General features: G+C 39.7%; 4 protein-coding genes across 5 annotated transcripts; 3 read left to right on the forward strand and 1 right to left on the reverse strand.

The window, feature by feature from the left end:
* The first annotated feature begins 11494 nt into the window (after positions 1-11494).
* htr1fa (5-hydroxytryptamine (serotonin) receptor 1Fa) lies at positions 11495-34577 on the forward strand. Its single transcript, XM_046405092.1, has 3 exons — positions 11495-11677; positions 31475-31589; positions 31791-34577. Exon 3 carries the CDS (start codon positions 31792-31794, stop codon positions 32986-32988), a length of 1197 nt encoding a protein of 398 aa, XP_046261048.1. The 5' UTR covers positions 11495-11677; positions 31475-31589; position 31791; the 3' UTR covers positions 32989-34577.
* Positions 34578-37163: 2586 nt separating this feature from the next.
* Positions 37164-48330, forward strand: LOC124066770 (zinc finger protein 654-like). Its single transcript, XM_046403532.1, has 12 exons — positions 37164-37336; positions 38252-38397; positions 39124-39205; positions 39400-39535; positions 39933-40135; positions 40550-40686; positions 40863-41004; positions 41313-41597; positions 41694-42941; positions 43266-44053; positions 44407-45566; positions 45672-48330. Exons 1-12 carry the CDS (start codon positions 37211-37213, stop codon positions 45674-45676), a joined length of 4458 nt encoding a protein of 1485 aa, XP_046259488.1. The 5' UTR covers positions 37164-37210; the 3' UTR covers positions 45677-48330.
* A 1380-nt stretch (positions 48331-49710) lies between these two features.
* Positions 49711-57753, reverse strand: zgc:152951 (uncharacterized protein LOC569013 homolog). The gene is made up of 11 exons (XM_046403534.1): positions 57569-57753; positions 56008-56247; positions 55797-55914; positions 54851-55003; positions 54502-54696; positions 53286-53359; positions 52923-53120; positions 52155-52292; positions 51964-52053; positions 51490-51633; positions 49711-51017 (listed from the first exon to the last, which is right to left on the reverse strand). Exons 2-11 carry the CDS (start codon positions 56245-56247, stop codon positions 50889-50891), a joined length of 1479 nt encoding a protein of 492 aa, XP_046259490.1. The 5' UTR covers positions 57569-57753; the 3' UTR covers positions 49711-50888.
* Positions 57754-58195: 442 nt separating this feature from the next.
* c11h3orf38 (chromosome 11 C3orf38 homolog) lies at positions 58196-60655 on the forward strand. 2 transcript variants are annotated; one of them, XM_046403536.1, is made up of 4 exons: positions 58196-58335; positions 58714-58889; positions 59391-59614; positions 59941-60655. In XM_046403536.1, exons 2-4 carry the CDS (start codon positions 58719-58721, stop codon positions 60302-60304), a joined length of 759 nt encoding a protein of 252 aa, XP_046259492.1. In that variant the 5' UTR covers positions 58196-58335; positions 58714-58718; the 3' UTR covers positions 60305-60655. The 2 variants fall into 2 exon arrangements, with proteins under 2 accessions (XP_046259492.1, XP_046259491.1); XM_046403535.1 differs by lacking the exon at positions 58196-58335 and adding an exon at positions 58343-58524 and having other exon boundaries at positions 59941-60653.
* Positions 60656-63732: the final 3077 nt, after the last annotated feature.

Consider the following 63732-nt stretch of genomic DNA (forward strand, 5'->3'; position numbering starts at 1 on the left):
GTGGGGAAATTCTCAAGGTAGATGGATTGACAAAACTCCTGGAAGACATTGCCAAGAAAATAATTGGGCATATAATTCCATGTGAAACTACAAACTGCTGCTTTTACACTGTACTGATTAAACAACAAGATATAATGGGTTAATTAAAGAGGTTTAGAAGCACTGGAAGGCACAGAGCTAAACCAGCTGCTTCCAGTCTTCCAGCTTAGTTTTCCTCTGGTCATTGCATATGACAGATATGGTCAACATGTTCTTTGAATGTGTAAACCTTTTCACATAAAGAAGAAAATAAGCATGTTTACCAAAATGTCCAACTATTCCTTTGAACCAGTTCTTCTTTTGGGGGAAGGCGCTACAGAAAGATGCTGCAGTAAGAAGTCTATAAAATCAGACTGAAATCCTGTCATCAGTAATTCTGAATGTGTGTTCTTTGCCCTGTTCAGTGCGGCTGACTTTATCTTTTGTCAGTAATGTGTGCGGTGATGATGATCACGATTGATCTCCGGTGATTTGACATGTGCAATTTTGATGTATCACGCCTCATTGGCTGCTTTCATCTTACATTGTTTTGTATAACAATGCTGTACATGATTTTGGTGCCTGGATTTGGTGTCAGGTCAATGATCATCAAAGTGTTGGAGCTCTGAGTATCCCTCATGTCTTTCAGTATGCAGTGGAGACTTTACTGCCTTTCTCATTCACACACATAAGGTTTATCCTTTATGTCAGCAACGAATAAATGATTTTGTATGTACTTGTATACTTGTATTCAAGTATGGATGTCGACATCAATGTCTCATAGCAATTTTTCACATAGTTATGATGAAGTTATGATGCTTTAAAGCTGTAAGCATTCTGTTATCTATTCACACATCCTTCATGTAACATTAGTATTAATTTGGAGTCATGCTGGGCTCCCCTAACTCCTGATTGACATATCCACTACATTCACCTGGTAACTTTCTCTTTCTGAGTCTGTCACTTTGTGCTGGGCAGGTAGTGTACTGTTGTTGTTGCTGTTGTTGTTTCAGAGCTTTTTCATTAAAATAACTGCCTGCTGCTGTTGAAAATAATCCTGTGGGCACAGTGAGAGAAGAGTAAAATTGTTGCAGTGAACCTCAAACGATGAGCCAAAAGAAGCTCAGAGCCAAATAATTTATTTATTTATTTTCTTCTAGATTATATGGTTCCATGAATGAACAGATGTCGGGGCAGAGAGAGAGAAAGAGAGAGTGTCGTTTCTGGAGAAAAAAGAAAAGAGAAACTGGAGTTTCTAGCAACTTTGAAAATCAGTCTGTTTGAGCTGTCACACCAAGCTGCTGTGTGTGGTCACAGCAAACACCAGACAGGGCATTTGACTGCTTTTGGGTACAAGACACATAATGGAAAAACACTCCAGCAAGCTGATTTTTTTCTCTCATTATTTTGGAGAACACAGAATATTTAAGTGTACAAATTAGTCACAGTCTTGTTAGAGCAGTGAGTCCCAACCAGGTGTACGCCAGGGGGTTGTCATATGGCTCATGGATTGTAGATTAGCTCAACTAATTAAAAAAAAAAAAATGTGGATAATGGATAAACTGTTGAAATAGATCATTAAAAGGGAACTGTGTTGACAGCATAAGTAAAAAAAAAAAAAGATTGACTTTTCCCAATTTAGTGACAAACTCCAGTGAACAATTTGATCTATTTGCTACAATAGCTGAGTTAATATACCATTATATGCATCTGTCGGCATATGTCTAACCAAATGAATATCTGTACTTGGAATAGGAGACATTTGAACTGAAGTGCATGCCTGCTTTTTGGTTATGCTTTGTTTTTTGATAGTCTATGTGCCATGTTCCATGTTTGTCTCATGTGTTTTTCATGTTTTAAGTTCAGGTTTATGTCACGTTTTGGTTCTCTGTCTTTTGGTTTTTGCGTCCTTGTGTCATGTTCCATGTTTGTCTTGTTTCCATGTATTATGTTCAAGGTTTTTGTCATGTCCTGTTTTATTTTGAAAAGCGTCACTTCCCCTGTGTGCCCTGTTTCCATGTAACTTTGCTTTTGGTTTTCTTGATTGCTTTCTCCTTCCTAATGTGTGTCACCTGTGTCTCGTTGTCTTGTCTATTTAGTCCTTGTCTTCCCAGCCACTGGTTGTCAGAGTGTTAGTGTCTTTTCATGAATGTCTGTGTTTATTCCATGCCAGAAACTTTTGTTTTGTTTTCCCTTCCCATGCCATGCCATGCCATGCCATGCCATGCCATGCCTTGCTTTGTTTTTGCCAGGAGTTTTGCTATGATTTTGCCACTGTAAGTGAGAGCCCTTTTTGAGTTTGTTTTACAAAATAAAGACTATTGCTCGGACCTCTGCCTCGCCTGCCTGTCCTTTTTCACTCTGCATCGGGGTTCAGCTCTTTTCTGCGTGAGCGACGTCAACAATTCCTGACATTTACAGTTTTTTATAAACTTGAGTGAATCAACTTAAATCTGCTACCCAATCAGGATTTTCCTCCATCTCATTTAATGAAGGTAATTCTGAAAATAATTTAGCAATATATCAATATTTTCTCTGTGAGAGAGGCTTGGCTACACACATGCACATAGAAGCTGTGCCCAAAATCCAATTGAAGTTTGGCTTAGACCTTAAAAGCATTGATCTGGTGGTGGGAAAAAAAAAAAAAAATTATTGAGCCAATGACCAAATTTAGAAACAAAGAATGCCAGGTGGTTTTAACAGGCTTGAAAAAAAAAAATTCTTTAGCAGAGAAGGAAAAATGAAAAAAAAACTCCCACCCCTCTTGGGGACTATCATCTCAAAGCCATGCTGTGTGTTCTCGTGCCCATTATAAAATATCAGTGTTGGAAAGTGGTGCCCTCATTTCCCCATTCAGTGAGCATGTGAGTTTGTTTTACAGCAGCATGCTTTGTCATTGCCGTTCATCAGATTGGGCTGGTGTTATCAGCATCTGTCTCTGTTTTATAGCACTGCCTCACTCACTGGCGAGATACGAGAGTGACTGCTATTCAACGAGTGACTCATCTCTTCTCAACTGAACTAGAAGCAAATTTGTGGTTACGTACAAGTGTGTGTGTGTGTTTGCATGTGTGTAGTCTTTTTAGCGTGCATGGCAACAACCTCTATTATCCTATTTCTCAACCCGAACTCACATGTGGCATTTTTCGTCAGTTCCTTCGCATTATTTGGCCGGACTGAGGAAGCTGCGAGCGGAAGCCAAGCCCACTGCAATCATCGGTAATGTGTCGACTGGCACAGACCTTTAAAGGATCAGACTGATAAGTGCTTTCAGACACCTGATACCCCGTGTCAATTTTTAGATTGAAGATGCCAGGATTTTTTATGCTGACACACAGCATACAATTTGAGTATTTATATTCCAAAAGCTCCCTAAAATCTGTGAAATACAAAGATGCATGGTCAGTGGGAAAAAAAAAGCCAGTGAAGCAGCTTTTGGATCAAAGGACACTTCAACATGCCAGTGAAAGCCAGAGTAAAGAAGGCATGGGCTTTGCTGCTCCATAAGGCACAGTGACACAGGTTTCATTAAAGCCACCCACACAGCTGGTAGTAGTTTGTAAGAATGGAATACGAACTGCCATTTAGAGGAAGAATTAATTGAAGTAGTTCGGCTGCACTTGAAGGACAGTATGTATGGCAGTGTACAGTATCTGTGCAATTCAGACAAAGGCTGGATGCAGTGCCAGCATGTGTGAGAAATGCAAAATGAATGTTGGCATTGTCGCTGGACAACATGCCCAGGGTAGCTTTTCTTACCTTCCACTGCCAGTGAAATGTTGGCTTAGCTTGAGGCATTTCAGCTATTTATAGCCACACAGAGTGTTTAGTTATACCGTAATGGTGTTTTAACTGTTTTATTTTTTTTAAAATTGAACGTTGATATGAATTGGAGCCCAAGGTTTTGTGCAACGTGACCAACCCGAGCCGATTGTGGCCGTTTTCACAACGTTGGTGAGTCCACCAGATGTGCTTCAGTGGATTTTGGAAATGTCTCAGAAGCGTCTCTCCAGCCTGCTGTGATTTAAAATAATTCACTTAATTTATTTTGAATGTAAACCTCATCGAGCTGCACAATCCTGGTGGTATGAATGTTAAGTCACATCAAAACAAACACAAAATAGAAACCAGTGAACTACGTAGTCAACAAAATCAAGGAAAACTCAACGAAATCTGAAGAAGTCAACAAATTTGAACAGGCACCATGCTCTGAATGAGGAAGGGTGTGGATAAAAGTCATTCTACTGGGACAGGTTATCTCAAAGTCTGCATATACTGTAGGAAAAATATTTGTATCACTGCTTCACATAATGCCATGTAACTGTTTTGCTCTTTCTATATGTTCTTCTGTCTTAAGTCACATTTTAATTGCACACATTGGAAGAAGGATCATTAATGATGTAAGAAGAAAAACATAAGCCTTTTTCTACTCCACTGAGCAGGCGGGTACAGTTGACTCTTCGTGGTTGGCGATGCAGTATAGTCGACCTCGGTCTCCAGCTATTTTTACATCAGTTCATACCATGAATTCCTCCATCATCACAAACATTTTTGCTTTGATCCTGATCGTAAACAACCCAAGCTGTCGTTTTCCTATGAGGAAAAAAAAACAACAACGATGAGTCTTACTGATGCACTGCTCCTTGTTCAATGGACATGTACATGTTTATTCATTGATGCTGGCACCAGTTTGAGCCAGTCCCACATACACTGCTGCTGTAAATACTCAGAATACCAAACATGTTTTAATATGTGGCTGAAAAGCCCCTCTTTAAAATGTACCATTTGTTTGAATAATGCTTGCTAAAAACTACAGTGCCCTGCTGTTTGAGACAATGACCCTGCTTTTTTTAAATTAAATGGAAGATGGAAAAGCACTGAGAGAATTTCATCTTTTTCTGTTGACAAAAAGGAAAATGTATAATAATAATAACCCCATCCTTTAAGTGCCTTACATTCAAGACACAATACCTTTATCTCAACCTCATTTTAAACCTAGTGAAGGCAGCACATTAACAGTTGTCAGACAACAACAATGTACCAGTGATGCCGGTTTTTCTGCTTAGAGAGCTTCAGCAGAAGAAAGACAACACTGAACACTGTGCCTTTTGTTGCTTATCTTTCAAAATGCGAGATTTCAACAAGGTCTGGAGGGCTGGAAATCATTATAGGCAATGATTATGTCCTGATGGCATTAAAGAAGCTGTGTCATCCATCTGTTTCTCTTGATGACTAATAGCTGATGTACTAGTATGTTATACAAGTGTGACCTGAAGTTGCTTAGCGCCGTCTACCTTCACTACTGTTCCCACACTCTGGGTGGAACATTTGGTTCAAATTATTTGAGTTGCTCTTGATATGCAATTGTGTAGGTGGTGAAAATAGCTGGTTTGTTATGGAAATAATGGACTGAAGTACAGCAAAAACAGAAAAATGATATATGAATGCGCTTTCACCAAGTGATCCTTCATCCTCAAACCTCTAATTTATTGCTCCTCTGGAGGAGCTGCAGTGAAGTTTGAGAGTGTGTTTACAAAAGAACGAATTGAAATGATTTTAAGTTCAGAGAATAAACATCCCTCTGGCTTTTTTGAAATAAAAGCAACAAGTATATGAGATGTGACATGAGGCGTACAATCGCACACACACTCTGATGATTCAAATAAGCCCTAATCACCTCCAAAGTTGTGCTGTGACACATGAGAGGCTGGCATCTCTGCAGGGGTGTCATCACGACTTATGCATGTTTTACTGATCTGATACTATGCACCCACTCTGACTCTAACACAACATCAAATATGGACTAAGCCAGAGGAATGAAAGTGGTATAAACACACAGATACAGAGTATCATCACTCAGCTTTTCACAGAGATTGCTTAAAATCTACGACTGTGAGAACACTGTGACTTACAACCAGTCCAGACCTGCTCTGATTGGAAAGTGTCATGAGATAGCTTTTGTTTGAATTGGAGCTATATAAATAAACTGAGTTGAACTGATTTGAATTTGCGGCGATAAGTTCAGATGCTCAGCCCGGTCCCTCCTGTTTGCATGTTTTCTTTGCAATTTTGTTCTGCTGTACAGAAGTCAGAAAGTCAGATATGCAAGAAAACTGTCATAGGTGTGAAACACAAACACTTGCCAGTCTAATATTAATTAGAGGGACCCTTAAATTTGCACCTCAGGATGAGGAATGGAGAATTTATGGACTATATGCAGTGGGAGAGTGACACTTTGACTTATGGAGCAGCCCATTTTTCAGGTGTACTGCACTCATGCACATACATGCATAAAAATGCCCACTTACATGCAAAAATATATTATCACGTTTAACAAATAACAAATAAACACACATGTGCTTTACATTTAGGCTGTTATTTATTTCAGGAATCCAAATATACAAAAAAAGTGAATAGAAAATGTATTTCAAGCCCTGACTATGTGAGACCATTTCATGCTTCTACTTTAAGTTTTTGGGGTTTCCAACCTCCACAGTATGATGAATGCAAAGTTATCTCTGAATTCTTGTCTGTCCGCTGGAAGAGTCGATAAAAACAGGTTTTACTTACGTATTGGAACTCACTGGGAGTTTTCGTTATCTCGTATGAAAGTTGGCATTGTGTGATTTCGTCTCAATTAGCTGAAATGTTCCCAGAAATCTCCATTTTACTAAATGATTGTATTCTTCTGTTTTTCTGTCTCCTCTTATTTCAAATCTTCGCCACGAGATAAACACATTGTGTGGCCACAAAAACAACACTGAATAAAACATAAGATTTTCAGTGAGGAAGCCATACTGATATAACCCCCAGTTATTCTGAGCTAAATGAATAGCAGACAACACAGCAGTTCCACAGCCTTGCAGAATACCTGCACGGCTTGTGAGGCAAATCTGCTGACCTCGTTACATAACTTCCATGACGGTGTAGAGGATTGAGTAAAACAAGATGTACAGTTGTGGGTGGAGACAAGCAAATCCTCTCTTTTCACTTTACTGCAAGCTTAAAATAATTGGAAGCCTTGTCTTTCAAAAGATGCATCCATTTAAGGAAACACATAAATACTGGATAAATTACAAATGTAGAGAATATTTGTTGAATATGACGATGATTACTGAATCAAATATTTGACTAGATTACCACTATACATTAATAGTTCGGAAATGGACTTGTGTTTTATATGAGTTATGTAATTATTAAGAAGAAATCAGTGGCATACATCGACTAATTTTGCAGTGTTTAAGACAGTGACAGACACACGCATGACTAAACTGTGATCATAATTCATTCACTTTGCTGTTTAATCTTCAAAGGCGACAAGACAAGAACAGTCACTGTTCATTAGCGATGGCAAGATTATTAATACTACAATAAGATCATCTGGATCCTAATTGTGTGCCTTTGTGTTACAGAAATAAAGACGAAGAGAATGATTAGACTTTCAATATTTGACAGTGAAGAATGGAAGTGTGGCCTCTGAGGTGACAAGGAGATCATTAAGACTTGTCATGAATATGATGATGGACACTCACTCTGCAAAGTGGGTTAAGCTTCTGCCCACTAGCAGGGGGACTCAAACTGGTTTTCAGCTTTGCTTGTACAAAACTCAATTTCATGAGTTCATGAAGCGTGATATTATTGTTTTATTTTGGAAAACTTCCCGAGCGAGACTCCAGAGAAGAGGGTGCAGAAACATGCTAGTTACACTGACATCACATGTTGTTAAATTTGATCATTTTATTAGTAATTAAGTTATTTCGAAAACAGCTCGAATAGAATCTGATTCAGTCTGACAGGAAGAGATACGCAGGTATGCCTCCTTGTGGTAAATTTAGATCCTGATATCCTGAAAGTACATGAATCTTTCATACTGTACTGGGAATATCTTTATTTGTCAAATACTGGAATACTGTTGAACATTGCATTCAGTTGAATTTTGTCCAGCGTCACAAAAAATGTCATTTTAGGGCCTCCTTTGATTTGTTCCCATTTCATTTTCATACTGAAAGTTTTAATAGATTCACCATATTCTTACAATATTGCAGCTAAGTAAAGGCTGAATTAATTAACTCTTTGCAATATTGTTGTTGGGTGGTGGTTGTTCCAGTGAAAGCGCCGTTGCTGTCGAAGTTTTAACATGATTATTTGTGATTGGGTTGGTTGCATTTTCACTGCATGCTAACAAACAGATGAAAGAACTTCACAAATGTGAGGCACTTTTTCATCTTTGTCCCAGGCTGAATGTGCGTAACGTTGCAGACGGCAGCTCATCACAATGGATAAAAGTGGACGACTAAAACCATTCGGTTCGAATTAGAAAAATATGTTGGTTTAAAAATAGCTATAAGCTCTTCCACCATCCATATTCAATTTTCTCTGTGCTTAATGAACATAGTAATACCCCCTGCATGCTTTCAGATGTAAATTGCCTATGCAGACTAATTGCTTGTGAGAAGACTGAGCTGCTGTTTCATGTTGATGTGTTTAACAATGATGTGTTCACTTGTTCTAATATGATATATGACAATGCAAAAATGAAGTCTATTGTAAAGAAGATTGTTACACCCGTTAACATTACAGCTGCATGTATTATTGCAAATGGCATTTTTAAGCATTCACCAACTTTTTTGTCCTTTCATGTCACGTTATGTACAAAATATAACATTCATGGTGTCAAACCTTTGCTTGAAATAATTGCATCTCCAGCAAACAAAAAATGTTCCTGATGAGAAGACACAGATGTGAGAAAAAAAGTCAGTAAGGCAAAACATTTCTGGGTGGAGATTAATTCCTGGCACAGACCATAAATCCTAAAGCTTTTAAATGCACTTTAGAAACTAGAGCAATAATGCCTTAGTTAAAGTTTGCTAATGTCCTAGCTGTGGCTGCAGTATTATACATATTTTATTAGTGAATGCAAGCACTGGCTACAAAAACAATATAACAGAGGGTTTAAACCACTTGCAGAACACAACAGTATTTTCTCACAGCCAATGCTGCAACGTATGCTAAAAAAGTCATACAGATCTCACATGTGCCTTTTCTCACAGGATAATTTTAGCTTTCTTTTTAGTGATCTAAAAAACAAGACAATGGTTTGACTAAGTTGCTTTTTGGGATGCTCTTAGCATTTCATAGAAAAAATAAAATTCCCTCATGATAGTGCAGCGACTTCGCAGAGTTACTCAAGAACAATTCTCCTAGGGAGCATAAGGGCTCTTACCGCCCACTGTACAGCTACTAGACGAGGAGCCCGAGAGCAACTCGAGAGTAGCAGATGTATTTCAGGAAGGAGGACGACCCCCCCATGTGTGTTTTAGAAGCTGACGTACTCCTGTAATGCTGCTGTGTGGCTGCAGGCATTTGTTTTGAGAGACAGTCCTTCAGTCCATTCTATAAAACCAGCTTTATCAGTCTTTAAACAGATTTTCTAATGGTTGATAACTTTGTTTTGAGTGTCGTGTAACCACAGTCCCCACAGATCCGCTCACACTTTTAGGGTTCATATTAAGACTTATTTCGAAGGATACTGAACATTTGTCCAAGTCACTCCGTGATCTTTTTCTCCGTGATCTTTTTCTTCATCAATACTTGTTTAAATGAAGGATTTTTTATCATTTGGCAGCGGACATTTTGTTCCCAGTGACTAATATGAGCTTGAGCCGGACTGAAGTGTTGTTGTAGGAAGCAGCCATCATACTGCTTCATCACTGCAGCCAAGACAAGTGACTGCAATGCAGAAAATGTCTTGAGTAACAATCCATTTATTTTCCTTTTTAAAATTAAAATGTCAAATTAAAACAAACAGAGCAAAAACCGCAACATTTCCCATCAAGGTTCACACGTTTCAAAGAACGTGAGCGCCAAAGCACCAGTTGAGACTCACCATCCATTTATCAAACATGTAGTAATAAGTTATTGTCTGTTGGATTAGTTTTGGTTTCTCTCTTGTCTGTCCCAAATGCACATCAGCCCACACATCACATCCGGCTGTCCACATTTTTCATCCCCACAGCATGCTAAAACCAATCCTAACAGTCAGTCAAGGGAATTTGAACATCAGTCAGTGATTTCTTGCAGGAAGCAAAGTGACTCCACATTTACATAACACCCAGCTAAATAAACAACAGAGAGCAGCAGTGCTCAGAGGGAGGTAAGTTGAGAGATTGATGGATAATGCAACACAACACCTCCAACTCGAGATCAGGAGCCAGCTGATTTTATAACCAGTGTTTTCCAAGTCCTTAATTATGACCATCATCCACACCCCTAATATAACCATAATAATCAAGTGGCTCATTTTACATCAAATGATTTTCTGGTAACTTCATATTTGTCTCAACCTTTTCATCGCCTCTTCATGAAACCTGCACAGATTTCACACTTTCTCTGTAAAATAAGTGAAAGTGTTACTGTGATACTGTGAGCTAACTTGTTAATGTGAGCGAGGTGCACATTTTAAATGCTGTGTACTATTGCTATAAATTTTCACAGCCTCTTCTATAGGGTTTTTAATGGGGCAGTTCACCACAAAATCAAATAATACACATTTTCCCTTTACCCGTATAGTCCCAAGTTTTTTAGGGTTATTATTATTATATTATTATTATTGAGTTCTTTGAGCACCACAACTCTCATTATATTTGAAAGTTGGAAGATCTCTGTAGCCAGTATCTCAAAAACTCACATCGAAACAGTCCAGATGGTAACATTACAGGTAAGAGGGAACATTTTTAAATGTCCCTTTAATGTATATCCTCTTATATTCGACACAAACATAGATTCAAATCTCGACTATAAAAACCAAGCTGCATCCCAGCTGACCTACAATACATACACATCAAGGACTTTCTGGGGTTTTTCAACAGATGTGCTGAGTGGAGCACTTTTACAGTATTTTATTCCATTGTGACACAGTAAGGTGGATTAATTCATCCTCCCACATATGTATATGCTTCAGGATGATCCTCAAAGATCAGCAAAATCATCATAACCCTAATAAAAGAGACTACATTGCTTAATTAACTTCATGCAATACATTTTATATTCATGTTCACCATTTTCATACCGAAGTAAGAATTAGCTTACATTACAGGCATCACAAAAATGTAAGAATTTGTGTGGGGAAAAAAGTTAAAGGAAGAAAATGACTTGTAGGGGACTTTTACACAAAAGTCTGAGCGGATTTAAGCGAAGTCGTTTTCAATAGTTTTCAAAGTTCGTTCAAAAATTATGGTTTTAATATTTGTTCCTGACAACACGGATATTAAACTGTACTGTACACCCCCCCAATTTTTTTGTCCATTTCAAACACTTAGGGTCCGTAATCAGGAATGGGCGACCTTTTTGATGCGTCTGATAAAGTATTCCCGAAAATGTTGACTTGTTTGAGAAAGCGCTTGTCTCCTTATTAGCCGGTTAATGGAGGGTCGTTGCTGCTCTTATCTTGTCTTCACACCTCCTCCTTACTGACGCACCTCTGAGCTCTGTCTGTGGCCAAGAAGCGCGCTCCCGTGTGCGCGCCTCGCCCTGCTTCGACACAGTAAACGGGTGTCGGCGTGAGCGTCGCTGAGCTGTGAATGGACACTAACAGGGAATGTAATATTCTTCTGCCGCTGCCTGGTTTCTCTTGTCATTTAATCTCTGCAACGGAAGCCGGGTGAGTTAATATTTTAGTATGTTGTGCATTTATTGAGAGGCAGGCTGTCATACAGTTTCTGAATTAATACAGCGAATTTGGGAAGTAGTTTCTAGACAAGCGCTCTGTGTGATATGTGCACGTTTGGTTTGATTGATAACACATAATTGTGCAGTTTGCCTCTTAATCGGCTGTTAAATATTGCATGCATTAACGATACCTCCCATACATTTAGAAACAGAACCCCCACTTTGCCTCCACCTTTGTGCTGAGCATAACTATTTTATTTTAATACGATAAAGTCAAGGCTGGACGATCCCATAGACTTTAACACAATACACCCATGCATCTGTATCTTTCCAAAACATTTTTAATGTGTCTGTGGAGTTGTATCCAGTCACTGCTTTTCTCCAGTCTTCCCCTCTCAGATCTAAGACAGTGATCACTGGAGACTACATGATAATGAGGGTCATTTTAATTATGTAAGAGAGAAGACAAAAAAAAAAAAAAAAAAAAAGGAAATATCGCTGCTCGCGTGTTTAGATGGATTTGTAATCACTGACTGTTGCCAGGATCTTTACAAGATATGGATCACCAAGGGAGAGTAATGATGAGGAGGAGATTCCTCCTCTTCTGGAGGGATTACCTGAACGCAAAGGTTCTCCAGTGTTTGCTGTGTGTTGTAAGTGTCCAGCATGTCCACATATTGCGTCTACTCAAAATGAACTTCACGTCTTGTGTAGATAAAAAGTAAGCAACATGTTCTCCAATAACCTGTTGGCATTCACCTCGGAATACATTTTGCTGCAATTAAATGGCTCATTGATTGACCAGCAGCAGGTCCACTTGGGCACCTTTTCTGGACCAACCCATGGAAGATCAGATCAAAGCCACAATGGCATGTGATCAGTGAGTGTGTGAGTCCGTGTCTGGTAGAAATAATATGAAAAAAGGGAGAACACTGAGTGTGAGGGGAGTGTCTTTGTGTTGCAGCATCTGTGCAGGATTCGTTTACTGCCGGACTGGGTTGCTGTGAAGGAGCAGCAAGGGAATCACAAGGTTGAGTGACTTGCAGCATTTTCATGCACATTCCCAGGACTGTGCATATGCACACATTTAACTGTGGGCAACCTTATTGCGTCAGTGTTGGACGATAGTTTAAGTTCAATGGCAGCGTTTTTTAAAAATTTTTGTTTTCTTCAGTACATGACTGTTGCAATTATAGCATGGTTAATGTGAAGGAAAACCCTTTGGTATGGTTATGCAACAGGAACAGACAAAAGGTCTTATTTATGTCAGGATGCAAACTCACACATAACACTCCTTTATACCTAACTTCATACACCGATCAGCCACAACATTAATACCACCGACAGGTGCAGTGCATAACATTACGTAATAACAATAAACATCTGTTTGTAATGCAATTTTCTGCAAGGAAACCTTGGGTTCTGGCAATCATGTGGATGTGAATATGTGGGATGCACTGCAATAATGTGAATCCACCCTCACATTGTAGAGGGACTCCCACATGGAGCCCCCACCCCAGTACACAGGATCCAACATTTTGATGCCAGTGACCACAAAATACCCCCAGAGGTCCTGTATCCCTTCACGTGACAGGTCAAAGCTGTTTTGGCAGCACAAGGGGGACCTACAAAATATCAAGAAGGTGGTTTTAATGTTGCGGCTGGTTAGTGTAAAGCACACATTACCTTCTGTATTGACACTGAATACTGATACTGGATTTAGATATGGGCATAACTCCCAGGATAGTGTCCATGCTGGGCCGGTCCGTGAGCTGGTCCACACTGCAAAGTCCTAGTTTTAAAGGGATGGTTTTTAATTTATGCACAATAAAGGCAACAAATGCCTTGCAGTGGAGGACAGCATTTAGGACCCTTTCATTTAATGTCTTGAAATAGTGAAGAAGGTCGCCACGCTGGGCTCCTTTTGGTCGAGGAGACACATTTACTTATGGTACTTAATTACAGTAGGGAGTTATCTTGGAAAGAAAAATAATGGACAAGAGTGATGAGTAGCAGAGTCAAACTAAGGACACGGTGTAGTTGCTGATTATATGAGGCTACGGAGGGGGTCACCATTCACTGAAGCTGGTCCTGCAGCAACCTCTCAAGAGGGCCTTTATATGCGGATGCACCAGTACTGTTTTTTCTGTGCTGATTTTGATGCTGATACTGGAATGCAGAGTACTGATTTGATACCAGTGTATTTTATTTATTCCTGTTGACTGGTACCGTTGAGAATAATTCTTTTATGTTTAATCTGAGACAGCAGCTACACATGACTTCTTAACTATAAATGGAGACAATTATCAATGCACCATTTATGTGCAAGACACGTTTGAAGACAGGATCAGAGAACATACATGTAACAGTAGCTGTTGCTTGTATTATAGTAAATGCATTGTTTGCTTAAGTCTTTTTTGTATTCAGAAGTCCTTGAATTCCTTCCTCGCATCTGCCAGCACCTTATTTCCCTTAGTGGATCATTAATATTGCTGAAGATGACACATTTGATGTGAGCCGGTTGCAAAGAAACATTATCAGTGGCCATTTTACAGAGGGAAATTTGCATTCTTATGTCTTAGGACTGCAGTACCTTGAATAGTCATAATAACTTTTTATTTACATATAACTTAAAGAGGTTAGAAAGTGCATTAAAATAAGGAAAAAGCAACAACACAGGCAGTAAAAATGGGGTCAAAAGGAAATAGACGCAATAACAACAATTTAAATGTGACACACAAGAAGAAAAGAGCAACACCAAATGGAAAACAATAAAAACAAACACATGCAGGTATTCACTAAAGCTCTCCAATATACTGACTTTCCCAGAGTGCAGGTGAGAGAAGATAAAAGCCTCCTGATAACTTAACGTAAATCTGCCTTTGACATCAGTGTTTGCACATCATTGATCCCAAAAGTAAGAGTAATTGTATAAAATCAGAGAAATCTGAGAGGTGATTTAAGAGACGTTCACACAGCATGTTATTACCAATTAATGCTCAAGGAACAAGAGAGAGAAAGACTAAAAAGCTTTACGTCTCCACTGAATCACTTGTTAACTGGGTGTTTTATCAGTGTGCAGTGATTATTTCACAACCTCAGCTGGTGAATTGTAACCTGCGGCAGCCAAGTGACAAACAAAATACTTTAGATGAAACAATTTGAATCAGTAGAAGACAGTGTCTCTGAGGTCCACAGTAATGTTGCAGTAGCATTTCCCCTCTGTTTACATTGGGCGGGAGCAGCACGGTCAGGTAAATGTGTTGCTTTATAGCCTGGTGAATCTCTGTGGTGAACTGAAAGTTTATTGATCTGCAATAACACTTTTCTTAAATATTAAAATGTTTATACTGTCTGCAATTTATATAGCTCAAATATGTATAGCCTACACAACTCAAGGTCTGTATCTAACCAGGCCCACTGTTTATGCCTGGTATGGCTCATACTCCTGTTAGGTATTTGCACTACTAATAATATCAAATAATACAACCACCCAAAGTCGAAGGCCTTATGTTCTTTCACTGGAAATTTCTTTTCCATTTTTTTTTCTTTTCCTTTGAAAGAGTTGTCTTTACTTCATAATGTAATTTCATGTCGACAAATGTAGCTTGTGATGATGGTACTGTCACTTTAATTCGAGTGATGAGATGGATACATTTTTCATTTTATAAAAACATGGCTTATGTAGCTTTTAACTGAGTTTGCTCTTGGCGTCTTTCTGTTTTCCCTTGGGTACAAGCAAAGGCCAGATAGACATCTGATGTACAGCTTTTCACAGAGGAAAAAGCCTCAGTCAAAATCTATCTCGACACAACTTATGCGTTCCTGTCAGACAATGAACATGGGCCTTTTTGAGCTCTCTGTTTCCCTAATGTGTCTTCCTGCCTATCATAAAGGTAACCGCAATAAATGCTTCTCAGCTACCCGAAAAGGCCAGGAATCAATGTTTAATTAATTGTCACCAATCCATGACAGATGAGAATTCAAATGAGAGGTTCTGATTCCAACATTAGCTGCCAAAAGTATGCAAATGCTTGACAGCTCTCATTGTTTTTTCATGGATCTTTGAAGACATTTGAGAGGTCTTCAAAACCAAGACAGCATGGAACAAACATGCCAGCACTTCCACGGGGATTCTTATTTGTTTGTGCGTCTGTGTGATGTGAGACAGCACACAGAAACAAAACAGGAGACAGAGGGAGCACCTATTTACTTGCTGATGTCTTGTTAGCAGAAATTAATTGTGGTAATACACAGACTTGGTAAATGTTGATTACTACCTTATTCTGAATAACCCGCAGCGGCTGAAGTAAACATGAACAGACCATCCATCAACTGGCCACATCTAATAGAGTGGCCCCCCACTGAAAGACTGTCTCTCCCCATGGCCCTCACAGTAAATTGACTCCTAATGGAACAGGAGTGAAAGCCTAAAGCCCCCCTAGCGGCGCCTAGAGGCTGCTGTGTCCATAACATTTCGCAAAACGGGATTGTTGGATGCAATGAGCAACACACTGCACTCAGATTTTTGCTCGTCTTACAGCCTTGCCAGTCATGAGGCTAAAGATCCGGAGTTATTCTTGAAGTCGGAATGGAGGTAAGACAGCGTGGTTTTTTATATCCATCCATCTGTCTATCGAGTCTATACCTGCTCATCCTGTTTAGTGTCATGGAAGATTGGAGCCTGCTCTACCATGTGCAATAGGTGCACAAAGATGTTTTCAGCTCAGGGTTGAGTTCTTAGGACACCTGTAGGTCAGGGGGAACCTTTGCATTCTTAAAGCCAAGGAAACATTGTAATTTGGGTTAAAATGACTACTTTGTTAACTTTGTTAACTTTGTTGGTGTAAGGCTGACTCAGATATCGGCCAGTGCATTGATAATCATGTCCAAATCATTTTGTTCTTTCTAAGAAGGACAAGATGCTCGGAAAAAGAGGCACTAAAACTGATAAAGAGCAAGAAATTAAGCTCCTGTGGCATTTAATTAGTCACAAAAAACAGACATGTGCATGCAATGCAGGAGTGCACAGAACAGTATGGAGTACAGTTTACCTTACTGATTCATTCAGTTTGAAAGCTGACACATACAAGTTCATGAGAGGAAGCTTTTTTTTCCTCTCTCCAGAATGGTGTACCATATTTGGCTGAACTGGTATTACGGTTTGAGGATACTGAAACTGGATCACAAAAACCATATCTCCAAGGTCTTCATTTTGCCCTTTGACTGACTTAGATCCTCTGATTGTGACACTTAATAAAGCAGTTCGAAAGGATATTGAAGAAAAGCTTTAAAAGGGATAAGGGCTTTAAGAAAGATGACTGTCCTGCTGAAAATCTGAAATTGACAATATATTTAAAGTTGAATGTGAATCAAACTGGATCACAAAAGAGGAGCGTGCCTACTTTACCAATCAGCACTCTGTCACCCCGTTAGCTATAGCCTTCCCAAAATACACAAACATCCCACAGAACCCCCAGTCATCAAGGAGAGCGGTTATACCTCCAACTTCACTGAGACAGTCGAACAACTTGCCAATGCCATCTCTCACCCTGATCTTCTATCAGATACGCAAAAAACAAAGAATTCAAGTCAGGCTTGTTCCTCTGCCGAATGTAGTCGTCGTGCTTCATCAATAAAAGAAATACTCAAAGAACAAACTGGCTTGTGTTTCAAGCAGAACCATCTTTTCCCATTTGGGAAGGCACCCATAATTAAAGGCACTGTCATGTACAAAAATGTGACTCAAAATAAGACCACGTGGCTGACAACAACTTGCATGCATAGATGGGGTAATTGTGCCTGCTACAACAGTACAACAAATATGAAATCTTTCAGTCATTCCCACGCTGGAGGGACTGAGCTACATATTATGATGTTGCTGTTGTCTAGCATATGTGGGACAAATGGTACAGGCAATATGGATTTTGCAGTTGCAAAACATTATGCCAAAGCAAATACCGGTTCATCCTCTTTATTAAATTTGGTGGGATTGAGAAAGTCTTGATTTCTACTAGAGGGGATGATGTCCTGAAGAAAGTGGCTGAAAGAGAAATTCTTTCAATATACACACTCAACCAAATGGGCTTAATGATGACTTCAACTTAAAATGTGTGTAATCTGTGATGCATTTTTTTTTCCATCTAGCGCATGTTGAATAGCGAATAAGTGATAGCATGAAACAGTGTTCTGTCTAACGAGAAATGAATTTGTGACTGGTCCCTGTCTCTAAAATAATTGGATCCAACTCCCATCTGTGTACTAACTCTGCCCTTGAGTATATGTTACCAAACTGAAGCTGCACATTTCAAACACTCTGACGAAGGCTTTGTGCTGAAACTTGTTACTGTTTATATTTGTTGACGTGAATCAAATGAATTAGTGTAACGGGAGTATTTTGTCCTCCTTGACTTGGACGCTTTATTGCTTGGGCAGCTGTGTTACCCTTTCATAATGTTTTAGAATAAACAATTTATCAAGTCATACAAAAGTCACTGCACTCAGTCATCACTTAAGACCCAACCCCTACAAGAGTGTGGCAGTATGTTCTTATTTTATTTTGTATAATGTTGTTGTGTCTGGGACGTTTCTGGGGATCTACCTTTGGACAGCGATGCATAGCCCCCAGCTTAATAGCGAATAGTGCGAGGTCAGGATTGCATTAAAATTTAGCAACCAGGTTACATTGCTGTCTCTGTTTCTCTCTTCTGCTCTCAGTCTGTCATGGATGTATTAAGAGCTGCAGGCATGTGTGTGTTTGACCGAGGTCAGGGCAGAGCCACACACACACACACTTATACACACACAGAAAGCAGAGAGGCAAACAGCAGACAGGATGAAATACTTCGACTGAATTCCCACAAATTCGGCAATGCAGCACCTTCCCACACGGTTGTGCGGAGGTGTGGCCGTGCTTATTTATGCTTTAGAATGTAAAAACAATAAGAACATTACTTTTATTTTCTCTCATTCATTTTGTTGCTCTATACTAACGTCACCTGACATCTTCATTTGCTCCCTTTGCTCCCATCTTCCTAAGGCTTTTTAATTTCTTTACTGATACAACTCAGTGCCATAGCAGTCCATTGATGTCCAGCATAAAGCCACATGATTAACAACATATCCAAGCTGCTAAGAAGAACCAACAGTGGAATTATTCTTGCTTCCATATTTACTTTCTGCAATTTGCTTTCCCATCTGTCAAGTTCTGATGTGTTTATCACCAGGCTGAAACAACAAGCATTAAGTAGCTCGGGGATACTGAGAACTGCTAAGGATACAGCAGTTGATTTTTACAAACGTAGGTACAGAAAGGATGCACTTTTCTGCTTCTTTTGAAGGACAGATTGACCAGTCAGCTTTACCGTCCTTAAAGCTGTGCTGCTATGGCAAAAGAAAAGAGAAAAAAAAATGGAATTAACAGGATGGCAATGTAAATCCCTCACTCTGCCTACATACAGCATACTGTATGTATTTATGTAAAAGTAGGACCCACGCAAAGGACTCATCTCAGAGATTCTGCCATTATTGCAAACTTGACTCCTATAAAAGCTGATTGTTGAAATTCATCAAAAATCCATTGCTATGATTATTCGACACAAAACTGTCTGTACTCAATTTTTTTCTCACAAATCTTGGTGTTTCAAAGAAAGATTAAAAAATAGGTTGCTCCTTTTTGTGTGTACAATCGCTGTCATCTCCACAAACACAAAACACAACCTTTTTTTTTTCAGGTATCAAACACAATATGGTAGGTTATTGCTCAGTGTGTTTGGGATCCGACTCAGGGGTGCACCGCAGCGAGTGCAGCCTTGAGCGTTAGGTACTGTAAGTGATGCACTCTAAAAAGGAGTTCAGAGCTCTCCCATTAAAGGCCAGCAGTTTTGAATACAAATTTCACAGAGGATTTTCCCAGTGGCTCTCTGCAGTTTGGGTTAGGAATGACTTCCAATTATTAACTCGCTCTGCTTGTAGCTCCATTTTAGCGAAGTTTCAGCTATGGGCTGGCACACAAGTTTACATGTCAGTTCAGGACTTCTTCATGGCCTTTGAGGGTACGACTGTTGAATCAGCTCTGAATGCCTGATAAATGAGTTGTACTTGATCTGATTTTGTGAAAGTGTTGTGCCCAGTTTTAATACCTAAACTGATTCAGACATGTGAAAGTGTTTAAAAAAAAAAAAAAAAGGTATTTGATTGTGCGCCACTTGTCCATTACTCATCCTGTGAGAAATTGCACTGACCTCATTTCAGTTGCTTTCTAAGCTCTTAACTTTGTATGTGTGGGAGGGTTTAGATGCAGGCCAGATCATGTTTGTATGAGTATTTGTATGGAACTTGATGCTTGTGTGCTGTTTTTTTCTAAATTTTGTGAAAGTCTTATGATGTGCATCAGTCTCTTTCTACATTCTACCTTGATATACTATAATTATGAATGAAAAGCACAAGTTTGCATGTTTTGACGGATTCCTGAGTGTACGGGTTTCGAAGACATGCAAAGACCGAAACATAGATGAAAACTCAATACCTTCATCTCGTGTCACCTAAAAAGTTGTCTGCGTTGTTTTCTGCCAAAGTTTGTCCCCTGAAGTTTGTAGGCACAGTTTCAGCGCTCTCTTAATCTGAAAAGATCCACACTCATACAGCATATCCTCATTTTGATGTCAGTGTAACCAAGAAGTGGTCCTGAAACCCACTGGTGCGACAGTAAATCTTCTGGATGTTGTCCTTGTAGGTTGGTAATGACAAGACACTTTTCATTATACACAACCCATTTGCACAACCCAACACTGGCTGATTAAGTGCAACAAATCTATTTTATAAGGTTTATTATAAGTACTATTTTAGTACTATTACTATTATAATAAGTACTATTAGTACTTTGCCAGTTGATGTCACTCTGTTTCACATGATGACACTCTACAATAGAATTTCTTACATATAAACAATTGAACAAGGAAAAATAAATGACAGGGATATAAAATAAAACAAGCTTCATGCGTTTTCTTTGTTTCCAAATTTTGCCCATAAAACATGGACTGATAAGATACAGTAAATTCATTACTTATCAGCGTTGTTGTAACAGCAGGCAGATTTTCCACTTGACAAAAAAGCTGTATGTCTTTGCAGTGTAAGTCATGAGTCATAAATATACGTTTTTACTGTATATTATACAGGTCAGTGTGAATTTAGTGACCAAATCAAGTATGACCTGATCATTTGACAGCATTGCAGTACTTTATGCTAAAGGACATATTTAACATTTAGTATAATCTATGCTTTAGTGCATAATGTTGACTTGAACAGTGGTCTTTTACCCAAACGGGTAGATCAGAAGCCACCACTCCACAAAGATGAGGGGCCAGAATGAAAAATTGCTATCATCTGAATAAGGATAATTTGTTCCTACCAGCAAAAGCTCTGAAAGTCACCAGCATGATTTGCACTTGTTTGATTTATCTCACAGAATTAAACATGGGCCTGTTTTCAGCTCTTCTTACCAATGTGGTCTTTTCTTAGCCACAAGTCTTACATTTTTATTGTTTTCTATTTTTTTTTTTTTGTAAAACTTAATAAATACTTCATTCTTAAATTACTTAATAGAAATAATTTAAATCACTTGTAACTAACCCTAACTTTACATATGAACAAGAAAACAAAGCCTGACACGCTTAGCGTAATGACCGTGCCCCTCGGTGTGATCACGGCTTTTCATCTGTGTGAAGAACGTTTTTGGTTATCAGCTGCCAGTGGTGAGCTGAGCAAAGGCTATTAGACGGAGGTTTGTTCCTGCACTCAATACCTGCTGAAAAAATTAGATTTGAAAGCCTCTAATCTCAACACCTGATAATATAATTCATTTGGTAATTATGTGATGTGTACAACCCCTACAGCTATGTTAAAGTCCTTCCCAAGCATATTTCACTTCTAAAGATGAGGGGCTGCTGCTCTCCAAGTCTTTTCTCTCACCTTGCAGGTTTTAATCACCCATCTGTTTCCAGCACTGGAGAGTTTACAGTGTGAGTTAGCAGCATATCAAAAGAAAATTAAGTAATTTGATTTACCTTTTCTGAAGGTTTTGTCATATTTCTTTCTATGAATATGTTATTAATACATGCTACAAAGCTATGAAATCTTCACATCACATTTTCCATACCACTCCTCTCACACATATACAGTCTACTCTCCTAGAACAATGATATACAGAAAGTGTGCCAAGAAACCATTTATTTTCTCTTTTAGTGCCCAGCTACTAACCTGCAGTTGTATATTTTCATCCCTTTAATTAAAACATTTTTTTACCAGAATGAGGATGTGACCTCAGTATAACCTTGATCTACACTGAGAAACTGTAAGGACGTTTACTGAAAAGAAGGGTCCATTTCTAAGTAAACCCTTTACACTTCCTGCTGAAGCTTTCAAGGTCGGCTGCAGATTGTGATATTGGACAGCAACCCTTTTCATACAAGAAACATCTAAATTCACAACATCTTTCTCATATTGCGGGTGTTTGTTTGATGTTGGTGTGTCATTAAAGACACTAAAAGTTGCATTTCCACATGAACACTTGCGTCATTGCCTCCACCCAGTCCATTAGCACAAAGGAGCTAATAACCAGCAGGGTATTAGCTCCTGCTGGTTAGAGGAACTACGCGTGAGGTGTACTTAAATGAAATTCATGCAGCTGATTGTGTCAGTATTAGGCTAACTGTGTGTGTGTTTGTGTGTGAGGGGATGTTTTATTTTCACATAAAGTATAAGCATTTTTAAATTAGACTAAATGTTCATTAATGGCACTCAGAACTGATGTTTCCATACACCCACACCAGTATGTGCATATAAATATGTGTCACTTGTTTTATACGGGTGTTGTTGTTACCTCATGATCCAATATTGAAACCTGACACTGTACGAGACTTGACAGTAGACAGGAACTGATTGGTTGGGGACAAAAAACTGTACTTAAGATGATGGTGGTGATGGTTTAAAGTAGAGCATCTAGGTGGTGTGAACATTCAAACACAAGGATCTGGTATGCTGTTCCAGTAGTTTATTTGATTAACAGCAGAGGGTCAGATGGATGCAATATATGGTATATATGATATATAAATATATTCTAGACCAAATAAAAATTTAGCATTTACAGCTTGAGAGCTAAAGGTAAAGCTGACATCACTAATGCATCCATGATGTCCTTTTCAAGATTTCATACCAATCTTCACATTTACACACGGGAATAAGTGCTCACAGGCTCTTTGCTCTCATCACATGCAGGAAAAATGGCTTTGCAGGCCAAAGGGGGGTGTGGTTTTCTAACCTCCTGGGTGTGACCAGAGGGCAGGGAAGGTGGTGCTGTGAGGAAGGCAGACTACTTGTGATTTAACAGGACTTTTTCTGAAGCTCATGCTAATGGCTAAGCAGTGTGCCTTCACGGTCCTGTTATTATTATCACTTACAGTTTGTTACTGCTCACTTTGCTCATGAAGGTGATGCTAAAAATGTGCAATTACAAATCTATCTGCTAGTTCAGCACCACGGACAGCGGCATGGATTTACTGGTACACAGCACAGTTAGGCTACTGACGCTGAAGGTCAGAGTCATAGATGCAAACTTGTAACTCTAATGTCAGTCAGATAAAGGATCAATAAATTGGACGGACTAAGATATTCAACTAAATAGCCCCTTTGCCCCCATGGCCCCAACATCTGCCCTGGAATCACCTGCAGCACAGAAGCTTTTCAGATTTCTCCTCTTCATGTAATCTCGATACAGATATGAATTCAGGCAGGCCTTTTTTGTGAAATAAACAGATGCTGTAGGACTGTAAGCTACAGAAAAAGTTAGGTGTTGAACACATTCGCAGTCTTAACTAAAGACCCTGATAATTTTTTTCTTTGGTTGGACCAAAGCAGAGCTAAAAGAAACTAGTTTCCAGCCAATTTATCAGATATGATTACCAAATCCCAGTTGCCAGTTGGCCATAGCAAATCTCCAAATTAACGTTAATATGCACATAGGCATATTTTGCCAACATATTAACCGAAACAGGTTTATTAGCTGGTGATATGTGCCTGCTGTTTATTTGGCAGTGTTGATTATGTTGATATTTCTCAGTGTTGAGGGACCATGCAGTTCACACAGGCAAACACTTTGCTTGTTTGATATTTAGCTGTTGATATTTTCTTCAGGAGTTTTCTAATCTGGCCTCTTCTCCAGGGAAACTAGAATTTTAAATAATCACGACCGTACCTTTCTGCTCTAACAGCACGATCAGTGACCCTAAAAGCTGTAACATTTGGGTATCAGGCTGTTAATTACATCAGCCTATACACCCACTATGAGAAATATTTCAATAAATACTCTCACTAACTCCAAACATCATCTGTAATCCTAATTTGATGAGAGATAAAAACTTCTGCTCCTTCCTGTTAGTTGGCAAACAGATTTCTTTGAAGTAAATTGCACAGATCACATGTCAGACTCATGTTTCAACCCTCTGGCAGCCCTGGCAAATTACATTCAGTTTAGAGGCTGTTAGTAATATGACACATTCCACTATTCCCCCATCATGATAGTTTGATTAACCATAATTGATTTGTTTCCTTCTTTTATGAAAAAAAAGTGCTGTAAATACTGTGTTGGAGTGAAGAGTCACATGCTCTGCTAGATAAGAGTTGGATGTAACTCTTAATTGAAATCATCTGAATCTAAAGCTAAATGAAATAAAATATACCCTTAAGCTGCATTACGTGATAAAGGCAAAAGTATGGCACAATCACCTCTTCTGGGTTCAGCCCAAATGACACATTTTTTAATTATGGATTTGCAAATAGATTTACGCTCCAACCCAGGGAGCTTACAGTAATTAATGACAACAGTGTTTGTACCTTTCTGTGAGGAAGAGGGCACGCTGGGTTGTGTCGGACAACTGCGGAGAAAATGATTCCTGCCAGAGAAATAATTATTTCCAGTGCAGGTAGATTACAGCAGTGAATGTGTGTGGTTCTGAAAATTAACAAAGGAAAATACTTCCAATAATGAACTAGCTGTTGTCAAAATTCATTTTAAGGAGTATAAATCTTAGCAATGAGGTACAATCATAACTACTACCAACTGCATCAGCTTTTTGGTTGATATGCTATCCACAGAAGTGTTGAGTGACGTGATAGCACTGTGGGTGAAGTAAATCACCCCTGTGGCAGACAAGTGTGTACACACAGAAAATAATTAACCACACTGAATAGACAGACAGAAACAAAACAGAACCAAACGTTTTAACAGGCTACCAAAGGTCAGTTATAAGGAGAAGAGAAGCAAAGCAATATTTTTGACAGACTTAAACTCTGCCAGACCTAAAAGTGTGATTTTTGATATTAAAATTTCCTTGACTAAACTAAGCCAGCAGTGCTCTCAAATGAATTATGTGTTAAATTCTGAGCATTTTTACACACCCGTCTACAAACAACCAGGATGTCCTTCTAATGGCAGCTCAATCAGGAGAGACTAATAGATAAAAGAAAATCTGTAAACTCAAGTAAGACAATTTATTGAGAACAGATAATTAGTCTTTGGCGCTTAGATCCCAGCAGGAAGAAGAAGGCCACAGGGAACTCTGATGAGAGCGGTGCTTCCTTATGAAGGAGACCTCCCCCTGGAGCCAGGACACTGAAGGTGGTTGTTATGAGGAGAGAAACGTGAACTGGACAGTTTGATTGGAAATGCCAGACATCACAGAAGTGGTGGTGAAGAGGTGGAGGTGGGCTGCAAAACATCATAGGTTGAATGACAGCTGAAAGACTATAGAGAGAGAGAGAGGATGTTTAAACTTGACAGCTGCAAATGATTGGCTAAAGGAGAAATGTGACAGTTTGAGATTGGAAGAAAAGGAGATAAGATTGTGGAGCTTAAGGATTCCAAGAAAGCCTGAGAGTAGAAGAGCATGCACAAAGAAATAGACTTCCTGATTAAACTTCCACTAAGCTTCATAATGAGCAGGACTTGTCAACCTTCAAAGTTGCCTCCAGCCTTGAGCCTCTCATGCTCACAATCTGGCACCTGGCTCCCATGTTCCTAATCCTGCCCTCACAACCTAAATAATGTTATGGGCTGGAGGCTACACCCCTTTTGTGCAAAGGCCCCACACACTTCTAGTGGGTCACAGATGATGATGATTGAGAGGGATTATGTTTGTGTGAGTCTGTACATTTTTTCGTACACTGCTGTTCCTCAAGAACAAGAGAGAGATCAGAAGCAACAGTTAAGCAACGTTAAGCCAAAATAAAGCAGTGAATCTGAGAAATTTGAGTATTTCACAGAAGTCACGTTATGTTAAGTGCAAACACACCTGAACTTCTGCACAACCCAACAGAGTTTGTGCCCTGCATGTATGTGTGTAGCTGGGTGAGATTCGCAAGGTCTTTGCAAAGTGTTTGTTGTGTGATGAGCCGGGATGAGAACGTGATGCAACCGAGAGCAGAAGAGTCACTGTGATATAACCTGTTTTACGTTTTTGTAGTCCCAGAGTTGACCCACACTGCTGCCCACAGGTTGACATCCAAAAACGTCCTGAACACAGCAAAATGCAAAAAAAATTACAACATACAGGCAGCGTGCAGGAAGCGTGTAGATGCAGACACCAAAACAGACTTCCAGTGGTTTATTAGTGATATAATGTGTATAGACACACTTTCAACTGCAGCACTTTGGGTGAGGACACAGAGATGATTGGTCGGACTGGGCGGTCGACAGTGTTGTCAGGATGTTCAGTGATGTAGAGAGAAAAGTAATTTTTCATGCAGTGCCTCCCTAAAATTTCAGCATTTCCAAATAATGGCTTATAATGTAGAAATTTGGGGAAAACAGTGCATGCAGTATTTACTGACAAGCTTCATACATGTGATTGTGCTGTTTTATCATCTTCCACAAAGTGAAAGTTGTGTATATTTTAACATGTTAAAATCCTGCAGAGGTTTAATCAAGGTACACAGTGAATCAGGGTGTTTAATGTCAGTCTGCTTTGGTGCAGCATTTCAAATTAAAGATCGCAGATCAAACAGTACCAGTTGTGCTGCCTTCAAAAGGGCTCAATCGGTTGAAAGGAAATGCCTTCATAAGTCTGAAAGAGTCTGTTGGAGACAGACTATAACAATATATCCATTAGTTTTAAAAGCAGTACAGACTGATTTTATTGCTAGTCAAATTAAACTTTTATTGTTGATGTGAATCCAAATATATGCAGCAGTTACAGACTCCCTTCAGTTCTGTGGGAATTTTTGCCCATTCATGCAGTTGAGCATTTGTGTGGTCAGACACTGATTTTGGACCAAAAGGCCTGGCTCGCAGTCTCCATTCCAGTTCATCCCAAAGGTGTTCGATGGGGTTGAAGTCAGGGATCAGTCCAACCCCCGAAAACAGCCCCATCCCATACTTTTCTCTATATAGTCTATTTGCTGCTCCACAGTGTTTGTGGTTGCTGGTGAAAATACCAAAATATGAGACTACTGTAATAATTGAAAGTATTGCTGTGGAGTTGTAATGAAAATACTGTGCTCATTAATCAAATAGGAAATCAATCCCATTACTTTGTTGTGGCAATGCCAGGTCAGTCTGCCATATATATCAAACTGGTAAATACGAAAACATCCAAATGAGTGGAATGTACATATCATCTATAGCAATTAAAACCAATTAACACAACTCCAACACAACACTGACAGCAGAAACAAATTTTATCTTGTCCATTTATGTGGACAATCTCAGTGTTTATTTTGATGACTGGACTATCACCTACACCTGTATGTACTGCACACACTGACACCTGTAGTTAAGCGTACAGAATACATAACATTCCTCGGTTCTGCCCCATCTGAGCATGGCGAGTACTTGAACCACTTCCATCAAATTCAGCCTTCAGGGGGGGATGTCTCACCAGCTAATACTTCTATCTGCATGAAGCAGGTAGTGGGAGCTGACAGTGACATGGTTTGCATCCACTTGTGCAGTGAAACCCCAGCTGTGACACGCATGAAGTGATCCAGTCAAGCTTGAAACGAGGACACAGGTCAATGAGCGAGAACAGAAACTGCTGCAAAGTGGACATGACAGAGGTTTAGCCAATTCAGTGTAATGGGAATCATATCGTCCTATTGTGAAATGCACTTCAGCGAGTGTGAGTCAATAAAAATTAGACACACTTCAGCAATTAGACCAACTATATTAGCCACAATTCATTGTTTTTTTTTTTTATATTATTATTATTCCCTGATACATTTTCTTGCTGGTGCTGACATTTTTAAAACTGTATTAAAAATTTTTAAAAATGACAGAAAAAGACAGAACTCAAATATTAGTAGTCAGTGCTGTACTGAGCCCTTGTCATATCATCTAATGCCATTATCATTCCCTACAGATACAGCATGTATTACTGCATGTACTGGTTCATCACAATCACGTTTTAGTGCTGGTTGCTGCTTTTCTGTCCCAGAACAACAGAACTGATTTCCACTTTCATTTGACTTATATATGATATATGACTTTTGTTTCTTCTTTAATTTCAAAGAGAAAACAAACAGCATTTCTTCTCCTCCCAGAGAGCCCTTTGCTGTATTTCTTCTGGCCTGCTTTGTCATTCATCGCTATCACCAAATTAGATAGATACAGCAGATGAAAATGGATAAACAGACAGATAGATGGGCGAGTAAATGAGGGATGCTCTGCCCTCTTATGGTGCTACAGTTAGTCATCTATCTTGCATCTTTTCAGAGCTGTCAGTCAGCTTTTTCACAACTCTCCTCCTTCACAACAACACTTGGCAGCTTGGTGTCCATGCCAGCTTGAGCCAAACTGTTTGTGTTTCAGAGATTGTACTCCACGTGACAGATGCAGCTTCCCTGCTCCGCAAGAGGATGGAGACAGAAAGAGAGAGCGAAGTGTGAGCGAAGTGTGAGCAAAGTTGTTGTGTTTATACAGTATAGATGAGCAAGGGTGTGCTTTCACATTTGCATATGTGTTTGAGCTGTGAGTGAGCGACACTGTCTGAAGATGGATTAAACTAATCTCTACACCTCTGAACATCGGAGAAGTATTTTTAACACGCTTCTGCAATGTCAGCCACCTTGTTATTTACACAACCAGAATCGGTTACTTGTATGTAGACTGTAACGACATCATCGCACAGTATTTCTCTGCTGAATAAATATTAGAAGTACCAATACTGCAGATCATGAAGGTATTAAAAATTGCTAAATGGTATCGTGTGCTGGTTCTTATCTCTTATCACCTTATCTGTAATGAACAGATAATTAATGAAGAAAGTAATGTAGCAAAACCATAGAAAAAAAAACAAACAAGCTTGAAAACTACTGTATAATTTTAAAGGAGTATGGTTATCAGCCAGTGAATGAAGCCGTTTTCCCTGCTCACTGAATTCATGCAAGGGCAGTGGGTTTTGTTCTGAATAAGCAGAGAGCAGACTGACACTGGCTCACTGAAGCTTATCCTGAGATGGCCTTGAACAGAAAGCCTGTGTTTTAGAACATTTGAAGACAAAAGAAGATGATTTCTTTGTTGCACATAATGACAGGCTGGCACTGAACGCATACTGTCAATCACTGCATATACATGCGTGCATGCAGAAAAACACACCCCAGTGTGCCTCCTACTGTATGTCTAAATATAAATTTGTGCAAAAACATAAAAAAATAACTATTTTCACATGCATAACGGAGAATACATCTGCGCAGTGGCATAGAGCAGGACTGAAGCGCAACAGTAATTATCATCGATCTATCTGCGAAAAGTAATCTGCATATTAAATGCTGCTGGGTTTTCTTCCATATTCTGTCAAGGGTAAATGGGACGGAGTGTATAATTGCATCGTAACACAGAGGAAGGCAATTTTATTGTCCTTAAAGTCTCCAATCACAGGTATATAGAAACTATCTATTGGCCCACTTCACAGTAGCAAAGCAATTTGTTCTGGAATAGCTGTGAAAACCATTTGTAGTTTTGAATTTATTTTTGCAGCCATAGCATAATGAACTGTACTCAACTCTTCTCAGCAAAGAGGTTTATGAAAGTGTTTTGTGAAACTTCACTTTAGGAAGTCTTTTTTTTTTTTTCACCAAGCCTGAAAATCAATTTTTAAAACCTTCGCTAACAGGCCAGAAATGCTGTTTTCAACTCTAACTCTGGCACTGTTAACAACGAGTTGGGAAAGACAACATGAGTTTTATCTCCTACACATTGTGTGTACAGGAAAAAATACGAAGTAAACATCATTCGTAGTGAAAGAAATAGAACTTTGAAACACATTGCAATGGTCCCTCAGTAATACAAAGAGTTCTTTGTGTCAGTATGCTTTTTAAACAGCAGAAATGCTTTTGTTTGCTATTTAAACCATCACAATATAAGCACCTTTATGACTCTGGCTAAATAGTGATAAATATGTCTCTGCACCTGTAAATTGTGGGTTTGGTTAATTTCACCCACACTACAAAGACAAAAGTATTGGGATGCCTGACAATTACACCAACAGGGACTTTAATGACATTGCATTCTAAATGCACAGACAGCTTTGCAGCTATAACAGCTTCCACTCATCTGGGAAGGCTATCTGCAAGATTTTGAATGTTTCTTTGGGAACATTCATCTATTCATACAGTAGAGCACTTGTGAGGTCAGATACTGATGTTGGACCAAAAGCCCTGGCTTGAAATCTCCGTTCCAGTTCATCTCAATGGGGTTCAAAGGGGTTGAGATCAGGGCTCTGTGCGGGAGCTACTCCTTTTTATAAACGGGTCTGATACTGTGCCAGTGGTAGCCAGGTAGTAGTGCTCCAACAGTAAAAGTACTTTTATGACTCCATACTCTGCAAAACACTTTTTTTTGAAGAAGGGCCTTTGGATGTTTCTGTGGTAAATTATACTAACAAGCACTTGGTCATGTGTTAGGGTTAAGTGAACTTAAATCTCTTATCTCATTTAATTGTAATGTAGCCTTGCCACCCTGCTCACCCACCCACCTACTCCCAAACCTACCACCTGGGAACTGAGCGGACTCAGAAGAGACCCGACAGTCAGCGTTTGGCTGCCTCTGCTCCATCACCACATTAAGTAAAAGTACTGTACTTCTTGTGTTTCTATGGCAACAGTTCCCACTCGTGTCTTCAGGATACTGAACAATGCGGAGAGTGAACGAGAACTGCAACGATAGTCATACCTGGGAGTTTTAGTTTACTGATCTTGTGGCTGTTGGTAAATTAAGACTTGACAAATATATTATTAATATACATGGAGCAACATTTTTGGGCAAAAGCAACCAACAGAGAATATTCCTGTCTGATGTTGTATCACCTTCAATGTAACTATGTTACGGGCTAGTAATTAAAACAAGTTATCCACTGAATTTTAATCTAACTTGAAAATCCTCTGAAACAGCATTAATCCGTCATGTTATAATGAAAAGATCACAGGATGATCACCTTAATAACCAAACCAATGAATTGTCTTGCTGACCCTGATCAGAAGACACAGAAGTCACACTGGTGAACATGATCATATTTTCAAAAGAGGCGTGCTAACATTAGTGTCTGAAAAACCATTCACTGCATTTGAACTTACTTTTACTGTTGTGTAGGTGTGCTTGTCCTTGGCTGTGCTTTGTTGCTTTTCAGTCTTCAATCTTACATCCCACCCTCTCTCTCTCTCTCTCTCTCTCTGTCTATCGCGCTCTCTCTCTTTCTCACAATTTCTGTCTTTTGCTCCTTCTCCCTCTCGTTCTCTTTCCCAGGTGTTGATGAGTGACAGGGGTGATGTGATGGCTGAGCTAGCAGGCAGGACAGATCAGAGCAGACTGTCTGCTGCACGCTGAGCCAACTGGATGCAACACGTTAGAGCCTAGACAGGTAGGATTACTGCATTTTACTTTTAGAGTTTTGGCAGACTTCTGTGGGCAAGTAATTGAAAGCGGTCGTTTTCAAGTCCATTATTCTTAAAAGCACAATTTGAATGAAAACTTTCTTTTCATTCACTTCCATCCATCCAATAATGACTGAATTATTTGTCTTCTTCTGAGAAGCTTCCCTTTATACACAACTCTCTTTCAGAATGGATTTCCCCAATTGCACTGAGGTGGTGTTTGCCACGAGCAGCAGTGGTAATGACTCACTGGAGACCACTAAACTCCCTCCCAGTAAGATCCTGCTCACAGTGACCCTCTCTGTATTGGCTATCCTGACTACATTTTTCAACTGCCTGGTGATCACAGCTATTGCAGTCACGCGGAAGTTGCACCACCCAGCCAACTACCTCATCTGCTCATTAGCAGTGACCGACCTGCTAGTGGCTGTGCTGGTCATGCCCTTCAGTATCATGTACATCCAAAAAGAGACCTGGGTCATGGGCCAGGTGGTGTGTACCATCTGGTTAAGTGTGGACATCACCTGTTGCACATGCTCCATCCTGCACCTCGCTGCTATTGCCATCGACCGTTACAGGGCCATTACTGATGCCGTGGAGTACTCTCAAAAACGCACGGGGGCCAGGGCTGGGGCGATGGTGGCAGTGGTGTGGCTTTTGTCAATCCTCATATCACTTCCTCCTCTACTGTGGCGGCATTACAGCGAGGATCCAGAACAGGAAGACCAGTGCATCATCATCCACCATCACATGGCCTTCACCTTGTACTCCACCCTTGGAGCGTTTTACATCCCACTGCTGCTTATCCTCATCCTCTACTATAAGATCTATCGGGCAGCTCAGACCCTCTATATGCGCAGGGAGGCCAGCAGAGCCAGCCGTCACTCCTGTATGACCAATGGGAGCATGATCCCATCATCTTATCCTGCTGGAGATGGTGATGTTGATGAGGGACCTCGAAGTCCAGAACCCGTAAGCCCACCAGAAAAGTCATTCTCAGAACCCTCAACTGAGGAACCTCCGCGTGAACGGGTGCGTGTATCAGTAAAGGCTTTCCAGTGCAAGTCGCGCCGGCATGAATCACGCAGCGAGTCACGTCGGAGCCAGTTTTACCAAGGACCTCGGATCTCAGGCTCAAGGGAACGCAAAGCAGCATACACGTTGGGATTGATAATAGGGGCCTTTGTTATCTGTTGGTTGCCATTTTTTGTCAAGGAAGTGATCGTTAATACCTGCAGTTCTTGCAGTACTTCGGTAGAGATGGCCGACTTTCTGACATGGTTGGGCTACCTTAACTCGCTGATCAACCCCCTCATTTACACCATCTTTAATGAAGACTTCAAAAAAGCTTTCCAAAGACTTGTTAGGTGCAGTCATTACCTCTGATGGATACAATTATGCATGATCGCTCCCATATACTACCACACATACACACATAACCATGAGGGGACAAACTAAAGACCAGTCATAGATGACTGACTGAAAACTGATTCAGTGTGCCTGAGAGAGGATAATCTCAAGGGGAAAAGGACTGACACCCATTTCCAGACTCTTCACCAGGCACTTCAACAGCCTAAATGGCATCAGCTCAGCAATGAGCTTTGCAGCAAATTTCCACACTGAAATCCAAGTCCTGCTATTAATGGCACAGCCTGAAATTTCCTTGATGTTAATTGGTGTGTTTCAAGGGACACTGACATGTTGGTTTTTAGAAAATGGGCCATCGCTGACCTTTTTGAGGTCTGGGTTCTGTGCATTAGTGATCAGCCCCATATAAAGGTCTTGAAATAGCTGACCATTATGTGTGTTCCATCTAATGACCTCCTTCTATGTAGTCCATGCTGCTGGCTGAAATACAGAACATGTGTAAAATACCCCAGTATACCTAGCTGTGACTTTCTGTGGCCATGATATGACATGAAATCTGATTGACTGTTGTAGTGATCGTTGACAGAAATAGTTGACTATGGTATGTATTCAGCCATACAAAACATTGCAATAAATATGAAATAATGCGAGCTTCTTGTCAGATAATTCATTTGACAACCCAAAAATGTGGAGTTATTGCCTGCTTTTCATAAATTTCACTCTGAGCTCATCATACCATGATTCAGATGTTTAGACTAACAGCAAAGACTTCCTTCTTTCATCAATGTGAGGAAAAGACTTTTATAATTATAATTTGGAATTACAAAATAAAGAAAATAAATAAATACTTGGGGACCATATAAAAATTGAGCTTGTTTCAACTTTCAACTACAAAAGGTCAACTTCTGGAGAAGGCTTAAGTTGTTGGGATTACAGGTTCTGAGGCACTGCCACTTTAATTGATGCTTTTGCATAACCTTTTACATTCCATGTCATTTCTTACGGTAGTTATTTATTTATGTATCCTAAAGCCATTAAACAGCCCATCCCATCCCACTCCCACACCACAGCCAGCATTAGGTCGTAATGAATGTGAGAGCCACCGGTGGAGAAACCCTCATTACATCAATCCCACTCAAGCGCTAGGAATAGAACTACTATTTCTTTACTGCCTCCGAGAGGGCACATGTTGATGGAAACACTGTGGATGAGTCAAGTGTGAGGGTGTACTGTACGCCAGAGAAATAATACAAGGTGTGTCACGTACTTGCAGACATCTCTGACAGTATGACCAGTATTTGTATAATGTTTCTTTCTATGTCTCTCACTGTCTTAATAATCAATAATAAACCATCCATGATGAATGATGTTCCCCTTGTTCTTCTCTGGATTAATACTAATTCTCTGTGAAGTGATTTGAGTGTAATATATCCCCTACGTGTTTGGAGACAATAGTAGCAGGATTAACAGAAATGACAACTCACTAGTAACATGTATGTGTAGATGGATGTCATGACACATTGCAATCCCTGTTTCAGTCTACTGAATGCGAACAGGATATTCTGGTGTGATTACGCCCCCTTGTGGCTATCAGAAGGACTGCTGACTTCTCAGTTTGCTGGGTTAAACTGCATCCTTCTTTCATAACTATGACAAAGAGTTTCATGAAATGTGATATTGTTCATCTGACCTCACAAATCAAACAAATAAAAGATTTAAACAAAAAAACTGCATTACTGTGCAAGTTGTCTCTGTCTCATAGACTATTTTAATGGAGAAGATATATCTACTTAAAAAACACACAAGGTGTCTTCCAAAAGTGGACTTTATAGCTTTATAAAGGAGTTTATAGCTGAAATTCACTTTAGTCTATAAGTAAATAGGTTTCCAGCGTGTCCACATCTTGCTCAATCCTCCCATCAACGGCAGCAGTAAGATTTCATGGCACAAACATAACAAGTTATTTTTCCTCTGTCTTGTCAAACTTATTGTTATGTTCAAATTTTGTTGTCTATTTAAAAAAAAATGTAAAAAGCCTATTTTGTCACCGATTTAGAATTCACAGTTCCAATCCTTGTTTTGGAGCAGGTACAAACAACAAAGTGCATAGATATTTGTGAGCTGCCACGACAAGTGAATTTCCCCACTGTGGGATCAATAAAGTTCATCTTACTTAGACATACATGTTGTTGTCATCTACTTCTGCTTCACCTGTTGGTTCTGAACTTCACTTGGAAGGTGGTATGACTGGTAGTTCAAGCTCCTTCATCTCATGCAGGAAAGACATACAACCCGTGGGCAGCTCTAGCAGCGAGACAGACAACTGGGACTTCCTAGTTAGAATTCCTGCCAGCCATTTTCACTGGAATGATTAGAGATATCAATGCCAGGAGTAGATTCTGGATCTCAGCAGTATAGTTTACACCTGTTTTGACTCTGCATCACCCATTATGGCTGAAACTTAAGTGACTGCTTAACTTAAGCAATTTGTTTCTAAAATGTTCACAGAATATTAAGTATGAAAGGTATAGGTTAGAGTTTATCCCCATAAACACAGGCTTGTGATATGCATTCACAAACCCTCTGAGCCGACATCTGTTCAGAAATCTGTCTCCGTACAGTAGCACACAAACAATTGCAGCAGTATGTGTGTATGCACACTCACCAGGGAATACCAGTGCAGGCATTTCACAAGCAAGGCAAAGTCTTTCCTCTTTCTCCAACATGGTAAGGAGAACAGCATGCTTCTGGCTGACTGGCTCTAAAAGAACTGTTTATGTTCTCAGGGGTACAGAAATGCTTCCTTGCCTAGAAGAAGCGACAAGGTACACAGGAAATTCACATCCTTTTCCAATGAGTCAGTCATGTACAGCAATTTAATAGGCATTTTCAATTTAGAATAAAAGCCACTCTTTGGAGTAGGCCTTGAAAATAAAAGCCAAGAGGTAATTCTGACATTTTATAATAGCACAGGTTTGCATAATAAAATTAACAATGGCTGCTTTAATTTCAGAGTCCTGGTACTGAGATAAAGTCGCTGTCACAATGTTATGGTTTACTTGGACACTTGCAGAGAACTGAGCCACTGTTGGTGTTATTAGAAATAACTCTGTTTTATGTACACATATTGTTATTCTTTCCCAATGGATATATGTTAACCTTATTTTCCTATTTAGGTAGTAGAGCTTAAAGGCTTTTTTGGTTTTGTATTATTTTTTCTCCCCCTCTTTTTTTTTTTTTTTTTTAAAAAAGAAAACTTTCCTCTTCTTTCTGCCCTTTTCCCTTCTAAAACCATGTGTTCCTTATCTCACTCAACACTCTGGCCCCAAGTGATGTGCATATCCAAATATGGGGATAGACAATCCAAAGGTCAGATTTTTTGTATCTTATCCTACGCAACCAATTAAATTTTTTTCATACCTTGCAACCTGTAGGAATATATTGATCATTTCAGGCTATGAAACAACATGATCTTCATCTTCTGTGTATACTTTGTTCAAATTTCACCTCAGTTGCTGTACATTTTCAAATTGACCATATAATTATGTTCTTTATAGTTATTACACACTGAGCCTCAAAAGACTCAAAATGCCTTTTTGTAAATTTTATGTCCTTTGTATCAATGGCAATGCTCATCTGTTCAAAGTGAAATTACTTTGACAGGAAGATAATTTGTTAGGTGACTAGGTCAACTCTGAAGTTTGAACTGCCATCCCTATAAACAAAGGTGAACAAAAATGGGCAGAAAGGTCTAGTCTACTCATTCTTGTAGCCCTTTGTGTAGTAATTATAAATACATTACATACACATAAATACAACACATAAATACATTTTTAAATAAATACACATACACTTTTTTCTTGAGAACTCTGATCAGACATGAGATAAAGATTATATTTCCACCTCAAGTCATTAACATCATCATTTCATGTCCACCTCCTCCACGGGGGCCAGCAGGGTAAGTTATATTTTCTTGATGTGATTCACTCATTAGGTCCGTTTGTCAGATCCTTTTATTTTAATCAAACAATTTTAAGATTTAAGATGAAGTGATGAACTGTTGATGAACTGGTGAACTGTTTATTGTACAATGTGAATGATTAAAAAAACTTTATTAGTACGTTTGTAATTACGTGGTTGCCAGGTTGGTACTGTTTTGTTGCGGGGCACATTCGTGTGGTTAGTAGGATGCTGCTATACAAACCCGGCAACCGACTATGCGCTGGATACAGCAGGCAGTATGGCGGACAGCGAAAGTGATTTGGAAACAGACGGGCTTGATTTAGCTCTGGACACATTGTTTCAAAGACACTGCAGCGATGAGTCGTCATTGAGGAGCAAAAGCTATTGCTCTGAATTTTGTGAGGTATGCTAGACTCAATTTGTAGACAGTCTATCTAGTCGGTGTTTGTTTATTGCTAAAGCTACTAGGATCGCTTGCTAATGGTAGCCCTCAGATTAGCTCTGTTTATGCAGTTGTTTAGCTAAGACTATAGCATAGCATTTCAGAAACACAACACAAGTGGTTAGCAAAATGTAGACGGATAAATACTGTGACTTTGCGTAGCTAGCGTCGTGGCGTAACTGTGTTTTCGTAATATCTGCCATTTGATGATGCTTGGTTAGCTTTATGGCTAGTCAGTTCAGCTAAGCTAACTATATGAGGTTTACAGAGGTCTTGGAGCGAGCTGTGTTTCGCCAAACTGTTATTAATAACGCTATGAACACGCCTCGTGGCCTCTTCTCAAATGTCAGTATTTAATATGAAACACCAGCTTAGATAAACACATAAAGGTGTTAGTATGGTTGCCAATGGAAAACTTGCCTGCAGTCATATGTCTGCAGTACCGCGTATTAAGTACTAAAGACTTGACTTTAAGCCATAAGAGCATGAATCTAGTGAATCTACCCCTTTTTAAATTATGCATTTGTCTAATTTCAGACTTGTTTATAATGCACTTATTACATCTTACTTACTGCACTATCAGGAGTCATCCTTTTGGAGATGTCTCCAAACCTCTGTATTATAGTAACTTGACTTAATGCAGTTAAAGTTCCCTGTGAGATTGAAGACAGTTAATATCTACAGATTTCTCTCATGTACCAGTACCCCACTATACTTAGAAGTAACATCTATGACATGCTTAAACACAGTGAAACAGTGTCTGAATCTAGTAATCTGAAGTAATGAGTGAAAGCATATATGTTTTGTTTGGTTGTAAGGATCTGAAAAAGGATCTGAAATTCCCAAGTGCGTAATGTTTTTGTGGTGTTCCTGCAGTTGGTTGAGGAGTACACAGGACACTGGCAAGTTCCTCTCCCTCAACTGAAGGTGCTGTGGACTGCACTGAGCAGTTTCACCAAAGCCACTGCTGCCTTCCCTGATGACTGTCAGCATGTCCACTATGTTCTCAGCAGTCTGGCCTTGTAAGTAGTTTGTTATTTGAAAATTAAATATTTCTTGTTGTTCAGCAGCCATGCTGTATGCTTATTTCAGTAACTGTTACCAGAAAGCATCATGCATGAACTAACTGTTACCATTAGGAGCCATATGTGACCCTCTGTCTAAAAACTGTATCTTGTAATGCTGGTGTTTTTAATTATTATCATTTTGACTGGAATAGAAAATGCATTTAAGTATCTTGTTGGCTGAAATCCCAGCTAAAATTGTATTGCAGTCACACAGTATATATTTTACTACAGTACTTGAGAGAAAATGAAAAATCTAATGTTGTAGATGAATTCACATCTGTTAGCATCATTGTATTTACTTTGTATGTAATCTCAATGCACAAATATTTAATTCAATTTCTATTTTAGCATGTACCTTGTGAGGTAGTTTGTTGATGTTCCAGTAGACAAATAAACCAGAGGATAGTTTCCTGAGTTTTCCTGAGGAATTCTTAGCCTCCACCCTGAATATGCTCAGTATAATACTAAATCACATACCATAGTGAACATGGCTTGTTTGCTTGATCAAAGAAATGAAGGAGTTTAAAAGCTGATATGGGATTTACTTGAATCAGCTATGTAGTGGCACAGCAATATGGTCACTATCTGTTCCTGTAAATGACAGCAATAAACAGTAACATGTATGAATGTCTTATTTCCTGCCAGATTTGGTAAATTAATGTTCCTTAAATTGTTTTGCAGGAGCTTCTTTGAACTGATGCTGTTTTTCAGTAAAGAAGAATTTGTGGAAAAGCCTTTAAAAGACATCCTTGATTCCTTTCAGGTGACAACAGCTAACCCACTGTCGTAATTCTAAGTTTTCACACAACACACTTTCATAAGACCCAGCAGCTGTACCTGCCTTTACTTAGTTGTGAGTGTTGAGTAAAAGTTACCAGCATGTAGCGGAAACAGCTACAGCACAGGTGGTCTTAACTCAGTGTTTTGAGAATGAACAATTTTTATCACTCTTTGCAGGAGTGCCACTCTCAGCTCCTGCGGCACAGGAACATCTACCTTCAGCATGTGAAGCAGATCATCAAAGCAGGTGGCCCGTGGGAGAATCCAGTGCTGCAAGGAATCCTGAAAGAGGCAGACTTGCCACAGAAAGAGGGTAGGCTGATGACCATATTTATCAGCCGATATGGCACACACACAGAGTACACTGCACTGGGGGAGTGTGAGAGGTTGTGTTGTAGCCTCTCCTTGAGTCTCGTTCCCAGGCTGTCAAATACACATACATTGATGGCTCAGTTCAAGACAGTGCTGGACAATTTAGGACAAGATTACATCTATCTTCTTTTATATAAATTCTGACTTTTGGACTTTGGAATTTGATATATCTGGACCACATGAGTTGGAAATCAAGTCAGTGTCAAATTTTTATTCCACTAACATCAGTGTTACTCTGTGTGATGTTACTCAACACTACATTTGTCATTTCTAATAAAGAGCTAGCTTATGTAAATACCTCCATGTCATACTAACACATCTGATTCCCTCCCATCCAGTTGAGGAGTACTTAAGCTCGGAATTGCCAGTATTCTTTGAGCTCCGGGTCCGATACCTGCAGGCCTGTGAACGAATGCAAGAGGCCAAGGCCCTGGCTAAAAGCTGCCTGGAGAACTGCGAGGCTGGAAAGCATCTGTATTTCCACCAGGCCTACTTGACCTGCCTCTACAAGGCCTCACTGCATGAACACCTTCACAAGGAGGTAAGAGACAATGAGTGGCAAAGTGGAAAGTCTGAAGGGTGCAAGGCGTTGTGGGACTGTATAGATGAATTTTGGGCCCCATATGACAGAGATGGGTTATTGGTGGAAAGGATAATACTTTATAACAAGAAACAGAAATATTTACAACAGTGAAAGTATAGAAATCAAACAGTAATAATTTAGTAAGTGATGAAAATCAATTCATTGTTATGCTGCTATATTAAATGATCATGAATGGACTGTAATGATGAGCAGCTATTGGAGTCATTCTTTTATTTCTGGTATCATTTGTTGATTGTAATGCAAATTTTTGTATTTAGTGTGTGTGTGTTTGTGTTTTTTTTTTTGTTTTTTTTTTTGTTTTTTTTTTTAAATCTTCTTTTAATCTGTGCTTCTGCATATCTTCTTGATCAGATGGCAGAAATAGATGGCCGTGATGCAGTGGAGATCATATGCAACACGGAGAGTGTTGAAAAAGATGAGCTTCTGCTGTCGCTGTGTAAAGCTTTCCTCACCCAGCAGCTACACAATGGAGACATGTACTACATCTGGTAAGAATGACTTTCAGACATGTATCCCACCAATTTATTCTCCTCAGTTGTCGCAATTGATGTTACTCTCAGATTCAGTAAATTAACCTAGTGTTTGCTCAGTATGTGTATGATTACTTAACATGCTGTTTAACTAATCTAGATGTTTTTGACTTATCATATGCTGCCTCCTGCAGGGACCTGGTGTTCATCTGGAGCAGGTTGCATCTCAGGGCCCACCCCTCCAGCCAAGGCTTCTTGGCTGAGTGCTTGCAGTTGGCCTCCTCTGCTACTAACGTCAGAGCCATCTTCCCCTTCATCAAACTGGTCACTACAGAGGTACGACTTGACATCATAGCATCATCTCATTCCAAATTGTGTTTCTCAGAACAAACAGTAGTTAGCAAAATGTTCTGCACACAGTTAGAAGCTTACATCTGGAAACTACATCATTTCTATCTGACAAGGGTCTTATAATGTTTGCTCCTCATTTGGTTCTAAACTGCGAGTGACTTGTTAAGGACAAAGATGAAACAAAAATTTGCTAAATATATCGTTACCTTATGTTACACGAATGAAACAGTGCAGTGAAACAGTGCAGAAAATTTTGTCTTGATTTAATCACTAGTGTGTTTGTTTTTGGACAGCTGGGGAGTGAAGGAGTCCATGTCTGCGTGGAGCTTTGTGCCAGGGCCTTGCAGCTGTGTGACATGCAAGCTGACATTGTGACCCGGTCCCTGGTCTGCAAGACCATCGCCTTCCTCCTGCCTCATGACCTGGAGATCTGTCGTGCATGTTCCCTGCTGGTGTTCTGTCAGGAACGCAGCCTTGAAGCTTACCGAACTGTCTGCTTGCTTTACATGCATCCTGACCAGGAGCCGCATCCCCACAACAGCCCTGTCCGAACCAGCGTTCGCTTCCATATTCTGCAGGTTGGAGGGATGGAAGATGGGAATATACTATATGCTATAATGATATATTAGCATTGTGATTTGTGCTGAACATTTTTGTAAATTTTTGTTTTCCAGATGCTCAAGGAGCGCCTGTGTTTTGACCCTGAGTTTTGGAACCTTTTGACCCTCAGAACCCATTGTTTGGAGTTGATGAGTGACAAGGTTGTGAAGGCTGCTGTTCTCAATGAAATGAAGGAGGAAGAGGAGAAGGAGTACAGTGAAGAGCTGTTAATAAATAACTGTGTAAATAACTCATGCACTCAAGGTTTCAATTCCTGCCAGTGCACTGAAGCTGAAATTGTGCACAAAGATCTTCCAGAAGAGCCTAATATGGATGGAAAGACAGAAAAGTGTGTTGTCCCATCAGATGACGCTCTTCTGAAGACGAGAAAATGGAGGAGAGTGTTGCGAAGGAGAAAGAAATCTAAGTCTGATGATGAGACGGAACTTGATGATGATCCAGAGATCAAATACAATCTCAAATCCACCTCTTTAGGCAATAAGCCTGTGTATTCACTAAGACGCAATCACAGTAACATGGAAAATTCTTCTGTAAAACTCCCTAGAAACCGCAAGAGAGAATACTTGTCTAGATGTGTGAAGAGCCAAATTTTTAAAAGGAAAGGTAAAAAGAAAAGATGGCTGCAGGGTCTGCCGAGGCTGGAGCAGGTGCAGATAGTTAAAGAGAAGAAGAAGATCAAAGTTAAAGGAATGAAACGGGGAAGGAAGCCTTTAGTGAAATTGGAACTCTCGTACCCTGATAATGAAATATCTCTTACAGAGGAGAAGTCTGGTTTTGTGGAGATAGCTGACATGGAGGTTGAAAAGTCAGATACGCCTCATCTGGAGAATGAAGATAAACAAGAGAGTGAACAGGTAGAGAATCAGGTTGATCAGATGGTAACTGACATAAAGGACAAAAAGCCACATATGCCTCACCTAGAGAATGATCTTAAACAAGACAGTGAACAGATGGAGCACCGTCTTGAGAAGGAAAATGAACTTGAGGAACTTAGCGACATGGTCTGTGGAAGCAGTGCTGTTGCACAAACAAAAGAGGAACCTCAAACACAGTTTGGTTCCAAGCTTTGTGAAGGTCCTCCGAGTGAACCTCAAGCTGCTGTTCCAGCTGTTGACGGTGATCCTGAGCTTGATGGTCCACCTTTAGACTTATTCAGTTGTCCAGTAGAACAGTTACACAGCTACTGTCTTAGATTCAAAAAGCCTGACAGTGAGAAACCGGAACTTCCTGCATGCCCAGCATCAGATGAGCTTAATGGTGATACCCAACCCACAGAGGAAACTGAAATGTCAAACACAGAGGTCAGTTCTTTTTCTGTAATTACCATGCCAGACATTTCATAACACAGGTTTATACGTACAGGGCACACGTATTCCAATCAAATTTACGTTAATCTTGTTTTGTTTACTGTGTAATGCACTTGCAGCATTTTGATTTGGCCAAATTATACTGAGTACTGTGTTTACATAAACAGTGTTTGAGAGGAATATTTACTTAATTCAGTCATGCACTGACACCACATTTCAGTCAGGAAAACAGAAAGATATGCAGAGATTTACGTGCTTTTATTGGGAAATATTATGTGATATTCTGCTCACTTTTTTCTGGTGAACCCTTTTCTCCAGGTAATAGCCAAAAGAACATGGCGGGACAGAGCTCTCCGTACTCAACAATATGCTCATTTGATGCACCACTGTAGCATCTGCCGCAAGGACTATAAAGGCTTGAACGTTATGAGGCATGCTCTGTCACACCTGAAGTGTGGGAAACTAAGATGTATACTCTGTGGAAAACGCTTTAAGCAGCTTTCTTTTGCCAAAAAGCATATTCTAGACCACATTGATAAAATGGGCAAGCTGAACCCCCCTGATAAGGAGCCATGCACTGTGGATATGCCAGCTGCTAATGGAAAAGTAGATAATGTGGAAAATCAGAGCCAGCCTCAGGATGAAAACAGTACTTCCATTTCCAATGAGAAAACTCCTAATCAGAAATCTGGAAGCAAAAGGAAACAGTCAAACCTCAAGAGAGAAAATCGAATCATCAGGAACCTCCGCACCCTCATCAAAAAGACATCTGTGCTTCACAACAAGTGCAAGAACCCTGATGCAAATATATTCCAGCATCTAGACTTCAAGGATGAGCAAGTAGTCATTCAAGATGGCATGGTGATAGTGAGAGACCCCTCTGTGAAGGAGCAACAGGGAGAAGGAGAGGAGGAGACGCCAGCAAGAGAGAATGGTCATGGTGTGGACATCACATATCACTTGTGCCCTTCAGAGTCCTGTGATAGAGTATTCTTGAGGATCAGCAGCACACTAACAAAGCATGCCATTAAATGCCATGTTAAAGAAGATAAGGTGTTGGAAAAAACTTTTGTTTGGGCTAAACACAAGTGCACTCTGTGCCTCAGGTAAGAGGCATCACAGCCTGATATAGTGTATACAGATATAATGTACTTATGCTATATAGTACATTTTGTACTATATAGTGTGTTAAAGTGACCATCTTCACATGATTATCTGCTGTTACTTTGAAAGTCTTTGATTGTGCACATGTAGACTTAAAGGTGGAAAATTGGATGACTTTTACATCTCAGCATCCATTCTGTTAATTCCAGTAGAGCTGGTCATATTGAATGGCCAAATGTGAAACCATTGTTTCAGATTTCACCATTTTTTGTGTGTGTGTGTTCGGTCTTGCAAAAGATTGTCAATTATGTTGTAAGGAGAACTTATTGTGCTGACTGTGCTTTTCCTCCAACAGGCAGATACAGTTTCTCCAGCACTATAAGGACCACATGAAGCTCCACGATACTCCTCTCCAGCACTTCTGTTACCATTTGGAGTGTAACAAACGGTTCATGACACTGCAGGAACTAAAGGACCATGTCAATACCCACCAGCCCTTCAGACCTCAGTGTCCTTTCACAGACTGTGAGAAGCTTTTCTCTAACCTTCAGGGTCTCTATGACCATGAATGGAGACACTACGTCCCAGCGCCTCAAAGAGACGAACTAGAGTTGAGGCAGAGCAGGCAGAAAAAGCAAAATGCTGAAGCTCCATGGAAGCAGAAAATGAAGATTGAGGAGATATGGCTACAGAGTAAAAAGGGGCAGAAGGAGACTCCTCCCCTTGATCACGTAGGGGCCTGTAATCTTGAGGATTTCAACAAAACCAAAACTGAAGCTCAACCTTGTGAAACAAATGATCACTATAAGGCCTCTAATGTCGAGGATTTCAATGATCTCAAAATGAAAACTGAAGACCAGTCTTGTAAACTAAATGTACCAGAGTGTGGTCAAGACCTGTCTCAGTCTCCTAATTGTTCAGAGGAAACGGTCAAGCATGAGTCCACTGATGAAAGCAAAGCCACCGTCAATGGATATGTGGATGACACAAGAAACCAAGTGCCGGAGGGAAAGTTTTCCACTCCCCATACTGACGCTGCTGCAGCAGCTTCAAGTAAGAGCCGTCGAAAACGGGCCCCCGTTGTGTATGACCCCTTGAATGTCCGAGACCTTGAGGATTTGTCCACTTTGTCTGAAGGAGTTCAGAAGACACTGGGGGAGCCACATATCACTGAACACAAAACTTTCCAACCAGAAGACCCCTCTTATGCGACATTTGTCAAGGCTCCATTCATCCGGCCGCCACCCTCCACCTACCTGGATGAGTCTGTGCTCTCAATGCGCAAGAGAAGGTCCGTGGATGAGGCTGCACCAAAGAAAAATTTTTACTGGAGCATTAAGAAAAAGGATCCTGTGCCGGAAAAGGATCAGCAGGCAAAAAATGAGGCCCCTGAGCAGAAGACCAGGTCTCGCTGTGACAAGTGTCTGTCCTCCTTCAGCAGCTTGGAAGAATTACGGAAACACCAAGCCCTTAACACCTGCTCTGCGCTCTTTGGCTTTGATTCTGACGATGAAAGTAAGTCAGCTTGATTCACTGTTTATAAAGTGTTAATTTTATCAAGCCATTTTGTATAAATATTTCTTAATCAAATTGAACCACTTGTTTTTCTTTCTTTTTTAGGTTAGTTATAAGTGGATGAGAGCTGTAACTGGAGTGACCATTGTACTCTGCCATGTGGCTCAGGGCAAGGATTCAACGTAAAGAAAACACTGGAACTTTTTGTTAACACTCAGATACAGCACTTTTTAGTTTGTGGATACCAGTATGTGAAAATGGTAAAATGGTTAATTGGAGGAGTTTTGTCTCTTAATTCATAGAACCTTTTTGAAGCAATAATTTTGACAACTAAACCTTGATAGCAACACATTATATTCCTCCAAACATCATCAGTGTGACCTATTGTCAAGTAGGCAAAACACAAACAAATTTGTAAGTGACACTAAAAAATGCCTGGTATCTCAGAAGCCAAATGTGGCCCAGGACAACACAAGTGAAAATGCTATGAGAAAGATACTGCTCATACATGTATTTGCATTTTTAAAATGTTATTATTGAAGCAACTACACTAAAACTACATTTTAACCAGTGCTGAATACAAAGCATTGGGGAAAACCAGACTTGTTCCTTTTGGCAAGTGCATCCCCATTAGAACTTGGTAGAGCTACAAAAATGAATATCTTGTCTAGAAGTAAGTCTTTACATGGTGAAATATTTTATTATTGGTTGTCTTTCCGATTGACCTGTCTTTCAGGTTGATGTCCATTTGTATGGACTTGAGCCCTTCTGGATCACTCAATATACTGATCCCAGGCACTTGAGTCGGTATCACCAGAACCGACTGGTGAAACACAACTCCAAAGTGGTCTTGGGTCATGTAAGTCCGAGTCTTCACAATTAAGGGTGCAGGCAATATCCCTATTATTATAAAACACTAAACAACAAACAAGAACGTTTGCTTCCAACGTAACACCTAAAGATATTAGCTACATGTTAGATTATTGTGTGGTGTCATGTCTTTGGGATAAATTCAGTTAATAGGGGTATTAAACAAACGGGATGTAATGTAACATTACTGCTGACAACCCATGTAAATTCAAACTTTAAATTGTGCCATTCATTGTCCTTAAAACCTATTCCATTCATTTTAAGTAGTTGTTAGCCAGAAACTGTTACACCAAATATCATAAATTATGTGGACTAGCAGTGGTTGCTACCTTATTCGTCATCAGGGGACTCAGGGATCTGACAGAGTCGGGTTAGAAAAAATTCCTGCGTGACCAATCCGGATCAGTTGGACGAGGCTGTAACCGACTGACCCGAGTGAATGCGTGGGACTTGCAGCTCCAAACAGACTCGGATCCACAGGACTCATTACTTTAACCAAGAGCGAACGTAAAATCTCGGTAACAGTCACAGGTCCTGTGGTTCAGTTCCTGATAATGAATAAAGTAGCAGCTACAGCTAGTCTGTGTAATTTATGCTATTTGTTACTAATAACCACGTAGAATGAATGGAGTAGATTATAAAGAGGTTATGAATGGCCCAATTTATAATTTTGTATTTATATGGATTGTTAGCAGCACATGCAGCTAAGGACTCAACAGATCTGGGTTAATGAAGAGGGGGATTTGTGAAACTCAGCTTATTTTTAGAATCCGAGTGACTCAGGACTCGACCACGTCTATTTGCGTTATATACTGACTCCTTTAACGGTCTGGCATTCACATTATTATTGGACTAGTTGAATTTAAATTATTTTAAGCATTATTTCTTTAAAGCAAACATTAAGGACAAATAAAAAGTCCCACAACTCATTTTTTTATGGACAGTGCTCTAATTTGGATCTAATTTGCTCACCTGGCAGCACTTGATGGCAGAGGTTGTCTCATACTCTAAGGGCCTTCTTGCACATCTGGCTCCCTCACCTGTGGTGATCAAAATGATGCCAGAAACATTGCATCATGAATGGTTTCAGCTCATGTGAAACTCCTTCTCTATTTTGTCCTGCCTCTATGGATTTTACATGCAGTATACCTTGAGCAGTGTTTGCAGTTGTATGAATTACTGTGGAAAAATCATGCTAATTAATGTGAAGATGAGCTCAGCATGTGTTGCCCTCTCATTTTATCATTGTAGTCTTCCAAATGAACGTTAAACCACTCTAAGCTTTTGGTCTTTGTAGCGAGAATGTATAAAAAGTCTAACTAGATAGATATGTGGTGGTTGTGTCCTCTCCACATGTCCGTGCTGTTAATTTATGTTTTTTTTCTGCAGAATTTGTGTGGGTAAGCAGGATTGGGTTTTCTGGTCATGGTATGACAACTGGAATCAACTCATTCATGCTGTTTCCAAAATGTCTGAAACTTTGTGAATCTGCCTTTATACTGTCACACTATTATTCTGTACAGTATATGAATTATTCACAATTTCATTAGTGCCAAGACTTAATCACAGTGTTAGACTTTATGTAAAGATAAACATTAAAATCAGTAATACAAGACCAGTTTGGTCTGAATCTAAAATTTTCAAAAGGTTTCAAGTTTAACACCTTGACCACAATATATTTGATTAAGTAGAATATTCTGCGTTGGCTGTTCGTTATGTATATACTTTTGAAATGGTTGATCCGTTTAATATCTTTTTAATGTAATGTTTTTATGGGACTGTGCACTTAAACCTGCTTATTTATATGTAAAAATGTTGATAGACTGGATTTGTAAAGCAATGACTCCCCATCTATTTTTCATAAAGAAAGTGATTAAATTTGTTTGAAAACAGACCAAACAAACTCTTGCGTTGTTGTTTTGCAATAGTCAATCACATGCATGAATAACCAGTTTGGTTTTTTTCCCCTTTAGGGTCATCTGATTTAACGCAGATTATGTTAACATGCAATGAGTTAATACAGTTAAGAGACAAAAGATAGACTCATTTTATATTTTATTTTGTAGTTCTGCATTGCATAATTTACTATTCATAAACATATTGCTTTGCTGTTAAGCCCAGTAAAGAGGAAAATAGACTGATTATATTACAATTTTGTATTTTAAAAAAATTTTTGCATCACATTTTCCTGATACAGAAGGTTAGAAGGACAGGGATCATCAATATAATAAATAAAACCCTTTTGTTTGTTTTAGCTCACAAAGAGTTGTTGCTTGACTCTCAGCTTCTCAATACTCGACTTAAAAGTAGTAAAGCCAAGGGTGCATTTGTCACTGAAACCCTGTATTAGCTTAAAATGCGCAGCCTATTGTTAAGACTGCGTGATGTGCATTTTAGTTGACGGTTTAATGATGGCTGGCTGTTCTGATATTAGGGTCTAAATTACACTTAATTTGTCTAATTGGGGATTAAGTACTGAGGTCCAACTAATTATTATGGCTAAGCTTACAGATTCACAAAACAGTGACGGAGAGGTGATCCTGCTATAGGCTAGCATTCACGATTGGAGAGTTTCCATTGTCTCATGCCGCAAACGCATTCCAGTTTTAGTACATGCTAACTTAACCATATGCTTTGGTGCTGCTTATCACTTAAAGAAAAAGAAACTTACAGCTATAGTAATGTGCATGTCACAATGTCTTTGCAAAGTAATATGGAATGTGCAGAAAGAGTTGGAATTGTTATGACTCCCCAAATGCAACACAATGCACTGAACAACTTAATATGGTTTTCACTCACATTTTCCTTTCACCTGAGATTAGAAAATCCTTGAATTGACCGCCACCTAAAGACAGCCACCTAATCAGACTTTCTTCGACATCACACACACACACCTTGTAGTCATATATAGTAAAGTTAAATCTTTTAAGGCTAGATAAAAAAGGAAAAACAATGAAGTTGAATTTCTAAGTTGGAAAAAAAACAAAACAAAGGGATGCTGTACAGTTTTGTAGGCCTGCATAGACACTCAACACACCAAAATCTGCAAACTAATAAAGACTTAAACTGCTACATTTAACTGTATTCAAGACTACTGATTGGGGTTAGGGAAACATTTTAAAGACTGAGATTTCTTTTCACTTACACCAGATACCCTGAAGCCATATAAACACAGCCTATTATACTCATATGGGTCGACAATGAACATTACTCTTTGTGATAAAAGAAGCACAAGTATGTCTCAACAGCATTCAAATAATAAACATGCAAAGTGTCAGAATGCATCCCGAATGGGTGTACTTTTAATCAAGTAAGTCTCAATATTACAATATCTTTTACTAAATAACTGTGCCAGAAACACAGCAGTAGCACTTTTCTGATTTAAAATGGAAGACCTGGATCAAAAAGAGAGAGGAGTGATCAGCAATGTCGATTCAAATGAAGATAAAAGAAGGAAAATATCACAAGGGGTTAGAACTTTATGCTTAAACCAGACATGCAAAAGTCTGAGCTCTGCATCTGCAACTGCAAGGATGTTATCCACAAAGAAGGACATCAGCAGAAACAGTCTCCCTCATAGCCCCTGTGCCACCCTACAGTTCTGCTATTTTAGTATTTGATATACAGAGTGTACAATGATGCACTAATATTCCATTACCAGTAAATGTTAAAACTGTACTGTAACTCTGTAGATTAAAAATGGTGCTGAAATGATGGAGCAGCTTTGTGAAGGGTTAGGGTAACCTTAACCCATCTGCAGAATTCGCTGAACATGAAAGAGTATGACTGTAAGTTCCAAGGGTTTTGATATGGCTTGTCAAGGCAGTGTTTTTGAAACAGCCATCTGCTCTGATTAAATGCTCCACATAAATAGCCCAACGAGTGCTGTACTGAACAGAGAAGACAGTGATAATCTATGACTCCTGAGTTGCTGACACGGTGTTTGAAAAATCAAGAATGGTGGAGGCCATGTTGGTGATTCTGTGTCTTACCGTACAGAATGCTTTTGGTTGGCTTTCTCTGTGATTAATATAATTCTTAAGTAATTTAGGAAATGTATGTTAAATTTTCAGGCTTTGACATTTTACATAAGACATTAATAACAGAAAGCAACAATCATAACAAGCTTCCTATTACTCATGCTGCTGCAGTTTCTGTGTGCAAATAGATTTTTAAAATAGGTTCTCTGTTATTACTTAAAAACAATAAAACTCAAATGTACAACTCAACATGCAGTACATAACTTCCAAACAGGGTGTGTGTGATTACAATAAAGCTAACTTAAGCCCACAAGTATGACTCTAAGGTAGAGTGCAACCCCCACCACCGCTTGGGTTTACAGTTTGTTTTGCATAAAGACATTTGCATGGCTGAGGACCAGTGGACTGCATTTGGCAAGCACATCATTGCCAACCATCTGGTTTTTAAGCAGAAAGTGGACTGAGTGCATGCTCAGTGCGCACTGTTGGTGCTCCAGTCGTATGGGAGGAAGCTGACTTTGGTCTTCCCAGCAGAAAGGACACCCTGCAGGCTGGTCTTCTTCGGGGAGTCGCCCATGTGCTCCAACACCCACTTCAGCAGCTACAAGAGAGACAAGGTGGGAGAGAAAACACAAAGTGAGGTCCATGGTTGGTTTAAAACTTTGATTGGGAGGATATCAATATTTTTTATAGCACCATTTCTTTTCACCAGTGTACATCTATTTTAACTATGGACTGTGGCATTGAGACTTGATGGCAACTTCTGCTGTATTACTTGTACTTTAACAAACCTGACTGTCTCTTATGTCTGTGAACAGGACGCAAGCTGAGTAAAACAAGATAAACTGAACAATTAAAGTTCGTAATATTTGCTCTTATGATGTGATGAGAAAAAATGAGTCATTCCATAAATGAATTTATGACCAATTCTACTTTGTCCTCAAACAGGAGAGCAGTAATCAACGACCACATTTCAGGCCACAGGCATCATTAGCAACACAGTAAGCATCACTGACAGAACGTAAACTCATTGTTTCTATAATACACATAATGCAGTTGGGAGTCAAAACTACCTTCTCATCAGTTCCTCCGAAGTCGACTTTGTACCACTTGAATATCTGACTGAGTCGCACTTCTCTTTTCCCAGAATCCACCACACAGCCGTCGTCGTTCTCCAGGAAGGCCTCAGCCGCCGTGCGGAGCTGGCTGTCAATGTCCTGATAGATCAGAATTGATTTCAGATCATTCAAGCTCCTAGTATTTACCAGATACGTTTTACAATGAATGCAGAAACCCAACCATAAAATCCCATTACTAATTAATTACATTTACATTTCCTCTTCATAACTGACCAGTTCATCATCATATTTGTTATTGTGGTCAACATTCAATAGCTTGATCAATGAAAGACCATTACATAGCTGAGACACAATGAAAGCAAGACAGCAGTACTGTCACATACAACACAAGTAGATACAAAACATGCATATGGACTACTGATCAGAAATCCAGCCAAATTTATGGAAGTACTTTTGAAATCTGCTCACCTGTGGGGTATATGTTTTAATTGGTGGGCAGCCCTTTGCACCACAATTCAAGGCAAAGTGAATGAGGGGCTCAGCATCTGGGAGGGCCACCTAGTGGACAACATGGAAAATGACATTCAACATTACAACAGTTATTGCATATAAAACATTGAATCAATGAAACGTTCAGCTGCGACAGGATGTTGGAATACCTGAAGTCGTGGGTCCGTTTTGGAGAAAGGCTTCAGAAGCTGTGAGATACCTTTTCTGTTTCCTCTCAGAACACCATTCTCAATGTCCTGTAATGTAAACACTTCTCCTCCAATCAGATAGCTCACATAGTTGAAGAACTGCAAAATGGGACAGAAACAAATATTTTTAATTTCACTTAAGCTCATCCTCTATACAGACGATATATTTAATACTCAAGTGCAATTCACACACAGACAGATGGATAAACAGCATTACAGATAAATGAACAATATGTATTGTGTTTTTAGTGAGTGAACTGTCCCTATAAGCATGTGAATCGATTTAAAAATTAAGACTATCTTGAAGTGGAGACCCTTTTGCTCACTGGATAACATTACCATTCATGCCATTCATACATTCATACATTGTGCATAACTAATAGAATTTAATCTTTGTATTTCAGGCTGGATGTAAAATATTGTTTGCTATAAGTTGTGTAAATCAACACAAAAAGTGCCCTTCCTCAACTGGAATACAAAAATATCAGCTAAGCCTTACTGTTTTCTTTACATATTGTTTATTTCCAAACAAGCTTAATGATTTCTTTGAAAGACACATTTTCTAATACTGCACAGCAGTTACACATAAAGGAAACAGGAAATGCTGTTGATAGGCTTTTGTGTTGCAGAAACGCCTGTAATGAAACTCTGTATACTGTGGTAATGAGCAGGGTTATAGTGGTTCTGGGAAACACTGAAGCGCCTTTAAGTGCAGCTGTGTGAACCTACTCTGTATCTCTGCCACATGTTGGTGGGGGCCCCGAGGCGCAGGTACCCATGGATGACCAAGGCATTGTAGATGTTAATGAAGAAGGCCAGTTTCTCCTCCCGGCTCAGCGAAAGCAGCTCCACTCTCTGCAGCTGAATGGCTAGCTCAGTGTAACGTTCAAAGGCAGGGCTCACTGACATGCCTTTGTAGTCCACGGACTGTGGGAGTGCAGACAACACATACAGTTCATGCACTACATCTGTGTGACCTGTTTTGCCATTTGGTGTAGCCATACTTGCATATAGTAAGGTCATGTTAAAAACAACCAAACATACAGATGAATACACTCAACATCAGAAGCTACAAGTCCACAAGAAGTTTACCTTGCCATCGGCGGAGAGATGCTCAGAGAACAATTTCAGAATCATCTCTCGTAAAAGCAAAGAGAGCTCAGCAGCTGGAAGGGAGAGAAAGAGGGAGAGACAGAGATGGTTCATGTTTGACAAATCCAATAGAATTTTCTGATGAGATGAATCAAACCAGTATCTGAATGGAACACAACAACTGCAGTCCCAGAATCCTGGCCAAACTATTGGACAGCTTAGAAACATAATCCACATTTAGTTGTGTGTAAAATCAATACAGCTCATAGCTGGACTTGACAATCAGGGAGCTCTTACTGGCCATTTTAAAATAATCAGTAAGTGTACATTTAACGTAGCTGTGAACTGACCCATGGAAAACATAAAATAAAACTGCATGAAAATCATGTTGACCTTGAACTTGCACAAACAAGATTATGATCAAGAAAAATCACTTGTGAGAAAGAGCATTGCAGATGAATTCAAGAGAGAAACTGCCAAGCACGACAACACTTAGAAAAGCAGTGATTATAATCACCTCCGTGCTGTACAGCACAGATCACCTTGTTAGTTAGCTTTTAGAGGTGTGCAACATTCAGTTGTATACATACAATACAGAGCCAGGCAAGTATGTCTTACTGCTACCACGACCATCACAGAACAAAAGACTTTTGGGAAATAAATCTGCCAAGAAAAGACACAGCAGAAAAGCAGAACATGGTTTTGAAAAGGGGCTTCAATTATAGATTTTAAGATTTTTCTTCAGTTCCTATCAGAATTTACTATAATATTCCTTAGCAATATTCAGTATTATCAAACATAAATCACATTTTTTGACCAACATAACATCAAAATCAGTTTATTAGTTTTGTTTTTCTTAAGCTATCAACTTATCCTTCATCCACGTGTGAAATTTGCTTTAGCTCGGCAAAAAGGTAGTAAGTGGTCAAAATGCTCAAGGTCAGACTGCATCGTAGCCATCACAAAGGAGGTGGAAGTTGCTGATGAAATTAAATGTGTTTTTTGTTGTGAGAGGCCACTGGGAGATATCTCACCTCAGTTCCTATCATCACAAAGCTTAGTGACCTAATAAACAAATCCAAATGAACCCAAAAGCATCATAAACCAAGCCAGCACCAAAGAAAGGACAGGGGTTAGAGAGCAGAGCAGTAGAGGACAGCGCAAACTTGGGATGCCATGTGTTTATGCCCCAAAGCCTGGTCCAGTCATGACCTACCCTTGATGGGACTGCAGGCTGCTGTCTGTCCTGCGTTGAGGGCTGAATGAGGGTCATCCTCCATCAGCCTGTACAGTGTGTCCATGGTGTCTTTCCCTTCTCCAAAAGTGCCATCCTGCTTCCCACAGCCATGTACACTGACCATGTACTTCTTCTGCAACAACGCTTGGCCAGTGTTACAGGCCTCAGCCCTGGCTGGCACACACGTGGCCACAGTCAAGGGTTGGCAGATCTGGATTTGACTATTCTTTGTATGAATCACGGAACTCTGAGATACTTTAGCAAGTTTCCACACTGTTTTGATAACTTCTACAAAATCAAACAGACACAGGTCTACAGCCTTACTTACCCATGCCCTTCTCTTTCTGCAGCCAGTCAACCAGTTGATCACCTGTGAAGCTCTTTTTGTATACTTTCAGGCCCCTCCTATGACTGCCAATCACACTGGCATGTTTGAGGTCCTCTACCAGGCCCGCCAACTCATCTCTCTCACACACAAACTCTGCGAGGGCAGGAAAATGCCAAGCCACACATGTACATTGTGCAAACACAAAAAATACACATGTTCACACACACATACTATGCATAAAATACATATAGACAATTTAACTATTCAATATGGCATGTCAATCAGAAATAAGTCTTTAAAGACTCCTGAAATATAAAAGAAAACCAAATTTTTACTAGTTAGCCATACAGAATCCAGCAGACAAGATGGAGCACAAATAGCTAATGTGCCTTCCCAAACTAACCTTCAAATAAAAATTTGGTTAGATACAAATATGGTGCTAACTTGTTGCTAACTAACTAGTGATTATACTGTTACCGTTACATTAACGCAAACGACTTTGTTTACACTGTAGGGAAATTAAAAATCACATATAATGAGATACAGTGAGGCAGCCTACTGCTGCTGGGTTCAACTAAAGTATCAAGTATCATCCTGTATTAACTGTCAGGAGATGAGCATCACCATGTCCGTGGCTACACTACTTGGAAACTTCAATCCTGACTATAGCTCATCAGAGTGGTGGAGTCAGAGTCATCTGTGTGGTTCTTTTCACCGTTTGACAACCAATTTCTGAGCAGACCAAACAAACCTGAAACTGACCTCGTTCACAAATAATCCAACCCAAAGACAGATATAAGTAAGGTAAATTGTGCATTACAGACAGGTTAACACACGAAGGACTGCAGGATCACGTCTTCTGAAGCACATTTCTCATCTTGTGTGGAGGCAACAAAGTGATCTGGAAAAAGCAAAAAACTTTTTGCTGCACCAATAAATCCCTCACCTCCATCGCTCTCTCCAGCCGTGTCCTTTGACTGATTGTCTTCTGGCAGTGGGGGAGCATCTGCTGGAAGAGGCTCTTCCTTGACCAGTTTCACCAACCTCTGAAGCTCCTCAGGAGGCTGAGGATACATACATGTTTAAAAACCACAGTAACAATAATAGATGCAGTCAGGATTTTTTGACACTGTTCAAAAGCTTCCACTCCCTCTCACCAATTTCTGTAGGTCATCGTTGCCTCCAACATGAATGCTGTTGAAGAAGATCTGAGGGACTGTGCTGCGTCCTGTCAGCTCCTTCACCCTGGCTCTTAGCTCTGGATGTCTCCCCACATCCACGTCATATACTGGTAATCCCAAACGCCCTAGGGTAGCCTTAGCCTGCACACAGTGCGGGCAACCCTGGATGGAGTACACTGTTACCCGGCCCATAGGACTGCTCTCAAACTCCCCCATCTGCAACGATGGAAAGATAAAAGAGCAAAGAATCCAGAGAAAACTGGCTGAGCTCCATGCTTTTACAGCAATGTTCTATTTTACATGTGTACACATTTACGAAAAACAAAAAAAAAAAACACGAAGAATACTGGATCCAGTCTTTGGCCTGAAAGAAGGCTTTAAAGGCATAACATGCAGTAATTGTCAGTTTCTGTTTGCAAACACACCATTAAGCAATTCTGGAGAAAGACAGTTGATCACTGAGTCTCACTACCAGGTTGTCAAACTGCCACCAACCAAAAACGTCAGTATTTGGCAGCCTGAGCATGTCAATCAACAATCAGTTATCTTCCTTCAGAATCAGTGACACCCAGAAATGAAAATAAGAAAGTATAGGCAGAATATATAGGCAGAGGGCCTTTATCTTGGCCTTTTTGGGTTGGGGGGGGGTCACAGTTGTTCTTCAGGTGTATGCATGTAGATATGTACGTACATTTTGTGCATAGATATGGGATTAGTTTGCGCAAATACAGACATGTGAAAACATTTCTATTTTTCTACATTTGGAGAACAGATTTGACAGTTTTAATGGAGGACCTGTTTTCGAAACCTGTTTTTTGGTTTTGACATAGGAGATGACTTAAGCAATTTCCTGCCAACAACACACACTTGTGTTGAAAGCAGGCCAGTGTGATGTGTATTTCAAGAATGTGAAATGTAGCAACTTATGTAGCATTAATCAGACAATGACTCAGTTCCTCATTCATTCTGATACAACTTAAGGCCGACAGTCAGTCAGTATTGGGGTTATCAACAGTTCCTTGTTCAACCTGACAAATTTAGTGTGCGGGTCAAGGTCCAAGGTTTTGTCCTGATTTCTAAACAGTCCTGCCCACTTCGTGTAGTTAGTGTCATTACATGACGAACGGGAAAGTAGGACCTCATGATTCGCGTATGAATATTTCTCGGGCAGTGACATTAACAGAAAAATATACTATAAATAATAATTTCTTCCAAACTTGTTTTCTTTTCTTTTTTTCGGACATGAGTCTTTAACGGGTGTAAACCTTTACCAACAAGCAAGGCTATTTAAATTTAAGTCTTTTATGGAGTTCAGGATGAGGCTATTTATATGTGTATACTTGTTTTAATAACTGTAACGTTACAGCTGTATGACCAACTAAACTACCATGAATGATTAAATCATTACATAACTGAGTAACTCCGTTTTACGCTGGCTATAGCATTAACCGCATACTGGCTAGCAAAATTATGAAATGGCGATAACAAGGTAATATAGATAACGTTAAGTTAGCAAATGACAACAACGATACGTTACCTTTCAGTGACTTCAAATCTCACAGCTGATCCCCTTAGTCCTGGAAATTAAAACATATTAGTAAAACTGAATGTCATGTGTAACGTCAGCTGAAAGGTCACTTGTCTTGCAGGTAAAAGACGCACGGACAGCACATCATCACTGCGCCGGTTAGCCCATATTAGCTGCGTTAGTTGAGCTAGCTATTTTGTTTTATGATACCTTGAAGTGCTCCTCGTAAACTACAATTTCTTGTGTTGACGTACAGTCATAATGCTTATAATGTCCCAAAATGATTTAAAACACACGTTATGAAAAATAAATGCACTCTGCATTACATTGTGTTGTTGTTTGGCTTTTAAATAAAGATCTTATTTTATAATTTCATTCTACAATATAAAAACTTTTGAAAATCGAACACATTCATTATGTACATCGTGATATGATGTAGGCTACAAGAACGAAAAATCCATGTTATGTACCCTCCCCCCATATTGATATAAAAATAAAAATTGAAAAAAAAGTGTTACTCTACGACAAGCAACCACGCACCACATTTTAAAATACTAAAACTAATACTAAATGTATTCATCATTATAACCAAGCTTACGGCCTTGCTTTTTAGCAGGCAGAAGAAAGTAACGAGATAAAACTGAATAGTTGGGTTGTTCGTGCGTATCTGGACGTCTCAGCTTGAGACAACGACAATTCCAATAGATATGAAGGCAACAACGATACCGCAGCAACGGCACTTTGCACGGAACGTTTCCTGACTGACACTTATTCCGGTACGGACAATTTTCTAGTAGGACACGAATGGCGGAAGAATTTTTGTTTTGAGCTGTCGAAGATGTCAGGGCTTTCAGAAACAGAACGTGATGGATGTACAAAGTTACTTAAGTCAATGTCAAAAGACGACTTACTCTCTCTTAGCGACACGGTCACGAATAAGCTGATAGTTGTAGAAAATGTTAAAGGTATGGTTCCAGTCTTTGGTACATGTTGGAATTTGGCTAGGTTAGCGTTAATGTCAGTTACATTCGGCTTTCTTATATGCCGAGAGACGTAACAAAAAGACAAACACAAATGCTGTAAGTTAAAATAGTTACGATTTAATAGTAAAACCATCAAATTGTCTTGACCCTTATCTTCATTTATTTATATAGAGGCTATGGAAACCATTCTCTCCTTCACTAAAAATGCTGAGGAGCTTTTGAGAAGAAGGAAAGTTCACCGCGACCTCATATTCAAGTACCTGGCGAAAGAGGGTGTGGCGATGCCCCCCAACAGCGAGAAACACCAGCTGGTGAAAAGGACGCTTACGCTTTGGTCGCCTGGAAAGGTGGGGACAGGAGTTTAGGTCTGCATCCGTGATATGTTGACACGGTTGAACCTATGGCGGCATTGTTACGCTTTCACGGTGATAAATAACTCACCAATATATAGACAGTGACACCAGAGACAAGGAAATAGTATTAACATGAAATAGAGGCTATGCTGACACAACTTGAAGGCTGCTTGGGGTTTTAGTATGGTTAGCTGACAACCTTTTGACGGAGGCTTTGTCTCTTCAATGAAACGTTGTACTTGCAAGTTCCAGGACTTTATCTTTCTACTTTCCATAAAGTGATTATTTCAATAGATCTGAAGACTTCATTTTAGCCATTGATGTAAAAAGGATAGTTTACAGTAGAGTATCAGCTGGGGTGCACTGTTATCTTTCTACAAAGGTTAATTTTTAGTGTTTAACAGCATGTGTTATTGGAACACGTACGCTGACAAGTACTCTTGGTATAATTTTCCAGTTTATTTGAGAATCTCAATAATGTGTCCTTCTTTTCAGGCTGTGGTTGACAAAAGACAAGAGATGGATGAAACCAGACAGAGACCACCCACAAAGACGGACACAGAGGCTGAGATGGGCTTTGACCCACTGGTCCTTGGCCAGCAGTTTTGCCAATGGTTCTTCCAACTCTTAAACAGTCAGAACCCCTCGCTGGGCCAGCAACCTCAGGACTGGGGACCACAACACTTCTGGCCTGATGTAAAGCTATACCTCCTCTCCAGGTAATGATGCCAATAACTGTAATTGAATTGAGTTATATTTTCAGATCAATTACAGCTGAAGTAAAAACTGTATTTTCTGACTTTGGTGAATGAAGGAAAACACAGTGCCATAAATGAGTGCACTTCCCTGTGTATCCCAGGGACTCAGATGTGCTGAAAGTAGCACATGGAATGCACTTATTGTCTCATTTTCATGGCAATAAAAACTTGACCATATGATAACATAGTTAAATAACGTGTTGAATAGCATCTAAATAGTTACAGTTAACTTGGGGGGTGGGTCTTAAACCAGGCTGTGATGACAGAGTTGGGTCGCTCTTTCTCAGAGCTGGCAGCGAACAGAAAGAAGAGTTCATTGGAGCAGAACTGGTCAACCTGCGTCTACTGGCCCTGACCAGGGAAGAACATCTTTTCCTCAGTCCCAACCTGGAACCTCATGGCCTCAAGGTCCTGGTCTCCGCCCATGGCCTGGTACTTGTTGCTGTAGCTGGGACAATTCACAGGGAAGCAGGCTGTCTGGGTGTCTTTGAGCAAATATTTGGCCTCATACGCTCACCATTGGAGAACAACAGCTGGAAGATCAAGTTTATCAACCTCAAGATCAGAGGACAGGATGCTTTGGCCGGGACAGAGGTGGCAGCACCTGCCTTGACTTGCAATGCCACTGAATTGCAGCTTCTTTGCAGTTGATGACACACTCACTTTTACATTATTCACCCAGCAAAGGTTAGACTGCGTATGCTCTCTCTCATCTAACTTACCCAAACATGTTTACCCTGGCAGTTGTTTTCAGAGATTTACTGGCACAAATCTCTCTCCTAGCCTAACTTTAAAAATCATGTCAGGATATAGAGGGAGGTGGACACTGTTGTATCTAAATCTACTTACATCATGTGATGTAACATAAAAACTTGACAAAACTTGAGAAAAAGTTCCCCTAAACTGCACTGCTACTTGTTGTGGAAACATTTAGCTTCAAATATACAGTACCTTGATGCAAAGCAGTTTTTTTCTTTTTGGGGGGGATGGGGGTGGGGTGTTGTGCCTTATTTAAGATAGCTTTGTAAATGCAGACACAGAAGTGTTTTTGTAAATATGTATTATATCAAATATAAAGATTGTATTAACACTCGTGTACCTTTGTGCTCTATTTTGATAAGTAGACTGCTACTTATAAACACAAGAAATATTGGCTTCATTTGATAATACAGAGTCAGTTTAAATTGATTTTGAACATAATCAAAGATGTCTGTGCTTTCACGAAATGGCCCATAATGTGTAGAGATGTATCTGACTACCATGTCAGACAAGCTAAAAACAAGTGTAGTCATACAAAGATCTGTGGTGGATCAATCTAAATGTCTAGCATTTGGGCAGCGAACAGATGGGGGAGTTTGTGGGCGTTGGACTGGTTAGCCTTTGCATCTTGACCAGGTAAGAGCACCTCCTCCTCAGGCCAAACCTGGAGCCAGATGGTGGAGCCTGATGGTTTTTTGTTGGTGAAAATATGTAAAGTGTGATATGTCCTTTATGTTCTGCAGCATTTAAAATTTGAGTTGTTTTCTGCGGGGATAAATCTGGCTGTATTGAAAGGGCTCAGACCTGTGCAATTTAATGCACATTCACAAGATTGGCAGCTCCTACAGAACTATATTTTGTGATTAATTTGAGCTTTTTAAATTTGCAGTTTTATCTGTCGCTCTAGTCACACAGACAATTTTGTGATGCTTCATTGATGATGACTATTTTGCATTCAGCAGAATCACTTTTAGCAGTAATGTTATTGTGGGCAGAATGTTGTGACTTGAATTTGTGGTGTCTTAACTTCCTGGGAATGGTTTTGAATGGCTGCCTCCATATACATACATATATATATATATATATATATATATATATATATATATATATATATAACATTTCAGTAGCGTCAATCACAGCTGTAGGCAGAATAACTGCGTAATTGGTACGTGTTTGTTGTCCTGGGTCATGGTTTACTTTTTCGTGCATGGTGGATATAAGTCTCATTTGGTCTCAGCCAGAACAGAACAACAATTGCTTTGAATGAGTTGTTCGTAAGTCCGGAGACAGTGTGGTCCCTTGATTCAGAGCTAGAAGTTCAACATCAGCTGACGCTCTATAGAAGGCTTTGGCAAATGTATAATGAATGCCTCATCCAGAAAAGTGTTGCCAAGATGAACAGGTCCTTTTTTCTGTCTCGCGAAATCTGAGCTTTCCCCACAGAGTTGATGCTCTATTCATCATGGTATTTCACTGCAAAGTGAAATGTAATTTCTGAATTTCATAAAATGTATGAGTAGAACTTGTACGCCAGCAGAGGGCAAACTTGTAGACATTGTGTACATACCAAAGCATTGTAGGTCTGTCACTAATTCAAAAATAAATGAAGACATCATTTTTAAGAACAAAATTTATTGGATTTTTTGATTGGGTGGACTAATAATTTGTACCAAATAGGTGATGATCAGTGTACCATATGAACAGCATAGCAACAACTGATGATAGGCCTTAAACTCCATCAGCTTTGGGAATACAGGGCTTATCCCAATATTCTCACTGTTTTAGTCACACTTTACTTAAAAAAATAGAGCATTTTCTCTGATATGTGTTGAACAAATTCATTTCCAATACATTTCATGAGCTCCAAATCAACTCCTCATTTATGAAGTGGACCTGGTTTTCCATTGACTCCGTCCTGCAGTCCGGGCATACTGGGTCTGGTGGGAGCATAGATTATGCTAGTATGAGTCTGTGGCTTTGTTGGGAAATTTTACATGTGGGAAATTATTCTTGGCAGCTGTTTTCAAAGGCCCCTGGAATAGTTAATATCTGTGACTATGGGTCGGAGCTGCATGGCCCTTTGTGCTTTACTGGGCCATAGTTGTGGTGAGGGGAAACCACTGCAGCCATTGATCTCAGCCTGTTCACCTCTCAGAAAGAATAATAACAAGCTGCTTGCCTTCTGTCTTTATGGCACTTGGCTTCTTTGCGTTTTAATAAGCGGTTTGGCCACGGATGCAGCTCTGATGCAGGGGTTCAAAAATACTGCTGCAGTGGCGTCTGGTGATGGTTTTGACTCTGAGAGCCTTTTTTCCCCCTCCTACTTCTTCTTTCCCCTCCTCTAATAGGAAAGTGTGTTTCTCATAAAGAAACATGCTAAAACTTAGATCCATGGCTCTTTGAAATAGCTTATGGGTGGTGACCCATGGAGACTGCTGCTTTAATTGTCAATCCATTTGTTCCCCACCTTTTTCTTCGATTGTGACTGATTGGATGTTAGGTTTGCACTTAGAAAGTGCCTCATTAGTTATAAAAGATTACTTTATTAAACGCTTCATGCTACAGCCATTTTTCACTCTCTGACAACCTGATGGCTTTACAGATCCATTAATGCCAAGTGTATATTTTTTCAATGCCTACAGCAGTAATTCTTTAAGTGGAGCCTGCAGACGTCCAGGATTTTCTGGGGCAGTTCAACGAGTCCCTGTTTGAAGTGATGTCTTTATATGCTCTTTATATAATAATATGATTTGGATTAGCACAGATTTATACAAAAAATAATATGTTAATTTTTCTTCCTGTGATGGGTCAATATGATCTGACCTCATGACAACATGAGGCCAGAAGAGGGCAGACAAGCTACACCAGAGAGAGGAAAGACTTTGATCCCAGGCCAAGAAAAGAGTGGGGGAAAATCCTTTTAACACTATTGCGTGAGGAAACTCATCAATCCCTAAGAGCAATATGAGTGAATTTCTATTTGGCCACAGCCACAAGGAAAACTGTAAATTTTTTGAGTTTGAATTGTCCTCCATTAAAGTAATGGGCTTCTAAAAGAGAGACATGTTAAACTGTTGCCTTTCATAGGCACAAGAGCACGTATTTCACAAGTTATTGAAGTGTCAGTAAATTATCTGTACCCATGAAGGTGTCAGAGGCAGCTTAAACACAATACTCTCTACAGCCTGCACTCTCTGGACAATAAAGAACAGGATTTATGAAATGGTAAGAAAATCAATCACCAGGCAATGATACTTCTCCTGTTGATAAGACATGTTAGAGGAGAATTCAATCAAAGTTTGACGGAGTTGTTTTGTCAT

This window comes from Scatophagus argus, chromosome 11, assembly GCF_020382885.2.
Source record: "Scatophagus argus isolate fScaArg1 chromosome 11, fScaArg1.pri, whole genome shotgun sequence".
Lineage (NCBI taxonomy): Eukaryota > Metazoa > Chordata > Actinopteri > Scatophagidae > Scatophagus > Scatophagus argus.

Coding starts and splice junctions, on each gene's coding strand:
- c11h3orf38 (XM_046403535.1), top strand. CDS start 58,398: ATGTCAGGGCTTTCAGAAACAGAACGTGATGGATGTACAAAGTTACTT. Junction 58,525..58,713: donor AGTTGTAGAAAATGTTAAAG/GTATGGTTCCAG, acceptor TTATTTATATAG/AGGCTATGGAAACCATTCTC. Junction 59,615..59,940: donor AAGCTATACCTCCTCTCCAG/GTAATGATGCCA, acceptor GCTCTTTCTCAG/AGCTGGCAGCGAACAGAAAG.
- htr1fa (XM_046405092.1), top strand. CDS start 31,792: ATGGATTTCCCCAATTGCACTGAGGTGGTGTTTGCCACGAGCAGCAGT.
- zgc:152951 (XM_046403534.1), bottom strand. CDS start 56,247: ATGGGGGAGTTTGAGAGCAGTCCTATGGGCCGGGTAACAGTGTACTCC. Junction 53,121..53,285: donor ATCTCTCCGCCGATGGCAAG/GTAAACTTCTTG, acceptor GCACTCCCACAG/TCCGTGGACTACAAAGGCAT. Junction 51,634..51,963: donor TTAAAACATATACCCCACAG/GTGAGCAGATTT, acceptor CTGATCTATCAG/GACATTGACAGCCAGCTCCG.
- LOC124066770 (XM_046403532.1), top strand. CDS start 37,211: ATGGCGGACAGCGAAAGTGATTTGGAAACAGACGGGCTTGATTTAGCT. Junction 38,398..39,123: donor GTTCTCAGCAGTCTGGCCTT/GTAAGTAGTTTG, acceptor ATTGTTTTGCAG/GAGCTTCTTTGAACTGATGC. Junction 41,005..41,312: donor TCAAACTGGTCACTACAGAG/GTACGACTTGAC, acceptor GTTTTTGGACAG/CTGGGGAGTGAAGGAGTCCA.